Source organism: Ictalurus furcatus, chromosome 17 (genome assembly GCF_023375685.1).
Source record: "Ictalurus furcatus strain D&B chromosome 17, Billie_1.0, whole genome shotgun sequence".
NCBI lineage: Eukaryota > Metazoa > Chordata > Actinopteri > Siluriformes > Ictaluridae > Ictalurus > Ictalurus furcatus.
The window spans coordinates 2,794,924-2,867,012 of record NC_071271.1 but is presented as its reverse complement, the minus strand read 5'-3'; the positions used below and the strand labels follow the sequence as shown (position 1 = coordinate 2,867,012).

At 39.1% G+C, this 72,089-nt stretch overlaps 3 protein-coding genes across 3 annotated transcripts in view; all 3 read left to right on the top strand.

The window, feature by feature from the left end:
• Positions 1-12,663, top strand: part of LOC128621234 (myelin protein zero-like protein 2) — a 13,449-nt gene extending 786 nt beyond the window's left edge. The window contains exons 2-4 of the mRNA XM_053646845.1: positions 8,133-8,302; positions 10,304-10,514; positions 10,600-12,663. Coding sequence (XP_053502820.1) covers positions 8,133-8,302; positions 10,304-10,514; positions 10,600-10,763 — 545 coding nt within the window. The 3' untranslated portion in view covers positions 10,764-12,663. The remainder of the gene's footprint in view (positions 1-8,132; positions 8,303-10,303; positions 10,515-10,599) is intronic.
• Positions 12,664-21,724: 9,061 nt separating this feature from the next.
• Positions 21,725-36,777, top strand: mpzl3 (myelin protein zero-like 3). The gene is made up of 6 exons (XM_053646844.1): positions 21,725-22,102; positions 27,267-27,439; positions 31,711-31,921; positions 33,007-33,193; positions 33,793-33,862; positions 34,338-36,777. Exons 1-6 carry the CDS (start codon positions 22,033-22,035, stop codon positions 34,416-34,418), a joined length of 792 nt encoding a protein of 263 aa, XP_053502819.1. The 5' UTR covers positions 21,725-22,032; the 3' UTR covers positions 34,419-36,777.
• Positions 36,778-52,996: 16,219 nt separating this feature from the next.
• On the top strand, positions 52,997-67,973 carry gap43 (growth associated protein 43). The gene is made up of 3 exons (XM_053647719.1): positions 52,997-53,537; positions 64,360-64,921; positions 67,599-67,973. Exons 1-3 carry the CDS (start codon positions 53,508-53,510, stop codon positions 67,676-67,678), a joined length of 672 nt encoding a protein of 223 aa, XP_053503694.1. The 5' UTR covers positions 52,997-53,507; the 3' UTR covers positions 67,679-67,973.
• The last annotated feature ends 4,116 nt before the right edge of the window (positions 67,974-72,089 follow it).

Here is a 72,089-nt window from a genome sequence, read left to right as displayed (position 1 = left end):
GATGAAGGCACAACTGTGTTAGTCCCCTATGTATGGAGACTTTTGGGACCCCTTGTATTGTCTCGAGATTTTATTCTACAACTATATGCAGGTGAAAACATACCAAGTACCTCGCACCAGATTAGTTTTGCACGATATGGAATATAGTTGTGTTGGGAGCTTCTTTTGGGACTTTTGCAAGTTTGGTTCATGTATTTTAGGACCTTCGTAAAGTGTGTTGGGACCTTGACTCAGGATCTCATGTTAGGATCCTGGCTTCAGGGATTTTGGGACCTTTGCCTTACACCTCCAGGGTTGTGGGTTCGAATCCTGCCTCTGCCCTGTGTGTGCAGACCTTGCATGCTCTCCCCATGCTTCCGGGGTTACCTCAGAGTACTCCGGTTTCCTCCTGTAGGTTTGTCCATAGTGTGTGAATGTGTGTGCGATTGTGCCCTGCGATGAGTTGGCACCCTGTCCAGGGTCTCTCCTGCCTTATGCCTTGAGTTCCCTGGGATACAGCAGTGATAGCTCAGTAGTTAAGGTGTTGGTCTACTACCCAGAAGTTCATGAGTTTAAACCCTGCCAAGTTGCCACTGTTAGGACCTTGAGCAAGGCCCTTAACCTTCAACTGAATAAATGAGATAAATGTGCACCGAAGGAGCTTCCCCTGGCGCACCCTGGGTAATGTTCAGTATTATACTGCTGAGAGGCTAATCCTTCCACCATGATGGTTCCACTATGAAGTGGAACCTTGACACGAAAAGAAGAAGAATGAGATAAATGTAAGTTGCTCTGGATAAGAGCATCTGCAAAATACCATAAATGTAAATGTAATAGGTTCCAGGCTCGCCCATGGGCCTGTGTAGGATAAGTGGTATGGAAAATGGATGAATGGATGTGATGACTTGGTTCAGGTATTTAGGGACCTTGGTTGTGGTTTGATTAAACAGAAGTAGATGCTTTTTTTACGAGCTTGGTGCAGATGGTAGCTTGTTTCAGATGTTTCGCAAGTTTGGTTAATATATATATATATTTTTAGACCTTCTTTAAAGTGTGCTGGAACACTTAAACCATTAAGTGTTCTTGGTCCAGGTATTTTAAAACCTTTACAGGTTTTGCAAGCTTGGTTCAGGTGTAGTTGGAGTTTGTTTTAGGTGGTTTGGTTTAAGTGGGTTGGGAGCTTGCTTCAGGATCTTGGGTTGGGATCTTCATGGATTCTGGGACATTTTTTCAAGCCTGTGTTTTGAAAATTGAGATCTGTGTTGGGATCTTAGCTTTGGGAATCTTTGTCAAGGTTTTAGGATGTTGGTTTATGTGTTTTGAAAGCTTGATTCAGATGTAAGTTACATATTGGCTAGCTTACCTCTTAAAACATTAAAACGTTGAAGAATTCCTTTGAGAATTCATTTTCATACATTGACATACTGTAAGAGTCAGAATGATTACAGCACAGAAGAACTACAATGAGATTGAAGAAATTTGAGAAATTTAAGAGTTCATTTGCATATCGAAACCTCAAACACATCGCAAAAGCAAGGGTTAATAATGTAGAGATCATTTAAAAAACAATATGTTGCGTAAGTCTACACATTACTAAGCCATCTGAGACAATGTGTTGAGGTTTAAATGACTTTCCCATATATTTGAGTGCTGCGTCAGTGCAGCATTATTTAGAGATTTCCTGTGTTTCCTGCTAGTGATTAAAGACTGTCTGACCTTGCGTGCTTCCACACCACTTGAATGCTCCAAGTAGTACAGGAGTTTTCGCTTTCACCGCCCCTTTCCCCAACATTAATGCCCAAAAATAGTCATGAACTGAGTTGCATGGAGTTGTCCTGGAATAATAATCTACACAGTGTTTCCCAGAATGGACCTCAGGGACAGTCAGGAGGTTGGCGTTTTTGCTTTTGTGGCAAACCACACCCTAAAGGAGTTCTGGGTCCTTCTGCTTTGTGCTAGATAGCCAGACCCCACCACTAAAGACTATTGGGTAGGAGGTGTTGAATAGTAAGGAGGAAACAGGGAAACAGTGCAGAAACTTTGTCACTAATGGAGAAAAAGAGAGATGGGAGTTAACTAGAAAGAAGGTGGTCTTTCTTCCATACTATTTATATGAAGCTGGAAATCTGGACTTACTTGAGAAACCTTTACCTTGGCCTTTTCCATCTGTATTAAAACACTAAAAAAAAAAACATTGCATCAAAAAGCCAGTGTAACATGTACACTAGGCTGTAAACACACACTTTGGCTTACCTCATTCACCAAACAGGAATACATGAACATGTGGAAATCCTCTTTGAGTGATACATGCCATCCTGACAGCGCTGTGTCCATATCTGCCACTGGAAAATTGGATTAGAAGTGATCGTGCAAGCAGTGCAGATCACTTAGGGAAGAATGAGGCAGCAGGTGTAGCCAAGAAAACAAACTTTCAGAGATAAATATAAACTTTTAGGCTCTCAACAGAAAGTGCATTTTTCCAGAAAGTTCCAAATACAAGACAGTGAAACAAGACAAGACAAGACAGAATAAGTTCAATTCAATTCAATTCAATTTTATTTGTATAGCGCTTTTTACAATAGACATTGTCTCAAAGCAGCTTTACAGAAATATCAACACGGTATACAGATATTAAAGGTGTGAACTTATCCCAACTGAGCAAGCCACTGAGTGGCGACGGTGGCAAGGAAAAACTCCCTAAGATGTTTTAAGAGGAAGAAACCTTGAGAGGAACCAGACTCAGAAGGGAACCCATCCTCATCTGGGTAACAACAGTTAGTGTGAAAAAGTTCATTATGGATTTATATGAAGTCTGTATGGCCTTAGGAGCAGCCGTTGTCCCAGCAGTCTGGAATTAGAGAAGAAATTCTCTAGAGAATTAGAGAGTGTGTCAGCTTAAAAAAAACAATCAAAAAAAGGATAATAATCCTTTTAATAAGAACTCAGGGCACTCATTAAAATGATTAATGACCACTCGAAATATAAAATGTGTGTTTTTAGTACTTTTGTTAGGACCAAAGGTCCTCATGATGATAAGATAGTGTCAAATGTCCTCTCAATCATCCAGTCTTCACAAAAACATAGTGTTTGACAGCTTTTATTCGAAAACTAAAAGCGCCAAAAGAACTTTATTAGGACCAAAAAGGACCAATGGTCCACACAATGATAGGATAGAGTCAAATGTCCTCATAATCACCCAGCAATCACAAAAATGTGTGTGTTTGCTTGTTTTTTTGTGCCTGCAAGGAAATAAATGCTTTTATATTCCTTCCTACATTAACTCATACACACACATACACCCATGTTTTAACATGTCTTGACATTCACCTTATCCACACACACACTCATTTCATCTTTGTGAGGACCTTACATTGACCTAATGATAAGTGTAATTAATTAATGCTATGCATAGACCTAAACTTCACCCTTACCGGAACCATAAGGTAACCACAAGGTAATATTCTGGCTCTTTTAGATTTTCAAATAAACATTGTATGTTGTGTAAAAACACTATTTATTTCGTGAGGACTGGGCGGATTGTGAGGACCTCATACAGAGGGATGGGGAAGGTATGCAGACAAGTGCTGTCCTGTTGCTCTCGGAATCTGCGTGTGCGTCTGTATAAATGCACTTCTGTAAGTGTGTGTGTGTGTGTGAAGTATGTGCGTGCGTTTAATGCCTTGCAGGTACAAAAACAAGTGTGTGTAGGACAATGATGCACTAACACTCTCATTGTACATTGTGTTCCTATTTCAGGTTTTAAACAGGAAATTACTGTAGAGTAGCCTCATATCTCTCTCTCTCTCTCTCTCTCTCTCTCTCTCTCGCTTGCTCTCTCTTAACAGTAACAGTCACATTCAGTTAAAGTAACTGTTTACATACTTACTTACTTACTTACTTACACACGTACACACCTTAAGCATATCAGGTTTAAATCTAATGTAGGTTAATTAGGTGTCACTTACTGTGGAGAAGATTCCATGCTAGATAGAAAAGGTAGGGTGGGTGGGGGGTGTGTAGAGTGTGTGTGTGGGGGGGAGTCACGGGGAGCATGAAACACAATACACAGGTGGTATTGCTTTTCATTTGTACATGAGGAAAATGTGTCACACTGAAAGGCAATATCTTCATGTCACTGCCCTTATATGACTTCACACCACTTCACACCAAACTTGTATGAATTCCTACCAATTTGCTGCCAATTTTAATTCCAAATAAACCAAGTCATTCCGTTGTAGGAAACTAATCGACAACGACATTGTGGTGTGATGAAGCGGAGTTACTGTTACCAAAACGCAATTGATCAATTTTCCCACGATGTCACTTCCTGATATGTTTTATTCCTCTTATACCACAGAGAGTGATTCAGATTACCGAATGATACGTGGTACTATTTTTATCGATTTATTGTTACATTTTCATTTCCGTTTTAGCAGTTATAAACAACTCTTCCCTCAGCCTTTTTTCCCCCCTTCTGTCTGTTGAAGTCTGTCGTGAAATATTTACATGACATGGCACAACAATGTGGTGAGAGAATCTATTTCCTCAAGAGTTTATTTTAGGACAAAATGAATCGAGCATTTTACTTAATTTATTTATTGTCTAAACGCAATTTCCAGTTGATTAGGTTACCTATCTAGCGTCCATAAATAACGCTTATTAAAATCCTCCACTTAGTAGCCAGTGCATATTGTTTTTTACCCTCTATAGGCACTGCACTGGAGGTTTATTAATCATTTGAAACAGTAGCTGTATATAACAAACCAGCATCTCAGTCTGCATGTTTATACGCATTATTTATGGGTTTTATGGCTGTTATTGACCTTCCAGTGTTGCACAGAGGTGATATATGGAGGCAGTTTATGAAAAACGGCTTCATAAATAAACACACAGGATGGAATAGACATCTCTTATTCCGCTGAGAAAAGACCGTACCGCTTTTCTATATAAAGCCTAACCCTGTCCTCACACTGGCAGCCGTTTCTCGTCTCACGTCGCTCAATTCGCTCTACGCTGGTCGCTTGTGGGTGTGTCCTATCTTTAGTTCACTGTCGGTTGCCATGGTTTCACCGGTAGTACCAGTGTAGTGCAATAATCCTAAAAAAACTAATAAAAATAATAACTAAAAATACTATTTTGGAGGGAAATCGCTTTATAAAAGGCACTGTGGTATTTTTTTAGCTCAAATCGAAAAACTTTAAGCTCGTGGCAGGAGACCTGGAATGGATACATCAAACCAAGGAACCAAAGCCCCCCATTATTGTCGCTTTTCACCATATCTTCTCAAAATTGACTTTGCCTCATTGCACCACTGTTGCTGTACGTCCGTCCTAATACAGTATTTAATAAAAACAGACTATTTCTCCCCGATTGAAAATGCTCGTTTATGATTGGTTGGCCTTTTTTTTGTTGTTGTTTTCTTACCTTGTACAACGCAAACGTATGCGGATATAGTGACACATTTAAACACGGCTTTAAACTGATATTACGTAACCAAGACAATGTAGACGATGGTAAACCAGCAGTTTAGTTCAATTTTAACTGATGACATCGTTAAAAAACCCCGCTGACAACAAAAACGAACGTTGAACAACATTCGGATAGAGAAGTGTGTTTTTATTCTCTATGCGGCAAATTCAAAACAGCGCTAGTTTAAAAAAAGTGTTAACGTGAAGCAGCACGACGAAATTTAAACACTTCAAATGTACTTATTTATAATTGATGGTTAACCGTAAACAAGTGACTACTATTTCCGTTCAGTTGTATTATTCGTTGTTTATTTTTGCCTGCGAGGAATTTCTTAGTTACCGTTTTTAGTTGAATACCAATGTGTAAAATTGTTGTAAAAATATTTTATATTTATTTGCTAGAGTGGAGTGAAATGTTTTCATTGAAAACGTCAACAATGAAGTGACCTAACATCCAACATGTAGCCATGGAAACAATCGCAGATGTATAAAAGGGGCGGGAGACTGAGAAAATGAGCTAAATACAGTAGAATGACAATTCAGCTTAATAGCACGGACTGTTAATTAACCGGCAATTAAGCTAGCCTAACTCATGTTGCTATCCACACCTTGATAAAGATGATAAAGAACCTCGTGTCAGCTAACAGAAGCAGCTTAAACGTAACGTTAACTAGCTATGATAGTGAGAACATTTGCTGAATAACATGGCAGTTAGCTTGATGAAGTTAACAGCAGCCTGCTTGCATGTATCAAGGTTAAATCCTACTCAAACCATCCTTTCGGATGAAGTCATATTGAAATAAAACACTCAATATGCATATCGTACATCCGTTGTGGCGTTAATGATAAATCTCACAAATATAAATCTCGGATATTGTTTACTGGAAATTCTGTCTTTTACTTATGATGACAATTTATAACGTAGTGATGGCTTGGATGCTTGCCTGTAAAAGCAGTCCTCAAGGTAAACACACACACACACACACACACACACACACTCAGAAGTGTTTCTCAGTAGGAAGGTGATGGATGATGTGCTTCAACTTTTCTCCTGCACTGGGTTGGAACAGTTTGCTAGTTTGCTTATACTGCAGGTTTATGTGTAAGCCTGTGTGTGTGTGTGTGTGTGTGTGTGTGTGTGTGTGTGTGTGTGTGTGTGTGTGTGTGTGTAAATTCCTCATAGACACAAATATATAGGTCGACTTTCTGTGGATGAAAACTGACGTTTCTTGAGCCTTCTAAAGCTGGGACAGTAACGAAAACGATTTGTTTAGAAATTCTCATTTTAATGAACGTGGCCTTTCTTTGTCCCATGGGCTTCATATCCAAAAATAAAAGGCGGATGCTCCCACATCTTTTATGTTGTGTCCCGCAGGATCCCAGTCCCCATGCGCACGCTCACACGCCATATACAGTATATCTCCAGCAAGCGTGTGAATCTCATCCGACAATGCGTGATTCTGTGTCTATACACTCATTTAAACAGAATTTATGAGTTAATTCCTGCTCGGCGTTTTTCGTATTTTGTATCGTAGATTTTAATGTTAGAAATGAATTTGCATTGAATCCAGTTTTTTTTTCTTTTCTAGTGGGATCCAGACACTGGTTATAGGGCTGGACGATGTCAGTGAATGATTATGTAAAAAAAAAAAAAATGCAATAAACAACACAAAACGAAAAACAGTTATCATTTGAGTCACCCTGGTATGTATGTAAAGCTCGGAATATACTGTATAGCTCAGGTAAATAAAGACATACGTAACTGGAGGACCAAACCTTGATTAAAATTAGGATTATTAAACATGATATGTTAAATGAATAACTTGATATATGCAAATTCGCTAGTTTAAGTTTAAGTCCGATATACAGTAGATGAGATGAATCAGTTGAGATTAAAGCAGTGAAAAAGCTTAAAATCCGGAGTGCCTGGACCCCTTATACAGTATAAACTAAACTAGCATGTTTTTTAGGTGGGCCAAGTACCAAAGAATCCTTATCCTCTAGTGTTTTATATATACTAAGGTGAAGAATAAGATTATATGATGAAACAGAGACATTTGAGTACTTACATATAAACCTACCATTATTAGGACTTTCCCCATTTTCTCCCTAGTTTGGTCTTACCAACTCTCCCCTGTCACATGACAGCTATGCACTGGCGAGGGTGAAAGCTATCCCGTGCTTCCTCTGAGATGTGTTAAGCCAGCCTTTTAATCTGCTGCTTATACCCCGACGCAGTGCTGCATAACAGTCGGAGGAGAGTGTTATCCGCCCTCTTCCTCATACATGAGCTCAAAGATTCCTGCGACTGCCTAGTGTCACTGTGATTGACAGGTGAGAGAGAGGATGCCCCTCCCATTTTGTTCTAATAACTCCCAGCTACCGATGGCTGTGGCTTTGTTGGGATTCGGACTCGCGATCTCTAGACGATTTTGTGAACGCCTTCTGTTGCTTTACTGAATTATACAAATGTTACTAAGTTTGTGACATAAGGTGCTATGGCATAATAAAATATAAGAGCCAGTCATGTTACGGTATGCAAATACAGACCACATGATGCCAACTTACCAGGATCTTCTTTGTTATTATTATTGTTGATATTGTGTTCGAATTTGCCTAAATCACTATACATTGCTGTCTAGTATTTGTTGCTGATTGCTCATCTAACGTTACGGTGCGTTGCAGGATGGCAGGGCGTGGCTGCGATGCAAGTGTACACGTCGGGTCGCGTGCAGGCGGTGAACGGCACGGACGTCCGGTTGAAGTGCACGTTCCAGAGCTCGCACCCGATCAAACGCTCGACTCTGACCATCTCCTGGAGTTTCAGGCCTCTCCGCCCCGGCAATGAGGAGACTGTAGGTCATACTGCTCACCAGTGTGATGTGTGTATCAGTGTGTGTGTGTGTAAAATGTGTGTCCATGTATTCTCCCTCAGCATGTCAGTTACATCTCTAGGTATGTAGGTGTTACATCTGCAGCCACCAGAGGGCTCCTGAGGCTCGGACGAGCGAGAGGCGGTGCCCAATAGCGAGTCCAACCTCCTTTTATCAGCCGATCATAAACTGCAAACGTGTGTGTGCGCGTGTGTGTGTATTTAAGGCGTGGAGCTTTAGTATAAGTGGAAAGACATTATCTGATTATCTGATTATATGACATTATCCAACATGTGAGTGTGTTAGAGCACTAGGGTGTGGGTGCACCACAGATACACAGATAAAGAGAGCTTTCTAGGTGGAAAAGAATAAAATAAAATAAAAATAATTCCAAGAGGATAAAAAATTCAATGAAATGAAGCATGAAGCAAAATCATTTGCAGAAATAATCTTGTGATAATGAAACCTACCACACTCAATGTCTTGCTGATATAAATGACCAAATTGTTGGCGCCTCAACGGGTGTACAAACATTTGCACGCACCTCTATAAGCATTATTCCGCTGCTCAGATCTGGATTCTGATTGGTCAGTGTGGTTGTTCTGATACATTATCTTTTCTAGAGCAACGAAAAACTTAACAATAAAATGAACGACTAAACACAATAACTGTTTTTATCATTAGTTTTGGCACCCTAGTCGTGTGCATTTATTGAGCGTAAGGATTTGTGCAACCTAAACTGAAATGGAAGAAATGAAGATGTTTAATGTGATGTTAATAGCAAAACTAAATCAATTCGCCTTTTTACATTTTGGTCGTGAAAGGTTCCTATTTTTTGCACGAGAGCCGTGTAACTGATTCTTGATGACTCATTTGAGCTTTAAAATACAGCTTAACAAACACGTGTTGACTCATTCAAGTCCTTGGACGCCTTAATGAAGTGCATTTTTTATGAGCACGTCAGCGGAGCTCGTAAAAAGCAAAAAACAAACAAAAAAACCTTGTTGACTGAGACTCAGTTGCAGTGATATTTATGTCATGTTGTAATCGTTTTTCACTCAACTGTACACCTGACTCATACTTTCTGTGTGTGTGTGTGTGTGTGTGTGTGTCTGTGTGTGTGTTTGTGTTGTGAGGTTGTGTGTGTCGATTCTTGAAGACATTTCCATGATACTCGATATGTATCATGACATATACTGTAACATATACCGGCAAAAACACTAGTGTTTGATTAAAAAAACAACTTTGAAAAATGATGTCAAAATATTGTTTATATAAAACTAAATTATTTAACACAAATGGAGAAAAAATATCTGCAAATAATTCATGCTTTTTCACATTTGTAATGATTTAAAAAACTTCTAGAAATTTTTTTATCAGCAATAAAAATACAAAGTTGTAACATTTTATTATAAAACAAATGTCTCAACATTTTAATATCGACCCGACTTCCGTTTCCTGATGTTTTATTTAATATCGACCCAACAGCTTGGAAGAATTTCATAGTTTGATTATACTTTTTATTTAACATCTACAAACATGATTTAACACTGAAATAGACAGAAAATCGTAAAGTTTTATAATTAAATATAAAAAATAAACATAAAAAAATGAAGAATAAAAAGTTCAATATCAATCCCCTGATTTCAATGGGTGTACTTATGTAAAATTTTCATGGTACTTTTATATAACATTTACAAAAATTATGAAATAGAAAGAAACACTGAAATAGAAAGAAAATGGAAAAATTTGGAAAATTTGAACACTTTATTATTGATTTTTTTAAAAAAAAAAATAAAAATGTTAATCTGATGATTCCATTCGGTTCGTATTTGTTATAAGAAATACTGATGATAGCTCAAAAAATTGTATTATCACGATATTGATATCATCGTATAATATCGCCTTAGCAAATATTTACCTTGAAACTTAAATAAAAGACCAAAAGTCCATCTGTATGATATGAAATTTTTTACACTGAAGGTGTTCTACTTCCATGAGAAGGCGTTTCCTCCAAGCGAGGGTCGTTTCCAGAAGAAGGTGGTGTTTGTGGGGGACGTTTTGTCGAGTGACGCCTCCATCTTGGTCCGGGACGTGATGTTCAGCTACAACGGGACATTCAGCTGCCAGGTGAAGAACCCGCCCGACGTCCATGGGAATGTTGGAGAAATTCAACTACGGGTCGTCGCTTCAGGTGAGACGGTCATCATGTCGAGGAGAAGTTCTCAAAAAACCTCAAAGCAGAGCTGGTACTCAAACATCTCCATGTTCTTTTTCAGCTCCTTTCTCTGAGATCGTTATTCTCGCCGTGGCCATCGGCGGTGCTGTGCTGCTGGCGATCGTTATCCTGGCCATCTGCATGTTCGTACGCCAGTGTCGGAAAATGAAAAGGATGGAGCAAGAACGAGTCCCTCAAGAACGAAAAGACCTTGTGGTATGGTGAGAGACGCAGCGACGAATGGGGTGGAGGAACGAAAGTGAAGGACAATGTGACGATAAAGGGAGAGCATGTATTCATCAAATCTGCACTTCCTCTCCAGTGCCCCCTCTGGCATGGATGTGCTGTATGTGTGTATTGATTTTGTTACATGGTGTGTGTGGGAGAGAGAGAGAGAGAGAGAGAGAGAGAGAGAATGTGTGCCTTCTAATACTGTTTCCAATACACTCTTATGGACTCAAAAGTCAATTCAGCTGAAATAGATTTGACCTTGACAGCAAGGACAATGCACATGAAGCGATTTGCTATCATATTAAGCTGATATAAACACCATGAACCACTGTTTTTTTATCTACTTGTACACACTTGATTTCCTTACAATCCTACTGGCACACTGTTTAGCTAATTTTATTACCAGCCAGCAGAGTAAAGCAACAAAAAGTCATAATTACATCTATAAAGTGAATGCAGCTTGTTAACTACAATGCCAAGGATTGAGGATTAGCCTTTACTATAACGCTAGTTAATAAGTCGTGCTACCTTCATACCATGTGCAAAAATTCAGAAGGATGGAAAAACCTCCCTATTATTGAACCTCATTTAAGTATAATGCTAGTTTCTGGGTTAGCCTGTTTACTATAATGCTAGTTTGTGGATTAGCCTGTTTACTGTAATGCTAGATTGTGGATTAGCCTGTTTACTGTAATGCTAGATTGTGGATTAGCCCGTTTACTGTAATGCTAGTTTGTGGGTTAGTCTGTTTCCTGTAATGCTAGTTTGTGGTTTAGCCTGTTTCCTGTAATGCTAGTCTGTGGGAATGGAGAGGGGAGGAATGTAACAGTTTGTCTGATAGTGATGACTTTAATAAAATCGATATGCCTTATATTACACTGTATACTGTATAAGCTTTATGTATGATTTAATTCATATTTTAGAATCTTTTGTTTAATTCTAGCTACTCTGCAAAAACACTGCCGCACAATTCCACCCCTCTCTCTTTTGGACACCATGCTGTTTTTAATCTCGCTCTTTTTTTTGGCAAGCAAAATCAGGAGGCCCCCCCCCTTCATCCTGCACAGACGGGGAGGAAAAGCTATTACTTTGTCTTTACTTCAGATTTCTTCAGCTTTCTTCGTTTAATTTGTTTTGTGATTTTGTGTAAATGATTCCCCTGCTGAAAAAAACAGCTAAAACCAGCCTAAGCTTGTTGGCTGGTCTTAGCTGGTCTCCCAGCCTGGTCTTAGCTGGTAGAGCAGGCTGGTTTTAGAGGTGTTTTGGCCACTTTTATTTTAGCTGGTCAGGCTGGTCTTAGATGTCTTAGTTGGTCAGTGTTGGTCCCAAATTTTTTGAGACGTCCTGTGGCCATCACATTCAAAATTACCTTTTTTTTTTTTTTTTTCTTAAAATGGTACATTTGCTCAGTTTAAACATTTGATATGTTTTCCATGTTCTACTGTGAATAACATATAGGTTTGTGGGATTTGCAAATCATTGCATTCTGTTTTTATTTACATTTTACCCAGCGTCGCAACTTTTTTGGAATTGGGGTTGTAAATGGGAACTAATTGCAGGTAGGAACTAAAGTTGTAAGCGGGAACTGAAGAAACGTCACACCACACATGCCATAGGATTGGTCTGAGGAATCATTCAAGCCAATGGAGGAAACTGGAGTACCTGGAGGAAACCCAGGGACCCTGGAGCTGTGACTCCTTTGTGCTAAGTACTTTTTTTGGTATATATTATTAATAAAAATGTGGGTCCCTTAATCGAGAAACACTGTATCCGAGCACGCATGAGAGTGCTGAGTGTGCATGTGCACTGCGATTAGTCAGCATGATTTGTTTTTCAGCTCCGTGCCTGAACTGGCACCTCGCAGCTTTGAAATTGATATATATCTTTTTAATTTTGCCGAAGGTTTTGCTGACTTGTGTGAAGTCACAAGCCTCGTTTTTGCCTTTGTGTAAGACGGGAAATCAGAGAAATGAAAAGCCAGGGGGAAAAATGGTTAAGATACAGATGAGGGTTTTGGATTAAATTTGATTCATAGCTGAATTGTGGAACAGCTATAATGCCTAGTGTGATCATTCATTTAGAGTGTTATTTTATCTATATGGCAAGCTAGGAAAGAAGATTATTTTGTGTCATAATCATATCACAGAGCATATTCACAATACAAAACCTAGATTTATTGCTAAGAACACTTTACATGCTGTAGAAACGTTGGGTGTTACAGTGTAGTTAAAAAAAAAAAAGAAGACAGAATTTAAAATTAAAGAGGCAACAGTGACTACGTTTACATGGACAGCAGTAATCTAATTATTGACCTTACTCTGAGTAAGACAATATTGTGATTAAGGTGTTTACATGAGTTGCTTTTAGAATATTCTTTTCATGTACCCGTTTTACATGTTCTAGAACATAGATTGATTAACAGCACACGTCACATGTCACCGCGCCACGCCACGCCGTCTGACGTCCCCCCAGAATTTCACGTATCAACATACAGTTCGTCTTCGTTATGGTGCCGTATACAGTTTTGGGTGTTTTTATTTACATTTTTTACGAACACTTAAAGTGCGGTTAATTATTTGACATGCTATACATGCAAATAGACAACTGTTTGAAACCGTGGGCTGCGTTCCAAACCGCGTACTTACCGTCTATATAGTAGCCGAGATACATGTATTTCTCCCACTATAGGCCTATAGTAGGCAAGTACGCGGTTTGGAACGCAGCCATGCTTTCTTGTTTGCCGTAAAACAGTTGAGCACTGCCGTGTGTGATCATGTCCTGTCGCAAAATGCGGTGAAAACTCTCACACGACGTTAATAGTGTGATTAAGGTGTGTACATGTCTGTAATACACCTCTATAATGTGACTAAAACAGGAGTACTCCACATGTCTTAATTCAATTTGTGTATGAACTTAATCGGATTAAGGTAATTAAAAATTGCTGTTTACATGGTAGTTTCTTAATCAGAGTATCGTCTTAATTGGGTTAATAGTGGATTATTGTTGTCCATGTAAATGCACTGAGTGTCTCTCTGGTTGGTCTTTTGATTCACTTCTATTTCACACAATTGAAATTTACAGTAGATGATAAAAGAATCAGGTGCCAAGTAGGATTAAGCAGGGAATCACAAACTGGGTTTGATTCAGTTCAGAATTTGATTCAGGCAAACCACAGGTTGGATGAACTGCAAGTGGTTTGATTTGATTCGTTCAGACAAGACTCACACCACTGAACAGTGAAGAAGAATCACTTGAAGTTGAAGAATCACTTTTTGGTTTAGATTCCGTTCACAGTAGCTCTACTGAACAGTCACTCAGAGAATCAGGTTATGAGAGAATCGTGAATCAGTTTTCATTCAACTCAGACTTGCACCATTTGATTCAGGTGAACTGTGAGACATGCAAGTTGACTTTTATTTCCTTCAGACTCACACAACTGAACAGTGAACAAGAAGTTTGAAGAATTAACTGTCGGGTTAAATTCAGCTCGAACAGTGAAAAAGAGCCCTGAAGAATCACTTCTTGGTCAGAGTTAATTAGGACTAGCTTTATCTTGAAGTAACTCTACTGAAACGTGAACCAGATAATAAGAGAATTATGAGTCAGGTTTCATTCAATTCAGACTCACACTATTTGATTCAGGTGAACCAGAGTATCACACAACTGTGACTCAGGTTTCATTCAGCTCAGACCTGCACCCTTGAACCATGAACAAGAGATCTGAAGAATCAGTTGTCAGGATAGATTCATTTCTAACAGTGAATCAGAGAACCACATAATGAGAGAATCATGAGCCAGGTATCAGTCGGTTCGGATTGGCACCCCTGAATGGTGAACAATAGAAGTGAAGAATCAACTGTCAGGTTAGAGTCATTTCAGAGTAGCTCAATTGAACAGTGGCTCAGAGAATCATGAATCGGGTTTCAAGTGATTCACTTGATTCAAGTGAACCCGAGAATAAAATACTTGTGAGTAAAGTTTCATTCAGATCAGACTAGTACATTTGAACGGTTAACAAGTGATTTGAGGAATCACTTTGCGGGTTAGCAGAAAATCAGAGAATCGTGAGTCAGGTTTGAATCAGTTCAAATTAGAGTCGCACCATTTGGACAGTGAACTAGAGAGGCAAAGAGTTTGGCAAAGAGTTTGAAAAAAAAAGTATCAGAGGAGCAGCACTTGCCCACACACATGACATCAACATCCATTTAAGACAATGACATCACGCATGTGGAGCATCAGAGTTAATTTTTTTATGAAAAAAAAAACAGCATGGTATCAAAAACAACCGAATGGTATCATCGAATAAACCTGTTACATAGTGGAATTGTTGATGCTTGTGATTTAACTCGCCTGATTTGCTTACAAGAGTCATCCAGAAAGTACAAATAATTTCTGAACCATCCATTGCTACTACCTTTGTGTTCTTTAAAAATGCAAACGCTGACCCTTCTGACTTCTAGGTATTTGTGAGTTTGATGCAGTAATTTGTGTGTAGAAATATCTGAAAACCCCTTTCTGGACACTGGATTAAAAAATCATCAAATAACTCAATCAACAATATGTTGGTAAATAAAAAAAACAAAAACATTATAAACATAAATTCTTATACTTCAGATTTTTTATGCACAGTAAGGATTTCCTTTCATTCCTTTGGTAGCGTCTTGTCAGTTTATATGCCGCTATACTGTATGGTAGTTGCCTAGTAACAGGCTGATACTTTCCCTATTGATATGACTGTTTTCCTGTGTTAAGCAACAAAATATTGAAATTCATAATTCATAATATCTGCAATGGGTTGGCCCCCCTCTCCAGGGTGTCTTCCACCTTGTGCCCTGAGTTCCCTGGGATAGGCTCCAGGCTCCCCTGCAGCCATGAGTAGGATAAACAGTACAGAATATGGATCCTATAATATACTATAAAATCCTGTAATATACTGTATGAGAGGAATACACTTAGAATTAACACCTGTGTAGCATCTGGTAAGAAAGAATCCACCTTGGACCATTTCCTAATATGATTTATGTGACGGGACTTCAATCTGTTCTTCATGGGTGCATTTTTTTTTAAAAAATATATTAAGTATTGTAACAGGTTCTTTAAATAAAATACACTGTGTTTTCTAGGGCAGTCCTGAAAGAAATGGGACACTAGGGAACGATAAGTCCTTCCAAAGAAGCAATGTGACTTTGCATCAACTTTAACATAGCCAAAGAACTTTTATGGAACTCTGACTTCGCAAGATCAGAAGAAGCTATCATTCACCTCAAGGAATGAATCAAAAGAAAATGGTTCCAACTTGGAAGTGGTTCTCCCACATGGACAGGGTGTTTGGCCGGAGTCCCATCTATCTGGCTTTCCATATTGGGAACCTGCTCTGATTTCCTCAGTTGTCTTTCCAGATTTTGTCCCAGCTGGAAGCGACCAGACAGGTGACCAGCACTACCTGCCAAGAGGCAAAAGCAGAACTCTATTTTGGAATTTCTCAAGTGAGAAGCTGACCGAGCAGACGAGAGGATAAGAGGCAAGAGGAGACAGAGGATTTTCTTGGAAAATATAAAAAAGATTTGTGGAAAAGGTACTGCTGCTTTATAAGGAAGGCTGCGAACATGCAGGAACAACAAGTGGTTGAGATGTTCCGTATCCACATCATTGGTCCCATTTGCACCAACTTCTGGATCCATGATACCCCCAGTGGTCATACAGATGTTGCACAAAATGTTACAGCTTGCAGTGACACACTGTAGGTGGCCAGCTTCAAGGGCTTCAACACCATTTTGCCTTCATTGTGATTAAATAACTGAAATTTTGGAGAAAGACCACATTCTTTAAAGTTGATGAAGTTACCTCACCCACCACCTCGTCGTCTTCTCCCTATTCAACAAATCTTCTAGCCAAAAGTCTTTAGCTGGGGGGACTGGCTATCTAGTGCAAAGCAGAGAGCAAATCTAGCCATGCTCTCTGGATGGGAAGGATAGCATACTGTCTCTCAGCTGTCAATCACAGTGACACTAGCCAATCGTGGGTGCCTGTGAGCTCATGCATGCAGAAGGCGGTGGAAAGCGATTTCCTCCAATTGTGTTACGCTGCCCAGTGATGCTTCATGAGCAGCAGTTAGCAAAGATGCATTTCGCTGGCTTTACATGTCTAGAATGACGCACATGATAGCTTTTGCCCTATCTGGTCGGTAGCCGTCTTATTGTATATGACAGAGGAAAGCTGACTGGTGGGTGGGAATTGGCCAAAACCTAAATTAGGGAGAAAATTAGGGAATAAAACAAAAGCTAAGGGTATTCTGAGAGTGCAGAATAATGAATGGTGAAACATGGTGCTTTGGTATGAAGATAGTTGAAGCCAGCTCCTGGTACAGGGTTATCAAGGGTAATTGGAAGGGTGATGAGAAGTCAGGATAGCCTCTGTCTTCATCCATATAGGTAAAATTCCCAATATGAGTACAACATTTAGATGAAAACGGGACTATCCTTAAGCACACACAATTTGTTGACAGATCCAGGCTAGCCTACAAAAAAAAACAAAAAACAAAACACATCCAAAAACTTGCTTTGGTGATCACACAGCTTGGACGTGAAGTAAATAAAAAAGCTCGGCTGGTGGTTCGATTCTTTGGCAGGCATCAAAACTGCCAGCTGCTTTTGCAAAAGCCTCAGTGCCTGACGCTAGCCGAGCACATCCAACTCCTAATTGTGCCAGAACTTGCGGTAATGGAAAAGTAATGATGCTTAATTGTATTTTGATTAACTTTTTGCTACTCTGTGTACAGACGTGTGAACAGAAATTACAGAGTAGGATGTGGTACAGTCAAGCCAAAAGTTCAAAATCAGAACGTTAGGATCACAAGCTCATGTACAGGCAGATGAACTGTAGATGGGTCCATGGGTAGTGTGGTTCAACCGGTCACATGTCTGGAAGACGGCGATAACATCCTTTGAAACCAGCACTCTGCCAAGGATGCTGTGAGTCTGACTCCTTCCAGTGATCTACTGTAGGGAGGAACTCCTGGCTCTGAGGTGAGTATTCAGTCAACCTGCTAATGTCATGGTACCTTCAGTTCTTCCTCAAGCTGTGGACATTCTGCTTGGAGGTCCAGAATTCCCATCCTGTCCTTGTTGTTACAGTTTGGGAGTACAAACTTAAGTGGGTTCTGTCGTGTAGCATTGCTGTACTATAGTAAAAATCATAATGTAAATATTATAAAACCATAGAGTAGGGTAGTGAATCGACAAGGTACATTAGTACAATGTAGTACAGCGTATGTGGTGTAGTCAAACTGTAGTGTGGTGTAGTGAAATATAACAATAGTGTAGTATAATATCAGTCTAGCCGCGAATAAAAGAATAGTGCAGTATAGTATAATCAAACAGTATAGTGTATCACAGTAAAACCACAGTGTAGTGTAGTATAATCATAGTGTAGTGTAGTATAATCTTAATTTAGTGTAATATAATCATAGTATAGTGTAATATAATCATAGTATAGTGTAATACATCCATCCATCCATCCATCCATCCATCTTCTATACCGCTTAATCTTTTTCAGGGTCACGGGGAAACCTGGAGCCTATCCCAGGGAGCATTGGGCACAAGGTGGGGTACACCCGGGACAGGGTGCCAATCCATCACAGGGCACAATCACATACACATTCACACACCCATTCATACACTACGGACACTTTGGACATTAGTGTAATACACTCATTGTGTATTGTAGTGTAATCATAGTTTAGTGTAGTATAATCATAGTCTATCATAGTAAACCCATAGTGTAGTGTAGTATATTAAATAGTATAGTGTAGTATAATCATAGTGTATTGTAGTCAAGATATTTTGAATATTTATACGAGCAAAAGTATTATTTATATATAGTAATGAGTGTGTATGTGTGTGTGTGTGTGTGAGAGAGAGAGAGAGCGAGAGAGAGAGTGAGAGAGAGAGCACTGATCAAATTCTACTCACATCTGTGTTTTCATTACCGACTTAGTTGCTCAATAACAGGATGTGAAGTTACCTGTGTGTGTGTGTGTGTGTGTGTGTGTGTGTGTGTGTGTGTGTGTGTGTGTGAGTGATACTGTACTTCAACGGCAAACTGAAGTATCACCATTCAGTGTTATTGGAAATTCGACACCAGCTTAACCTCTAACCCTTACACCCAGAATGCTCACTCAGCCCTCTCACAAGCACGCACACGTGCACACACACGCACACACACACACCTACCTATACAAGTAAGTTCTGTTTGGCCTATAATATTTCCATTTTACAATTCTCACCAAAAGTGTGTTTTTTTTAAATAACTGCAAAGTCATGAGGTGAAATCTATCTAATTAGCATTAGGCCATTTAAAACTGTGTGTAGTATTTGTAGTATCAAATATTGTAGTATTATCTATCTATCTATCTATCTATCTATCTATCTACTGAAAGTACAAGTTGATTTTCTTATAACTTGACACAATGGATGCATATACAGTATATATATGAGATTATAGAGACAGAGTTTGAAGAGACCTTTGTTGAAGAAAAGAGAATATTGTGATCCCTTCTTCCTCTTCCCTCTCCGTCTCTCCCTCTCTTTGCGGTTCTCTCTCTGTGTAACCGGAATCTGTTGATCGTGCTCTCCGTTGGCATAGCAACGAGGATGACTTTGGGTGATCGTCTGTTCTCACGGGAAAAAAGAGAGGATGGAGGGAAGAAAGGAGAGGACGAGGGGAGATGGAGGGAAAAAAACGAACACGACACCGCACCCCCGAACAAGGATCCCTTTTGAGAGAGGAAGAAAAGGAAGCAAAATCTTTATAGAAAATACGTACGAACACGTCAAATCATAATGGCTCCTCTTGCTTCTGTCCATCAGCCTGCTACATGATTTCATGTCAGAATATGTCTGACATGGATCTGAAAAAAAAAAGACTACAAGTTATCAGAAAGTCAAACTAATCTTTTACGGTGTTTGTTATCCCACCTTTAACAAATATATTATATGAAGGAGTAGCCTCAATTATAATTATTATTACATGTATATTAAATTCTATAAGCTGATCGGAGAGTCTAAATCGCCTTTATGTGAGTATGAGCACGTGTGTGGGTGGTACACTGTGATGGACTGGCATCCCATTCCAGGTGTATTCACACCAAGTTTTCCTGGGATAAGCTCTTATAATAATAATAATAATAATTAAAGCTGCAAGCAGCGATGAAAGGGCCCTCGCACTCGGATGCACGTTTGGTCTGCTCTGCCAGGGTCACTCACACTTTTTTTTTTTAGCACTTTTTAGCATTTATATGTTGTTAGGAGTGTATCATGATGTAAAACATGTAATTTCCTGTTGCCAGCAGGTGGCGCTATGACTATAACTGAATATTGGCATGTAGATGTCTTCAGGCGAGAATTAGTATAAAACATATGAAGTTTGGTGCAGATTGAACATTGTATGCTCGAGTTATAAAAACATCCTTTTTAATAGCAGTAATAGCACGCTTTAGCACATAGCTAAATTTGTTGCTAGCATATTCTAACATGTTGCTAGCATGTTTTTCTAGTATATTTTTATATGTTGCTAGGGATACATTAGTGTTTAACATGGCAATTCCTGTTGCCATCAGGTGGCGGTATAATGATGAATGAATATTGGTATGTAGGTGACTTCAGGGCAGGATTCGTATCAAATATGTGAAGTTTGGTGAAGATTGAACATAATGTCTGAGTTAGTGTAAAACGTGTCATTTCCTGTTGGCAGTAGGTGGTGCTATGATTATAACTGAATATAAGCATGTATATAGCCTAAGGCCAGGTTTTGTACAACACATGTAATGTTTGGGGCAGACTGAACATTGTATGTCTGAGTTAGTGTAAAACATGACAGAAAATGTTTCCAGCAGGTGGCACTTTGACTATAACTGAACATTGGCACGTAGATGTCTTCAGGCCGGGACTTTTATCAAACACGTGAAGTTTGGAGCAGATTGGACATTCTATGTTTGAGTGATAACAACTTCCTTTTTCATGGCGAAACATCGAAATTTGTGAGACCGCCACGCCCACGTCGTGCAACGAAGAATCAAAAGCTTCGCAATTTAGCATCGTCAATGCCTTTAGATGAGCCTGACCAAATATGATGCCGATGTGATGAAATCTCTAGGAGCAGTACTTTAAAGTACGTGGCCTGGAAATGGCAAAAAACGGAGCAAAAATTTTCGAGAAAAATCAAAATGGCTGACTTCCCGTTGAGTTTAGGACATGGGTTCAAGACAAGTTTTTGTACGTATTGGCATCTTACACATGTTTACCGAATTTCGTACATGTAAGTGAAACGTAGCGCACATCGGTGAAATTTTGTAGGTGGCGCTATTGGACCATTTTGCCACACCTACGTTAAATGACCAAATAAATGTATAATTTTTCCATACTTTAATAAGTGTGCCAAATATCCTGAGTTTTCGAGCATTCCAAAGGTGTCAAATGTGCATTTAAAACGTAGGTGGCGCTATGGAGCCAATGAGGCACAACTATGATAAAATGCAACATCACCAATTAATTTCCTAAGACAAATGCATAGGTAAATTTTCATGGATTTTCAGCCATCTTAAGTCTTTCAAAACACCATGGGAAACTTTGAAAATCCAACATTTCATCCCACATGGATGACTTCCTGTTGGGCGGAGTCAGATACAACCATGTGAACTTTGTCGCACTTGATGAGAGCAATGACTATGGTAAAGCTCATGCACATTGGAGGAACTTCATCCCGACCGTTGCCTGCATTCGGGGGCGCTATGGAGCTCCTCGACCACGCCCATGCCCTACTTAAATATTAAATTTTCACTGGTTCTGATGCGTCTGCCACGTTTCGTGAGTTTTCGGGTATGTTTAGGCCCTTAAAATCACACGAATGCATGAAAAAAAAATAAAATTAAAATAAATAAATAAATAAATAATAATAATAAACATGGCGAAAACAATAGGGCCCTGCACCTCCGGTGCATGCGCCCTCCGGTTTGCACCGGGGGCGTGGCACTTTTGGTGCTGGGGCCCTAATAATAATAATAATAATAATAATAATAATAATAATAACAACAACAATCACGCGACATATTCCTGGCCTCGCCTTAAACACCTGTTGAACAGGTAGAAAGCTCTGCGCATGCGCAGCTGCAGTCTTACCCAAACATGGACGAGTCGAAACTTTAATCCAAAACTTCCCTCTGTGGATATTTTCAAAACATTCCTTTACACTTAACTGCAGTACTAAAATGGATTTAATACGACGACAAAGGACTTCTTCCGGAAGTGGAATGTATTTAGTTTTATTTCTCAGCCTCGGTAAGTGTTCCTTAAAGTCTTATTTTTATTTTAAAAGGAAAGAAAGCGCGAGCCGCTTTTGGTGACGTTCATAAAATGGCGTTTTTAATTTTTTTTTTTTTAAAGGTAGCTGATAAATACATCACAAACCTCGAGTGTTTAATGGCAGAATGTGTTTTTATACTGTGGATAAACACACACGCGTTTTATGGTTTATCAAACAGTCATGAAAACGCGAAGTTTGTTTGTTTTTAAACACGGAAGTGACCGAGGCTCGAGCCCAAATGGATCCATACTGAAGACTCGGAGTGTAGAGAGTAGTGGCCATTATTTAGTATTACACCTTGTGCACCTGTACAGGAAGAAGGCGGGGATTTGGGATTCAGATTTTAATGCGATTTTAACGCGAAAGACAGGTTCGAGAGAGGAAGCGAAGAGTAGAGAATTAGGAAGTGTTGGTTAATACTTTTTTTTCATAAACAAATAAGGAAAGAAACCTGAGGAGGGGGGAAACAAAACCCCATTTTGTAACAACAAAAAAGACCCCAACCAAAACTTACTGCTCAATAAACAAACAAACAAGCATATATATATCTTATTATATTATAAGCATATGTGTATATATATGTATGTGTGTGTGTATGCATGTCTGTCTGTGGGTGGGTGTGTGTGTTTCTGACGTCAGTTCTTACTTTTAATGCACAAAGATGTTTAATTTAAAAATCATATCTCCTAAATTCCTGTAAGTTGAATTCAAAGTGAACATATCTGTTGGACTTATCGTAATAATTATTATTAAATATAATGCCTTTATGCATGGTTGAGAACTGGACATGCTTTATATAGTTGTTGTTGTTGTTGTTATTATTATTATTATTATTATTATTATTATTATTATTATTATTAATAGTAATAACTAAAAAAAATTCTGATCACTCAATAAATGAAGTGATTCTTATTTTGTTTTGTAAAATAATTTATTTCCAAATCAGATCTCCTAAATTTCCTTCATTTGAATTCCAAGAAACTGTTATCTGTTGCATAATAATCGTAATAATAATAATAATAAATAGTATGAAATTTTACACTGTTATGTAGTGATGAACGCTAGGGCAGGGTGATTTAAAAAAAAAAAAGAAAAGAAAAGAAAAAATATCTTGACCTTGACATTTCTACAGTACACGGTATGTATCCTTGTCATGTTGTATGGGTTACTAACCATCTACCAGCAAAACAGTAGAATTGCTTAAAAAAGAAATAGGCTAATAATAATAATAAAAAGAAAAACAAATCCCAATAACGATAAAAGAAGTATTTTTCCAACTTTAAAAGTTACTACATAAGATCAGCTGCTAGAAAGAGAAAAATGTCATGATATTATTATTATTATTATTGCCCTCATGGAAAAAAACATAACTAAAAGAATAGCAATACATTTTGATAATTTTAATAAATAAAGTAGAGTTTCAGCATGTAAATGAATTAAAATGTTCACTTCCTAGACAGCCACGTGTTTGTAAAAATGTAGTAAGTTTATGCAGTGTTGTGTTTAATGCATTGACTGATTCATTTGTCCATTCATTCGTACAGGTGAGATCAAGACTGAGGTATCGGGTTGGATAATCAGCTGAACTCTGCCGTTGCTTGGTTGGTTGTGGATGAGTTTCTCAAAGCCATGTTTAGTGTACACGTATAGTGCTTCCTTCTGGCCCCTCCTACATTTCCTGTGCTGTTAGCCAGATATATACGTTGTTCACACCTCCACACAACGTGCTGTGCGGGTGTCGCCATATGGGAAGTTCAGGTCAGGACAGCTGGACGGTGCCGCGTCGTGCGTTTCACTCCATTATTGTATCTGCTTACACTTTCTCATTTTTCACAAACAAGAGCATGAAACGCCGTTTAACACCACACTTCCTGTCTATTGGAAGGAGTTTGACTTAGGATTCGTCCATGCTAATACGAAAACGGGTTTAAACGGCAAAATGTTTATTTTGTCTACACCACACTGGTGTGTTTGCATGCTTTAAAAAAAAATACCACTATGACTGAGACGGCTTATACTGAGCGTGTGCAGATACGATTACACCGCTCATGTGACGATCAGTCGATTTGGATCCATTGAAAAGGGACAATCAACTGGTCTGGTGTTGATTTTTTTTGTTTGTTTGTTTTGGCATTTAAATTGTTCAAGTGTGTTTTTTTTCCCCCACATGTGATTTATTCGCACCATGGGATTTTGTTTTGAAATGACAAAAAAAAAAGACACAAAAATACTTAATTACAAGTAAACAACCAAAACAGATGTTGCACATAAAACCACATACAAGACAAATATCGCATATATGAAGGATCGTGGTATATTGCACATACACCTGGGTCGTGGATGACCCACCGGATTTATCATGTCGCCAGTGCGTTGTCGTTGTTGAGTCCTTACTTAGAAACTTAGATGACTAGTCGGTTACTGAACTTTAGATAATTAGTCGATTAAGGCCACTGGCAAAAGTGCAGATCACATGATCACGGATTTCGTCCTGTCTTTCACGTCACATACTTTAAGGTCAGAGATAGAGAGGTATGAAAAAGACGCCTACCGAGAAACCTTGAATTTCAGACAAATGCATGCAAGTCCTCAGGGAGAACTTTAATCAAGGTTTTCACATAGGCAGAAAGGCTGCGAACGAACCGATTGACAGCAAACGTCCTCGGGATCCTTTTCACTGGGATCTTTCCATCACCAGAGCAACGGCCGGGTCATTTTCACTTGTATTCTTCTGTAGTACCGTCGTTACTGCAGAATCTCGGAGGCTAAAACAAAGAGAACAACTGTTACAGGGCTGAATCACGCCGCTTACAGAAGTGGCCGAGATGAACCTGCTCACATCCTGTTTCGGTGCAGGTTTGAAAAGGTGCAAACGTCAGATTCGTTAGCAGCGCTTTTAATCATGCGAAAGGAATGTAGTGACGGTATGCGCAAATGTGTTAATCTTTAAAAGGTCCCATAAATTGGCAATTCCATCGAAACGCTAATTACCTCGTGCAAGTGATGAACAGTTTTACAGGATGTTTCAGAATTACGCCATGTTCCTTTGATTTGCTCATCTTTCTAGATATAAGCAGCGGGATTACTGCCTCATTTAGCGTCATGGAGTTATTATTGCACCTAGTGGTCAAAAATGGGACACTGATAGTCCATCGGGGCAAGAATCATGCTGCCCCACGCTCGGGGGAGGAGCAGCGGACAGGACAATTAACAACCAGCGACAATTAACGAACACCAAATTGTGGTATTTTTTAAAAGGCTCTCAGAGGTCACCCAGACCTTATATTAATAGCAAACGATCAGAATTAAAGCTCAATCCTTTGTTTTCTTTATCCACACGCTGATCTTTACATATCTGTTGGGTGATATTTGTGCAGTAATTAAGAGCTCACTGGCTGTTTGGAGTTCCTCTCAGCATGTTAGTTACACACCAACATGACTCACCCCCCCACACACACACCCCTGTTCAAATCCCTATTACACATAAGTACACACAGGAGATGCTTCAGCAAACACTTTACATTCAAACTTGCGGAAAAGTCAATAACAACATGTGATGGATCCGTGGGTAGAGAATGATCATATACAGACATCATATTACACAGACGAACAAAAAGACTGAAAACAGATACACAGAACATGGTAACAGAGACCACTGATAAAAAGACCAATTGTAGTGTGTAAGATGGATTGATCATGGATAGACAGATATAGGGAAATAAAGACTGAATCTAGAAGAGTTTTTCTGTTGTCCCCCTGGAGGAACCCTCAAAGGTTCTTTGTAAAGTTCTACAACAGAGTGTTTCCCTATCAGACAGGGTTCCACTGAAACCTTTTTAGGAAACTAAGAATGCTGTATTATACAAAGAACCCACAGAGGAGTGTAGAGACAGACAGATCTATAGACCAGCTGATAGGCAGGCAGACAGACAGACAGATAGAAGAAATATGAAAAGAGATGGACCAAAACATATACAGACAGACAGAGAGGTGAACAGACCCATAGACTGACATGCACACAGACAGTCAGACAGACCCACAGACCATTGGACAAAGCACAGTCCGGTCCATAGACCATCAGACAGACAGACAGACAGACAGACAGGTAGATTAAATATAAAGATAGATGGACCAAAAGATAGACAGTCAGACAGACAGACAGTTGCACCTATAGAGTGACAGGCAGACTGTTAGACAAACAGGCAGACCCGTGGACTAACAGGCAGCCTCATAGACAGACAAGCAGACCCATAGCCGGACGGACAGGCGAGCAGACCCATATACGGACGGACAGGTGAGCAGACTCATAGGTGGACAGACAGACCAACCCATAGAATTTGCACTTCCACACTTTCACATAATAATTTTTCTAATTTATTTTTGTAATGTGCAAGCAGATGACCTTACACCCAGTTTAATGACATGATGAAATATAAAGAACTAAACAAAACTTCAAACAAGATCAGGTAAATGCATGATTTCTGCACCAGAAATCGTGTGAGAATAATAAGTGGAAGCAGCCTGGGATTCCCAACACCAGTATTCCCACTAGCGTCCATATGGCAGGGAATATATTCCTGAATGTTACGGAACACGTGTCTAATTGTGTTCATTAGAACGGTCGTGGTATAACACGACGAGGGAATAGGCGCAGCGTTAACCCACTGCTATAGGGTATAGATGATGTCATACAGGGAAGGTATTTATGGGCGTGAGGAGTTGTCAGGTAGCATTACTCGTCAGTCCTGTCGTGAGCAGTAAATAGTTTTCTTAAAATAAACATGATCATGTTTTAGTAATAATTCTGAAAAGATCAATGATTTGATTAAGGCAACGGTTAACAGTTTCATTGGGGGAAAAAAAGAGACTAAAAAGGACATTGTATGGAAAACAACACTTTTGATTACATTCAATTGTTGACGTACTGCTGTGAGGGAAGAGAAAGAACCACTTCTGGATCTGCTGTTATTGTAAAATAATCAACGTTCTGGTGTAACTAACACTTTCCCCGCCTTTTGATTATTTTCCTACACCAACACACCCCCAAGCGTTTTACTGAGATTGTTACAATAATGAATAAATTTTTCAGTTCCATGGTTGTGACTTAACGTTTTGGACTTTCCTTCTTTCTCCGTTCAGTTTTGCAGTCAGGCCCGGCGTCTTGTATAAAGGTGACCGCTCCGGAGGAGATAAACGCAGTACAGGGCGAGATGGTAACCCTGTCCTGCCAGTTCACCTCGACTCATCGCCCGACCAGCCGAATATCCATCGACTGGTCCTTCAGACCTCAGAGCGGAGGCCCTTCCCAAGTCGTGAGTTCCTTTATGATTAAATAAGCCGATAGCGTATACAATATAAACATCAACTCACGAATTATTTGTACCCTTCATGAAAAATGAGCAGGAACGCTCGAAATATTTAGAGCTCAAACATATAGGCATGCTTCATGGGGTTATTTAACACAAAGTGATTTCTTTTTAAGCGTCTATAAGTTTTCTTAAATATTGATAATTTTTTTTTATAGTAAGTAGGTTTTTTTTTTATGTATTATTCTGAATTTTATTTCTTCATGAGAAATATCCAGAAGGAGAGGCAGGGATTGGTCCAGAGAAATTGCTGTGTGCTTGCTGATGTGAGATGCAAAAATAGATGGTTGTGTGTGTGTGTACAGTCTCTACCAAAAGCCTGCTGGGAAAAAGACAGAACACGCATCACTTACCTCATATGAATGATTCACCACATCTATTTGACACCGCATGAACCTGGATGAGGATTCGTTTCACTTAAAATGACTCAGTTCTTCTCTGTGACGGAAGTCTGTGCTAAAGTAGCCGTCTTTTGCCAGGAGTGTTTTAATTTTCAAACTCAGTACGAATGACTCTACTCTTCTGGTATTCACTACAGTTTGGGAAAATAAGGGAACGTTTAAAAAAAAAAAAAAAAGTTTTAAAAAATGTTCAAAATTCAACACAAGATTTTAGAACTATTTTATAACTTATGTTAACATCGAACCAATTTGTAATCGTTATAAATTAAAATACAGAGAGAACTGGATCACGATCACAGTGATCGATGTGGTGTGATCATACTGTTCTAACACAAACTCCGCCCCACCCGTGTCACGCCTGCGTACTTTCCGAATAGTCCGCTGTAAAACCCGAGGTCTGAACGCAGACGTGCACGATTTCAGCGTCACATACTCGCTATGTACACACAGCTCTGAATACGGCTCCCAGAGACCACGTTAAAGCTCTGGAAAAGTGCTCGTGGCGATGTCTGAAAAGGTGAATTGAGACAAACTCACTCCCCACCCGGGTACCAGTCATTTCAGTCTGAGCCCGAGTCGCATAAATCTGCTTTAAATATGTTGAGACTTAAAATATACATCCGATATTATTGACTGAGAGAACTCAATGGCACAACATTTAAAGCTGTGTGTATATATGTGAGCAAGCGAGTGTGTGAGAGCTAATGTGTGCGAGAACACGTGTAGAATTGCAAGGAATTTTAAAACAAGAATCAGTGTGAGTGCGTGTGAGTTTAGCTAACACTAATGATGTCATCGTTGCCCCTCTTCCAGATATTTAACATAACACTAGGCGTGTGTGTGTGTGTGTGTGTGTGTGTGTGTGAGAGAGAGAGAGAGAGAGAGAGAGAGAGAGAGAGAGAGACAGAAAGACAGACAAGAGAATTAAGGGCACTCGCTCAAACAGCCACTCTACCTAATTAGCTCTCAGAGGAATGATGATGTCACTGTCAGATTAAAAGGAAAAATTTCTCTCTCTCTCTTTTTGTGTGTGTCTCTCTCTCTATGCATCTGTTTCTCTCATTCTCTGAGTCTCTCTGACTTTCCCTCTCTCTATCTCTGTTTATCTCTCTGCCTCTCTCTCTCACACACACACAGACACAGCACGAAAGTGACGGTGTCTCTCTTTGTCAGTCTGTCTCTCTCTCTCTTTCTTTCTCTTGCTTTGTCTCTGTCTGTCTCATTCTTTGTTTCTCTCTCTCTCGTAACCCTGATATCATGTTTGTAGAATTTGATCAGTCTACTTCATTAGTCTATTTATTAAATGCTCTGTGTTTTGGTTCTGTCACAGTGTGTAATAGATTATTATGTAAATGAGACACGGCTCTGACACACACCGCTTTAATTAACTAATGCACATAAACACCGTGAGAGATTTTCTCGTTATCAGGGAAAAAAAAGCGACTCGATTCCGTAACTGAAAATAATTGAATTGGATTGTGTTACTCCACTTCCAATAATCTCTGGGGCTTACCAGATTTCTCCTCGTCATTGTGATGACATCATCGACGTCACCAGTTCGTCGTCTCTTTCGGGAGGAAACGGTGAGCTCAGTGCCGACACTTAGCTTTACTGTTCACTATGATGTATGAACCACACGTCGTACTTTTTAAAAAAAATTATTTTATCCATTTATAATTACATTTAATGTTAGGGAACATGTTAGTTCCTGTTACAAGACCAAAAAAAAACAAAAACGCACCAGAAGCTGAAGACCGTGAACGCTTCTGTCCTGAAGATGTCGGAAAAGTTACCTCTGACTTTGTCAAAGCACTGACACTGGAGACTTCTTTTTATGCAAATTTCCCCAAAACCCACCAAACAAAAGAAAGCGAACCCACGCAAACTACTGTATAGCGCCCACTGCTGCTCAGGACAAGAAGTGCGAGCTGTGTTATGGACGGAGAGAACAGTAAGGACGCTCGACTCAGACACACACTCGCTCTCTGATCAGCAGATTAGCGTGTACACGGCCATAAAGTTCTCCATCTCAGCTCGTCTGTTCGCTCTCGCTCATCTCTCTGTCTCCCTCCCTCTCTGATTAAATGTCATCGAACAATTACTGGACGCTTCACTCGTCTCTCTCCGACTCTTTATCTAGAGGTCCATCTGTCCCACTGCCTCAGTTTCATTCCCTGCTCAAGGTACGAGATAATCGAGAGAAAGGGGGGAAAAATTCATTTTTTGTCATTAACCTTCATTCATTTTAAACATTTTAAAACTTTGTCCACTGTATGTGCTCTGTGCATACAGCGGATATATAAAAAAGTAAGAGTCAAATCAGTTTGGTGCATTTTGAATTATTTTATCATTATTATGGCTGGGTATCTCCTGTGCACAGCCCTCTTGAGGCCACCCCACAGGGTTTTGATTGGATTTATGTCTGGACTCGGGCTGGACCATTCCAAAACCTTGATCTTGTTTTGGTGAAGCCGTTCCTTTGTTGATCTGGAGGTTTGCTTCGGGTCGTTGTCATGCTGAAAGGTGAAATTCCTCTTCATCTTAAGTTTTTTAGGAGAATCCTTAAGATTTTGTGCCAAAATTGACTGGTATTTGGAGCTATTCATTATTCCCTCCACCCTGAGTAAAGCCCAAGTTCCAGCTGAAGAAAAACAGCCCCAAAGTATGATGCTACCAACACCATGCTTCACCACCGGGGTGGTGTTCTTTTGGCGATGTGCTGTGTTTTTTTGTTTTTTTTTGTATTTGTTTAGTTTTTTTGTGTGTTTCAAATATATCTTTTGGTATTATGGCCAAAAAGTTTAACTTTGGGCTCATCAGACCATTCCACATGGTTTTGGGAGATTGGATCTATTTTTTTGTTGTTTTTTTGTTTAAAAACAGGCTTCCATCTTGCCACCCTACCCCATAGCCCAGACATATGAAGAATTCGGGAGATTGTTGTCATATGTCTCATGTTCATCCAGTACTTGCCAGAAGTTACTGTACTTCTTTTAATATTGCTGTAGGCCTCTTGGCGGCCTCTTGGCAGCCTCCCTGACCAGTTTTCTCCTGAACTTCTCAATTTTAAACTGATATCCTGTCGTTAGTATTTTCTCCACTTGTTGATTGTTGTCTTTACAGCATTCCATGTTGTATCCAGTGCCTTGGAAACTCTTTTGTAACCCTCACCTGATTGATATTTTCCAACAGTGATATCCCGTACCTGCTTTGTAAGCTGGCTTTTCATGGCTTTTCCAATTGTATGTTAGTAAGAAGATGGCAGGAAAATCCTACAGGAACAGCTGGACTTTATTTGGGGTAATCGGTCACTTTAATTGATGGCAGGTGTACACTAATTAGTATTTAACACAAATTTGAATGTGATTCGTTGATTCTGAACACTGCCACATTCTATATCTATATTATAAAATGGTGCGCACACTTATGAGAGCTGGGTATTGGAAGTTTTTTGTTCTTCCCCAAAAAATCATTTCTGGGTGTTTGTCACTTGATATTTGCGATTTCATAATGAGGGTGAAAAAGGTTCTGACATGATTTAACTTGGTTTCATTTTTTTTTACATCACAAAAACTTGCAATTTTTTTTATATCCACTGTAAGCGCTCTTCTTTGTTTTGATGATGATGATGTGACGGTGCAGGAGCATAGCAGACATTTTGCGACTCGCTATCTGATTACAAACTGAATGCATTAGGCTCGTTGGGTGAAATTGTACGGTAATCCCATGTAGCTAGTGAGCTTTTAGACATCTTTTAGGCAGACATCTTTCCAGGCTACACCTTCACACTCTCTCTTTTTCACTTTTTCCTCCCAGTTCTTCCACTTCTACTTGCTGGCGTACCCTCCGAAGGAAGGGCACTTCAATGGGCGCGTGCAGTGGCATGGTGACCCGGCGCGAGGTGACGCGACGATCCGGCTCCTGAACGCATCACTGCACGATAACGGCACTTACAGCTGCGTCGTTCGCAACCCGCCCGACTTCCAGGGTCCCCCTTCAAACACCATCCTCACCGTCAGCCTCAAGAGTGAGAAACGCTTTGAGAGACATTTTAGATCTATTCTGTTAAACAAGCACGTCTCAGACGTCACTTACTTTTGGGCTGCAGACCTAAAATTTTACTGGTATATACTGGTCAAAAGTTTAGAATTGCATTGCTATTTATTCACTATAAGCATGCATACGGTAAGTTGAAATAATTTTTTAAAAATTTATTTACTATAGTAAATACTATAAAACGGATGCCGAAATGAGTTTTTTTGTTTGTTTGTTTGTTTTATTTGTTAAATTTTGACATATGGTTTTAATGCTATTTGGAGGAAGAATAGTCTTGGGAAATCTTCGCCATTTATTTTTCCTCTGTGACTAAAACAAAGCAATAACTAAATAAATATCCAACCTTCCAATCAAAGCATATGACAAAATTGAATAACGTTCCCCTCAACAAATAAAACAACGAAAATATCAGAACTTGCGTAAACGTAACGTACAAAGGTAAACATTTTTCCTCCTCATTATTGTGCACTCATTCATACAAGTGAATTAATTTTGTTATATAATATATATAGTAGCGTCTGTATAATGTACTAGGTAGCTAGACCCAGCATAACTGAGCCCACTCACTAAAGTCGTTGCAGTTCAATTATTTTTAGTAAGCGTATGCAGCGTAATAAGGTTTCTGTGAAGGAGTTACTCCATGTTAGAAACTCGTAGCTTTGATCGTTTCAGCCACTCGTTAAGCTAACGCACAACACAAAGTCTGTATTAATGCAAAATTCCTCTAAAAAAATAAACAGACCTACAATACAGTTGAGTGTAATTTTGCAGTCCGAACTCATACGGATTCATTTAATTCCGAACCTGAGGACGTGAACAACTCCAGGTTGTCATCTAGTAATGACCGTAATTCCGACATGGCGTGAACACAGCTAGTGACTAAAATTGCTGTAGCTAAATCTAGACTGTAACTATAACAACAACCAAATGAGTAAAACTATTGTGTTTTTGTCAAAAGTGAAAATTAAATCCAAATCAGTTGCTAAAATGAACACTTGTTCTTTGAACGTTTCAGTTCCAAATATTGTTGTCTTCTCTTTTTTTTTCCCCCCTCAGAAGCAAGTGTGCACTTTTCGGACATCGCTGTGCTGCTGTTCTTCGTCCTCCTGCCGTCATCGCTGATAGCACTGGTCTTGTTAGCGAGAATGCTCTGTCCTTGTTGCTCTCCACGGGTCAAGAGCTCGCATCTCGGCCATCACTCGCCCATAGAGGTCACTGATGGGGAAGAAATGCTCCCATACAGGTCTCAGATCAGATTATATCCCTTTATATCCTGGCCCAGGCAACACAGAATGTCATAAGACTCAAATGAAAGGCATTAATGAGTATTAAGTTGTCCGAAAATAAAATCTAATCCGATTGTGGTTTATTTTTATACACAGTGCTTATACTACAATGGGAACACCTGTAACACCTCATTGGTGCACGTATCCAATCAGCCAGTCATGTGGCTCTCATTAATTTATAATAAAATCAAGAGCTTCACGTAAAACATCGTAATTTCGGGGGGTGGTGGTGGGGGGGGCGGTACATGACGTGATAACGGTTTGTTGATGAGAGAGGTTACGAGGAGAATGATTCAAGCTGGCAGGAAGGTTACGGTAATGCAAATAAACACTCTGTACATCCATGCCGAGGAAAACGCATCTCAGGATGATCGGCCTGACAAACGAACAGGTGCGCATGTGTTCCTAATAAAGTGGATGCCGAGTGTATATCTTTTTCTATGTTCAAAAATGTTTGCTGCATAATTCCAATTTTCACGTTGTAACACCACAGAACGTGACCGTGAATACTTATCGAGGCGCTGTGTGTTGCTAATGTGTCTTTGATTCTCTGCAGTAAGGAATGCGGATACCATCACCCCTCACCAAATCAGAAGCCTCCCATGTGCTGTGAAATGTATATGAAGGTTGGTATCTCATATTTATGAGCGAATGCATAAGTAAAATCATCCTAAAAATTCTGAAAATATCCACTAAATCTAGCTAGATAGCATTGCAAATTGTCATTTGAGCATGTTTGCTAAACATAAAAAGTTCTCTTCATTAAATACGGTATATTTAACTATATATTTAATTATAGCTAGTTGAGGCTGTCATTAGCAACTAAACATGAATCGCAAAGTAGCTAGCTAGGTGTGTACCATACTGTACTTAACCTAGATAGCTACCACAGCACAATGGTGGTCCTCTAGACGTCCTTCAAATGACCCTCTCTCACGTTTATGACTTGTGGGCATGGCCTGTCCACCTTTTTATAGCTTCTAAAGCTAACCAGTTCCAGAAGCCCTTGTCATGTTTATAGATCACTTATTTTTATTTATTTATTTTTTTTTTTTTTGGGGGTGCAAAACCATTGAACGTCTCGTTCTGTTTCCGCTTCAGGACTCCGATGAAGAATGCCGCAGATATTTCGAGAAGCAACAAAGCAATACAATACAACCACAGGCTGAGTCGCAGTGTTAGATCTGACACGACGCGCTGGTGGAAAAACAGGCAAAAACTTCTCAGTGCAGACATCTTCATTTACTATCATTTACTACAAAAACAAATGCTTTCCAGCTGGTCTGATCTGAGCTGAACTGAACTGATCCAAACTCAGTTTTAACAGAGTTCCTTCAGCTTGCGGTCTATAGGATTCTTGCTAGCTTGATTGATTTAGCGCTACATTTCTTCCTGTTAGCTTTAACAACCTCAGTTCAGAATGTTCTAGAAAAGCTAGTCACTGTTACTCCAACTACACAACCAACACCAGCCATTAAAACACAATAACGCTAGGCATGAAGTTAGCAAAAGCAACCTTGTGTCGCTAGTTCACTGGTAGCATTTTAGATATTCCTAATTTGAGATGGAATTCACATTCGTTTTGAAACTGTGAGACCATGCACAAATGCTAATGTGGCTAATGTAGGGATTCTCACCGTGCTTAGCCATGTTAGCATCGCTGAGTGAAGTATTTCTTGTCACATTTGTCATTTGTAATATCACTACAACTGTTGCTAATTTACTATCGTATTGTGCTAAAAAGCAGTTTGCTTTCTCTTGATGGTTAGCATCAAATATTTCTTGTCTGAAAAACTGACTTCCTGAGCCTGTAGATCTCAGGCGTGCTAAAGATTTCTAACACTAATCCGAGCAACTTTATCCATACTAAAGGAGCTGAGTCATGCTAATTGAGGCTACATGGTACAGTTTCTGATTAGCAATATCAGCGTAAAGTATTTATTAACGGTATTACTGGTTACACTAGCTATAGCAAACGGAAGCTGCAGACTCTAGTGGCCATCTTTCAAGGTTTATGGAAGATGAATAGGTTTTGAACTAAACTATAGAGGAGGCTGTTAGGCGCCCTTTAGCTAAAGAAAAAAAATAAAGTAGCGCTCGCTAAGGTGTTGTATTTGTATAAAACTAACTTAGCCCTGCTGATTTAGAAGGATTTTTAGGACTGCTGGAATTTTCTAGAATAAAGGTATGCCTTAGATTTGGACTGGAGCTATGTAGCTAATGAAGTCTGTAGAAAATATACAGTTTAAAAAGGACAATTTAAAATAAACCAGTAAATACATTTCTAAACTATCAGGAACAGTTCATATTTAGAAATTGAAGTGGATTGATTTCATCTACAGTTTTTCATCTTTTTTTTTTTTTTTGGTGTGTGTTATTTCACATTATTGCACATTGTTTACAAGAGCGTCAACCTGCTGCTTTGTACCATTTGCGTTTTTTAACAGGAAATAGATCCAGCCCTCTGCACATACTCCGGCATCATTCACTAAATGAAAATTGAATGGATTTTTTTTTTTTTTTTTTTAAATGATCATCTCTATATGGACATATATTTCTGTACTATTATGAAATGCACAATCGCAGATGCTCTTGTAAGATTGAAAAGCAACAGCCCAGGTTTGTTGTGTATTTATTTGAGGATGTAAAAGTGTGTGATCTTGTAACTATATTGTATAATAAAAAAAAAATTCATAAATAAAATATGTACATAGTTCCAAGCTCTCGTTTTTACATCGAGTATGAAATTGATTCACTGATATTATGTTCATTTCAAGTAAAGAGATCCTTTTCAGATCATTACACATTTAGTTGTGTTAATTGTCCCACCATGTGTTTTAAAAAATCTTGTTTTGAAGCAGAAATAATAATGTCTTTAATGCAATTTCAGTTTGTGATTACATCCGAGCACTGTTGAAATCTAAAATCTGACTGGTGTTTAATGTTAACGTTACAGAAAATGAACGCGTGTGTTCTGATTACATTACCGGCGGACGTTCCGCTAATAATAAACGGATTTACAAACCGTACTTTGTAACAGTGGTTAAGTTTTACGACATTTTCAGATTTCTCAGTAACACCACAAGCTGCGTTTTTGTTTATCGCTGCTGTAACGTAAGCGATCAACTAACTTGTTAAACTTATGGATGTTGTGGCCTGTCCAGCATTTATTTATTTATTAGTTCTCTTGAAAAACTTTAGTAGCTATATGTAGCTTCTAAGCAGAATTTCACGATCGTGGAAATGAACAAAAGAATCTAGAAAGCTCTGCGATATTCTGAGGACCTTTGGCCGAGACGCGTCTTGTGACGTCATCAGCCAAAGCTCTCTTCGATTCACTTGTGCTGAACATGAGTACAGTTGAAAGGTCTCATTTACCAACAAACACCACTATGAAAGACCGTGCAAAACAAATTTCATGGAATTGTGATTTTTAAACTATTATTGTTGTCTCTCAGTATTGTATTCTCACAGTGTTTAATATTGTTTTGCTTAACTAAGATGGATACATCACTGATATGTGCTATATGTTTTGATTATTCTGGCCTCCATTGTTATATCCACAGTAGGCGACTGTGAGTTCTTTCCCTGTGGTCGAATCCATCTCTAGTGTAAAGTGGCTCCCCCCCCTTCAGGGGAAAGCAGGTAGTGCCTCCTCTCCAGATGCTGTGGTTTTTTTTCCCTCCCCTAATGGCCCTCTTACTATGGTAAAGAGCAAAATGGCAACAGATGGAAGTGAACCGCAGGTACCGCAGGAGGAAGCTGACTTTAAATCATAAGGCATGTGTACATGCAGGCGTTTACTTTATTCAGACACTTAAAGACAGGCTGCATAAAGGGTTTAAATGCATCAGAGAGGACACTGACATGTTGTTTGAGCTATCGTTGAAGTGACATCCTGCTTTAAACAAGCTGGAAAACGTATGTAGAAATATATAATACGATCGCCGTATTATTAAGTAATAATACAAGACCGACACACTTACGACTTTCCCGTTTTTGTCTCGATCATGACTCAACACTTACAATAGCTCTTAGGAGGTTATATCGAGAGCCGTGTTAGTCTCTAGATTCCTTTCACGCACAAGAGTAGCGTAGATCATTTACACGCTTTACATACTTCCTGTTATCATTTACAGTATTCCCCTTTTACGTACATTTCGGAAACCGTCTCGATTTTCTTACAATCTTGTTATACTCTTAGCATCATTTCGATTTAATGAAAGAGTCTGTGCTGTATCTATTTACGCTCTTAAAAAAAATAAATAAGTGAAAACAATATCATCTGTAAGTTGCTGTAGTATTATTAAAATAAAACACTTGTGCCGTTTTAGGAAAATAATCATTTCATCACACCGTACCATCATTGATTATTTTCCTACAACACGGAGTGTTTTATTGCTTACATATTATAGATGACGTAGGGAGATTAATCTTGAATAACTTCCATAATGTTCTCAGCGTGAACATGACAATCTGGTGCTGCGTTTTCACTAATTAGTGCCACATGCGCACACAGATGCACTCACCTTCCCTAGGCTGCGAAGATGCATTTAATTAAAATAACATGGGGCCTCAAAGATCAGTCATACAAAACGCAATTTTTTTTTTTTTTTTTTGCTGTGACTTGGGAACACTGTCTGAGTCGATTTTTGACTCGCCACTCGTATAAAATGAAAAGTGCGGTGGGAATATGTTGTGTCGCCTATATGTGTATAAAACACACTTCGGTAAGCTCTTGTAAAATAAATGTGAAGTTTAAAAAAATACAGACCTGCTGAGTATACGGTCACGAGTAATCGCTCAAAAATACACAAAAAGAGTCGTCGTCTCTTTTTGTCGTTGTTTTCCCAACAAAAAAGACAGATGAGCCAATTGAAGTATGAGTCTGGAATGATTTAAAGTTGCGTAGTGTTTAGCCGAGCCCCCTTGGAAGCCCCGCCCCCTTCCCCCAATCTCACGTAAGTCATCTCTCATCTCGCTTGAAAATTGCACTGTCGAATTTTATGAAAAATGGAGAACGTTTTGAGTTCATTAACGTGAAATCTAATCTATCAATGTATGTATTCGCATAGCTAACAATAAACGAGCCATAGTTTACATTAGTGAACTACTATATATTTAGTAGGGATGCACCAAAATTTCGGCCACAAAATTATTATTTTTTTCTTCGTTCATAGAAAGCAAAATGGGGGGGGGGTGTCACAGGAGTTTACGTTTAAGGCTGCTTGTTTGTTTATATTTTTGCGAAACAGAAAACGACTAAATTCGGCAGAAAATTTTGCGGGCAATTACAAAACAAAACTACTTCGGGATTACTTGCACGTTTCTTGAATTCACACTACTGCCATTTTTGCTTTGTTTTGTTTTTGTCTGTTTTTCGGTTCATAAGAGTAGAGTTCATGTTTAAAAACGAACTTCAAGTGTAGGCCACGCCCAGTTAAGGTTTGAATTTGAATACGGATAGTTGGAGCACTAAACAGATACAGGCACTATATCAAAAATGATGGGGTTTTTTTTCCCCCTACATATTTTACTCCCCCACATGATTTGGCAGGTCTGCTTGGTATGGATCCTTGCTAAGAACATAGATTAAATGTGTTTAGTTCCACTTCTACAGCAAAGTACCAAGAAATACGAATCCTCCTCTGGTGGAAATGTACCTTTAGTTCCTGAAGACTAGTATTAGTAATGCTAGTATAAAGCTAGATCTGATCTGAATCCCAAATTGCTCCCTATTGGATATAAAGTGCCCTAAATAGGGTGTTAAAGACATGAGTTCATACCCAATGCATATAAAGTATACGCATACGCTGAGTACCAAAAATTCCCTATTGCACTACATATTAGTGCTAAATCTCTCTCTCTCTCTGGCCTGTTGCCATGGAGAAGGGAGCATCATCGAGGATTTTATGGTGTCTGTTGGGGTCCTGTGAACAAATGTGTGTGTGAGAGAGAGAGATGAAGAGAGGGGGAGGAGTGCTTACAGTTAGCCAGAGTCATCTGAGGAGGATGCCGCCTGTCTTGGGCTGTGGTTGCTGCAGTAACCGTTGCCGTGGAGGAAGCCGCTCCTTATAGGGGTGAATGATGGAGGCTGGAGGAATCTGCTTGGAGAGAACACACGCACACTCTATATTCTGCATATTACATACAGATGCAATCAAAATGATTCAACCCCCAGTACAAATCAGGTTTATTGTCAACATTTCCAGACTTTCAGCTGTTTGTGATGAACAAATCAAACAAAAGCGATTGAAATAGTTCAACACAACAAATGCTTCAAGTGGTTTCCCCAAATTCAACTGAAAATCCAACTTATAATGATTTCTCCAGTCTCAAAATTATTCAACCCCTTCACGGCAAGCATGTACTTAGTAGAGCACCCATTTGATGTTACGACCTGGTGTAAAGGAGATGCATAGCTTCTGGCAGCGTTCCCGAGGAATCTTAGCCCGTTGCACATGAGCAATGGCCTCCAGTTCAGTAATATACTTGGGTTCAGTAATAATCCTGTCTCAGAGGTCTACAGACAATTCCTTGGACTTCATGGCTTGGTTTGTGCTCTGACATGCATTGTTAACTGTGAGACCTTATATAGACAGGTGTGTGCCTTTCCAAATCATGTCCAATCAACTGAATTTACCACAGGTGGACTCCAATCAAGTTGTAGAAACATCTCAAGGATGATCAGTGGAAACAGGATGCACCTGAGCTCAATTTTGAGTGTCATGGCAAAGGCTGTGAATACTTATGTACATGTGCTTTTTTTGTTTTTTATTTTTAATAAATTTGCAAAGATTTCAAACAAACTTCATTCATGTTGTCATTATGGGGTTTTGTTTGTAGAATTTTGAGGAAAATAATGAATTTAGTTCATATTGGAAAAAGGCTGTAACATAACAAAATGTGGAAAAAGTGAAGCGCTGTGAATACTTTCCAGATGCACTGTATATCTTGGAGTTCTGGCATGGAAACCTTCTGCGTTTAGTCCACACCTTACTGTGGTCACTGAAACCTCAGTGCCTGTTCCCACCAAGTCTTGCTGCAGGTCTTTTGTAGTCACTTGAGCATTTTTCACAATCTGCCTTCTCAGAATTCTGCTTGCAGCCATTGATAGTTTCCTTTTTCTGCCCCATCCAGGTATTTCATACATTTTCTGCACCTAGCCAGTTCAGGTATTTCATGTGTTCCAGCTCAAGCACACCTGGTGCAACTAATGAAGCCCTTGATTAGTTGTATCAGGTGTGCTTGAGACAACACCTATTTTGCATATTTGTGCTGTTGTGAGGGATTATATTCAGGCTGTTGAATAATTTTAGGACTAGAGAAGTCATTATAAGTTGCAGTTTCAGTTGAATTTGGGGAAACCACTTGAAGCATTTGTTGTGTTGAACTATTTCAGTTGCTTTTGTTTGATTTGTTCTTTACAAACAGCTGAAAGTCTGTACATTTTGACAGTAAATCTGCAATGGGGGTTGAATAATTTTGATTGCAACTGTATATATCACAGTATATATTTATTGTGTTGTGTGTGTGTGTGGTGTTTTTTTTAACTCTAAAATCTGAATGGATTTGATTAGGTGTATCTTCATTGTTTGTATGTGTGAGAGAGAGAGAGCGAGAGAGAGTGATGTTAATCGGCTGAAACGCAGCCCTAGATCTGTATGATCATGCTGAGAACATCGTTACAAGGCTTCACGCTGGGAACAGGGTCTATTTACGGCAGCAGGCGAGACACTTGTAGCATCATCTGTGGACCTGATCGTATGCCAAAACCACGTGATGTGTTAGCGTGAGAGCACTAACTCCGCCCCCTCATACAAATCTTAACCATTTATTATGTTTCTGAGCAGGTGACGTGCAAATCTGTACGATGTTGGACTTTTAGTTAGTTAGTTAGTTTTCCTTGACATTCCATATGTCTTGGTCTTGAACATTGCATGTTTAGCTGGTCTGGCAGTGTTTTTTCCTACTTATTTGACATTGGACATTTAGCTAGTTTGATATTTGTTTAAGAATTTTCTTAGACACTGGACATTTAGCTGAAGCAAGATGCCCCCCCCAGTTAGCTAGCTAGCTAGCCACTAGGTTTCCATTTTCACAGACGTTGGACACTTACTTGGTTGGCCAGTGGTTTTCCAGGTTTTGGACAGTGGATAAGCTAGCAGACCTTTTTGGCTTTCTTATGCATTGTACATTTGACTGGATGGATGGTGGTTTTACATTTTCATAGATGTTGGGCATTTATCTAGTTAGCCATTGTTGTTCTTTTTTAGAGACACTGGACATTTAGCTGAAGTGGGACAGTTTTTTTTTCCACTTTCAGTGACACTGGACCTTTTAGATACTTTCTGATTAATCATTTTCTTGGACATTGGAGTTTTGCAGGATGGACAATAGGCTTCTAGTTACTTATTGTTTTCCATTTTCTCAGGCTTTGGACATTAAGCTGTTTTGGCAGTGGACTTACACATTTAGCTATTTGTATATTTGTTTCCCCCTTTTTTTGACATTTAACTGGTTGAACACTGATATTCCATTTTCTCTCCAATATCAGTCATTTAGCTGGTTGGAAAGATCTTTTCCCCCAATTTATTGGACATTTAGATATTTAGCTAATGAGTTACTGGTGTTCCATTTTCTCTGACATCTTTCTCAGACAGATATTTAAGCTGGTTTGTTCTCCACCTTCTTGGACACTGGACATTTAGCTAGTTAACTATTTGCTTGGACATTGAACTTGAGCTGGTTGGACAATGGGCTACCACTTGTTATACAATTTTTATTTTCTTTTTTCTTTTTTCTTTTTTTTTTTTTCTTTTTTTTTTTTTTTACATGTTTATGAACATTCTGAATTTAACTGGTTTTTTGTTTTCTCCAACATTGGACATTTAGCTGGTTGGATTGATTTTTTCCAGTTTCTTGGCCATCGGATAGCTTGTTAGCAATAGCTTTTAGTTTTTCTCAGACATTGGATATTCAGCTGAGTGGACACTAGTTACAGTGCCCTCTACTAATATTGGCACCCTTGGTAAATGTGAGCAAAGAAGGCTGTGAAAAATTGTCTATTGTTTAACCTTTTGATCTTTTGTTAAAAAAAAAATCACAAAAATACTCTGCTCTCATGGATATCAAACAATTGCAAACAAAATACAGGTTTATCCAAAAAAAAAAATGTTAAAATGTAGGTGTGCCACAATTATTGGCACCCTTTTAGTAAATACTTTGTGTGCTACCTCCCTTTGCCAAGATAACAGCTCTGAGTCTTCTCCTATAATGCCTGACGAGGTTGGAGAATACATAGAGAGGGATCTGAGACCGTTCCTCCATACGGAATCTCTCCAGATCCTTAGTTAGTTTTTTAGTCAGACATTTATCTTGTTGCACAGTGTTTTTCCACATTTTTGGACATTTAACAAATAAACTATTGGATTTCCATTTTCACAGCCATTGGACTATTATCTGGATAGCCATTAGTTTTAGTCACTGGTTTTCCATTTCCGTTAGAGATTTACCTGGTATGACAGTGGGCTACCACATTTTCAGAAATTTACACTATTGAACATTGTACATTTAACTTATTGGATAGTGTGTTTTGGACATTTAGCTGTTTAGCTGGTGGGACATGGGGTGCCTTTGCATTTTCTTTAGTCTTCTGCCATTCAGTCTTTTTATTTTCACCATATTGGACAGGTTGATAATGGGAATGGGGTTTCATTTTTTAACCATGTGTTTTATTTATCAGCTGAAAAAAAAAGCTTAGCATGTTCGCACGATTTGTGTTTACTCCTGGTGACAGAAAAAAAAGTATTAATATGCGAATGAGCAGCTGCGTTGTGTTGGACACTTCAACCAGGCAACGTGATCAATTCGTCAATAACAGTCATTCACGCCAACAGCAATTAAATAGTCATTTCACTGCAGCTTTTTTGAAAACAGCATCAGTTTGAACGCTAAATTATACCATACATGAGACATGTGGGCATTTTCTTCTTTAACAGTGCTAGGACAGGCATTTGTTTACCTGAGACACCGGACAGCTTCCAGGTGATCATGAATATTCATTAAGCAGAAGCGGCCATGGTGGCATGCTCATTAGAGCTGAGGTACGGTAAATAATTTATTGCATATTTAAGAAAGGCATTATATTCATGTCTGTTCTTGCACGCTTTTCAAGGTTCTCCTGATCAACGTCCCTCATGGCACATTTTGGATTTATTAGTTTTTATGTACCTGGAGGACGTGTGTCCTCTGGATAAATGACTTCTTCACATGTTTAATTCATGACAGCTATATTGGCACAGTGACCTTATGACCTTTTGCCCCCGTTATTGACCCATGAAGATGCGGTGGATATTCCACAGTCTGAAGACTTGATTGACTCGAGAGAGATTCAGGAAGATTCCGTACAAATTTGTATGCAGTTCCGTTTGCTGTTTGTTTTTGAGTTTACATTATTCTAGTGCACTAGTGCACTATATACAGTATATTCAATAAGTCATCAAATGGGATTTCATCTCATATATTCCCTTATATAAGTGCACTAGACATGGAATGGGATCTCATGCCCTGTCCATAGGCCATGTAATATTCCTTTCTACGCTCTATCTAGTGCACTATATATCCAGTTTGTGATTTGGTGTGATTTCCGATCCCTACTCCCTGTATAAGTGTCCTAGAAAGGTAGAAATGTTTTTAGAACCTATAAAGTGCAATACATGTCCAAATTTAGGAACCAGATCACAAAATATTGCACTATGTGTCCATTCAGATCCCTTAATAGCACACTACACATGTAAATTTATGCTCTAGGGCCCTATATAACACACTACACATAAATCTATGCTCTAAAGCCCTATATAGCACATTACACGTGTAAATTTACGCTCTAGAACCATATGTACCACACTATACATTTAAGCTCTAGAGCCCTATATAGCACACTATACGTGTATATTTACTCTCTAGAGCCCTCTCCTCCATACAGCACACTACACATTTATGCTCTAGAGCTCTATATAGCACATTATACGTAAATCTGTGCTCTAGAACCATATGTAGCACACTACACATGCACATTTATGCTCTAGAGCCTTATGTAGCACATTACGTGTGTACATTTATGCTCTAGAGCACTATGCAGCACACTACATGTGTACATGTATGCTCTAGAGCCTTATGTTGCACACTACATGTGTACATTTATGCTCTAGAGCCCTATATATTGTACTATATGTCTAAATTTCAGCTCCAGATCCCTTTACAGCACATGTCCTGTGAAGAGCCATTAAGGATTCAGATACATAATGATAATGTCTACATTCTACAATTCTCTTTATGTATCTAGTGATTTTTTTTATACCCTAGGTAACCTTGTAGGGAAAATATGAACCTCATATGAATGAGGTTATAATGAAGACAAAATAGACAAGGCCTATTGCTTCAGTCAATAAATTTCAGATTCCAATTTCTCACGTCTGAACACATAGGAAAAAAGAAAATGCATGCTGATTCTAAGAGGAGATCGGACACGCCTCCGGATGTGTGATTGGAACACGCCCTTTGTGACATTTTAATCACAATAAGACTGCATCCTGTCATATGGAAGGGAATATCCCTATAATCCCCCTATAATATCCCTATAATGTCACCTTGGTCCAAGACTGTGTGTGTATGTGTGTGTGTGTGTGAGAGAGCGTGTGAGAGAACGAGGGGGGTGGGTGGGTGTGTGGACGCTAACAGGCTTTGACAGACAAGACCACAGCCTTCTGCTGGTCGATGTCTAATCTCTCCTGTGCCTCAATGGAGCACTTAAAGAGTTTACATTTTAAGAGTACCACACACACACACACACACTACAGTGTGTACTGTGTTTTATGTTATCCTATACTTACATATGAGGCTATAAAGCACAAGCACAGAGAGCATTTCAATCTGTGTCACTTTTCAACTTAGTGCACTTGATTAGCTGTCTGATCTCAGGTCAGTAAGATGAGATAAAAAAATAATCATATATGAAAAGTAAACACTGCTCTCAGATCAGCCTCTGAGAACACAAATCAGAGAAACCTGACCGAAACCATTTAGCTTAGCATAGGTGAGGTGCAAATTGTGGTTAAAAATAGCCATGAGACGGTGTAAATGGTCAACCATGGCGCTGTCAAAAAACTTTGGGACTAATTCTGCTAGTCAGCATGTAGTTAGCTTTCAGATCTAAGCTTCAGATCATTGTGTCATGAAAAAAGGCTTAATGCTAGCTACTTAATCTATTACATGAAGCTAGGGGTCAGCTGGTCAAGCTGCTACTTAGCCAGTTAGCTAGCTACTAAAAACGGCTAGTGCACAGTTTATATATATTCTAGTAAATATTCTACTAAAAGCTGTTTGAAGTTGAGAGTATTTCATTTATTCATTTGTTATTTATTTAGCCTACACGGTCATCCCTACAGGACTATAAAGTACACTAGATTAGGGTGTAGAATTCATTATAGATGGTTTTATATGTAGCCTGTATAGTGTGCACATGGAGTAGGAACCTGGATCCTAAAGCCCTAAATAGGTTCTAAGCACTATTATTTCATAACCTATTCAGTGCACTTATACAGGGATTAGAGATAGATCCCAAACCACTACCTATTGGACTATAAAGTGCACTAGATAGGGCGTAGGACCCATTATTTTATAGCCTGTATATGCTATAGCACTTATTTATGGAGTAGGGAGCACTACTATACGACCCTATTTACTACATAGTGTACTGTACAGGCTATAAAATAATGGTATTGCACCCTATCTAGGACACTTTATAGTCCAGTTGGGAATTATTTAGGATCGTTATAATCCATGTATGTGCACTGCATAGGCTCTGAAATAATACAATAAAGAGCTAGTTAAGATCCAGATCCCTACTCCATATAATTATATAAGTGCTACAGTGTACCGGCTATAAAATAATGATACTACACCCTACCTAGTGCACTTTATAACACGCTTTTTGATCTATCTTGCTAGATTTTCTACAAGTAGTGCACTAGTATATGGTACACTTAAACAAACTTCTAACATACATCACCATGTGATGCACCTGGACACATCATCAGTGATGTTTCCTGGGGTCATCGGGTGTTTCAACATCAGACCATGATCAAGCCCCAACTTGTGTCCAGGTAGAAGTACCCCACCCACAGTTCTCCTGTCCTGATCCATAGTCATTTTGAAGCAACTCCCATTGCCTCCATGACCGACTTCAGGCCGTTTAGTTTACTGGCCCCTTTGATACCCAGCATATTATAGGCCCTACCGAGAGACTGGGCTGCAAACCCTCTGCATCCCACCTCAATGGGTTCACACTTTGCTCGCCAGCCATTCCTTCGATACTCTTGTACCAGCCCGCTGTACTTAGTTCTCTTCCTCTAACTGGCCTCCTCAATATGGTCCTCCCAGGGAACAGTAAGTTCTAAGAGGATAATTTGCTTGGAAGATTCTGAGATCAGCACCATATCTGGCCTTAACGATGTTATGGAAACAGTTTCTGGAAACTTAAGCTAAACAAAACAAACAACAACAACAAACTTTTATAACCTCTTTAGTGCACGATGTAGTAAACAGGGTCTGGTTTCAAATTCAGTGGTAGTGCTCCCTACTCCAGGCTATAAAATAATAGGTACTACACCCTCTCTAGTGCACTTTATAGTACATTAGGGAGTGATTTAGGCTCTATCTATCTAGTCTTTCTCTAAGTGCACTACATTGCTTATGAAATAATAGTTTTTTACAACCTACTGTATATAGTGCACATGGTGTCCAATAAAGAGCAATTTAGTTACACATGTAGTATATGACTGCGTCCTGTAACATTAGCACAAGGCCATGCTATAAAAGAATCATATTCCCACCGAGGCCTTTTCCTTCTTGCATGTTTTTTTTACGTTTGTAATTTAGCCCCAGCAAGAAGGTCTGTGTTCGAGGAGAATAATTGAAACATACTGTATCGTAAGTTTTACAGCTAGACACAATGACTTCTAATAAAGCCTTTTAGTGGAGAATGATCCTGGAACGTTGATAATATTTAAACCGCTGGCAGGGATTGTTCTCATTACAAAACCTATTACGATGATTCTAATTGGATTAATCTCTTGTATGAGGATATGTAAAGTGCTGTTCAGTCTTTGTGATGTTAAGATAATGATACGATCTAACTGTAGCTCCAACACCTCCAGTGTTTCCTGTTTCCAAGTGAATATATTGCCTATGTAAGGACTAAAACATCCTCGTTATAGGAAACTAAATCAATGACAGGGTGGTGTCATGATGCGGAGATACTGTTACCACCACATCCCCAAGTGTTTTATTTTTCTTATACCACAGCAGCTCGCCAATCCTAATGATTAACGAATCATTCAAACACGAACACTCAGTGTTTGGACACTGAGTGAAGACACAAGTTGGTTAAGTTTATCGAGTGGAATTTCCCCCCCATTCATCAATTATGCATTTCTTCAGCTGTGCAACTGAACTGGGTCTTCGTTGTCTTACTTTGTGCTTCATAATGCGCCACACATTCTCAATGGGAGACAGGTCAGGACAGCAGGCTTACGCAACCATGCGCTTATAATCCGGGCAGAATGTGGTTTGGCGTTGTCCTGTTCTGGATGGCAGCATATGTTGCTCCAAAATGTGTGCATATCTTTCTGCATTAATGATGCCATCACAGATGTGCAAGTTACCCATGCCATGTGCACTGACACACCCCCATACCATGACAGACACTGGATTTTGGACCTGACGCTGATAACAGCTTGGATGGTCCTTTTCCCCTTTGAAATGTCGACTTGTCGAACCACAAAACACTATTTCACTGTGCTACTGTTCATCTCAGATGAGACCAAGCCCAGAGAAGTGGGCGGAACTTCTGGACAGTGTTGATGTATGGCCTCTGCTTTGCATAGTAAAGCCTTAACTTGCATCTGTGGATGCAGCGGCGAATGGTGTCAACAGACAAAGGTTTACCAAAGTGTTCCCGAGCCCATGTCAGGATCTCCATTACAGACTTGTGACGGTTTTTAAGACAGTGACGTCTGAGGAATCGGAGATCACCCGCATTCAGAAGTGGTTTTCAGCCTCGCCCTTTACGCACCGAATTCCTTGAATCTTTTAATTATATTGTGCACTGTAGAAGGTGAAATGCCCAAAATCCTACTGATTAGTCTTTGGGGAATGTTGTTCTCAAAGTGTTGGATTGTTCACTGATGCATCTGCTGGCAGCCTCGACCCATCCTTGCTCTTGAAGGACTCAGCCTTTTTTGGAGACTCCTTATATACTATGATTAGACGATTACCTCACCTGTTTCATATCACCGTCTTATTTCAACTCGTCACATTGCTAATAGTCCTAAATTGCCCCGTCCCAACTTTTTTGGAACGTGTTGCATGTGTCAATTTCAAAATAAACGTTTACCTTCAAAATAAACTATGCAGTTGATTATGTAAAACATCAAATACCTTGTCTTTATATGTTTTTTTTTTGTTTAAATACAAGTGAAAGTACATTTACAAATCACTCCTCTTTGTTTTTATTAGCATTTTCCATACTGTCCCAACTTTTTCAGAATTGGGGCTGTACATAGGATAAAAAAATAATAGTTTTGGCACCCTTTGTAGTGCACTGTATAATCAGGGCCATCCAGTTTCAGCACCCTAAACACATTTTATATGAAATAACACTATTTGCATAAAACTATTCAGAAAAGTCACATGACCATCACGTGAAATTAACGATTAATTTTTCATGATTAATTTATTTCCTCGTGGTTTTCCCCCACATGACTCATTTAGTTCTACATGCGATATTTATACACAATTTATTTATTTATACCTGATTTTTTTCAACAAGAATCATTCATTTTTACACGATTCATTTATTTTCACGTGATTAATATATATATATATATATATATATATATATATATATATATATATATATATATATATATGTTCCCTCAGTTGGTGTCACATCTCCAATAGGTGTTCAATTGGCTTGAGATCATGCGAGTCTAAAGACCATAGCATCATTGCTCATGGTTTACATCATTTTTAAACTCATCAAACTATTCAGTGAGCCCTCGTACCCTGTCGATGTGGGTGGGGGTCATACTAGAAGAGACCACGCCCATCACATGAGAAACGTTTCATCATGGAATAGAGCTGACAGGTGGACACATGGAGCAAGAAAATAAAATAAAAGCCCCATGTAGCATAACAGAGGCACTGGGTTTTTTTTTACTTTGTCTATATGTTTATAATAATCTAGCAACTCAAATGAAACACAAGCACCTCTATTCCTCTCCAATATTACAACATACATACATACATTTTATATATATATATATATATATATATATATATATATATATATATACACATACATACATTATTTATAATTATTTATTTATAAAGTTATAAATTATTATTTATAAAGTGTAATTTCTTCAGTGTTGTCACATGAAAAGGTGTAATCAAATATTTACAAAAATGTGACGGGTGTACTCACTTTTGTGAGATACACTGTGTGCCTATATATATATTATATATACATATACATATATGCACACAGTGTATCTCACAAAAGTGAGTACACCCGTCACATTTTTGTAAATATGTGATTATATCTTTTCATGTGACAACACTGAAGAAATGACACTTTGCTACAATGTAAAGTAGTGAGTGTACAGCTTGTGTAACAGTGTAAATTTGCTGTCCCCTCAAAATAACTCAACACACAGCCATTAATGTCTAAACCGCTGGCAACAAAAGTGAGTACACCCCTAAGTGAAAATGTCCAAATTGGGCCCAATTAGCTATTTTCCCTCCCCGGTGTCATGTGACTTGTTAGTGTTACAAGGTCTCAGGTGTGAATGGGGAGCAGGTGTGTTAAATTTGGTGTCATCGCTCTCACACTCCCTCATACTGGTCACGGGAAGTTCAACATGGCACCTCATGGCAAAGAACACTCTGAGGATCTGAAAAAAAGAATTGTTGCTCTACATAAAGATGGCCTAGGCTATAAGAAGATTGCCAAGACCCTGACACTGAGCTGCAGCATGGTGGCCAAGACCATACAGCGGTTTAACAGGACAGGTTCCACTCAGAACAGGCATCGCCATGGTCGACCAAAGAAGTTGAGTGCACGTGCTCAGCGTCATATCCAGAGGTTGTCTTTGGGAAATAGCCGTATGAGTGCTGCCAGCATTGCTGCAGCGGTTGAAGGGGTGGGGGGTCAGCCTGTCAGTGCTCAGACCATACGCCGCACACTGCATCAAATTGGTCTGCATGGCTGTCGTCACAGAAGGAAGCCTTTTCTAAAGATGGTGCACAAGAAAGCCGCAAACAGTTTGCTGAAGACAAGCAGACTAAGGACATGGATTACTGGAACCATGTCCTGTGGTCTGATGAGACCAAGATAAACTTATTTGGTTCAGATGGTGTCAAGCGTGTGTGATGGCAACCAGGTGAGGAGTACAAAAACAAGTGTGTCTTCCCTACAGTCAAGCATGGTGGTGGGAGTGTCATGGTCTGGGGCTGCATGAGTGCTGCCGGCACTGGGGAGCTACAGTTCATTGAGGGAAACATGAATGCCAACATGTACTGTGACACACTGAAGCAGAGCGTGATCCCCTCCCCTTCGGAGACTGGGCCGCAGGGCAGTATTCCAGCATGATAACGACCCCAAACACACCTCCAAGACGACCACTGCCTTGCTAAAGAAGCTGAGGGTGAAGGTGATGGACTGGCCAAGCATGTCTCCTGACCTAAACCTTATTGAGCATCTGTGAGGCATCCTCAGAGGAGGAGCACAAGGTCTCTAACATCCACCAGCTCCGTGATGTCGTCATGGAGGAGTGGAAAAGGACTCCAGTGGCAACCTGTGAAGCTCTGGTGAACTCAATGCCCAAGAAGGTTAAGGCAGTGCTGGAAAATAATGGTGGCCACACAAAATACTGACACTTTGGGCCCAATTTGGACATTTTCACTTAGGGGTGTACTCACTTTTGTTGCCAGCGGTTTAGACATTAATGGCTGTGTGTTGAATTATTTTGAGCGGACAGCAAATTTACACTGTTACACAAGCTGTACACTCACTACTTTACATTGTAGCAAAGTGTCATTTCTTCAGTGTTGTCACATGAAAAGATATAATCAAATATTTACAAAAATGTGAGGGGTGTACTCACTTTTGTGAGACACTGTGTGTATATATATATATATATATATATATATATATATATATATATATATATATATATATATATATATATATATATATATATACACACACACCCATACATACATGTATTAATTTATTTTCCGGTGCTTTTTAATGTTTTTTTCAATAAAAATTTCATTATTTTCATGTGATTAAAACAAAATAAATAAATTTTTTCACATGATTAAAAAAAAAGGTTCATTTTCATATTCTTTTTATTTAAAAAAATAATTTTTCATTTGATTTTTTTTTTTTATAAAAGGGTCACTTAGTTTCATGTGACTTTTTAAAAAATATAAGATTTATTTATTTTCATGTGATTAATTTATATGACATATGGGTCATTTGCTGTTATGATCCCCCCCCCCCATTCATTTACTTGTAAAGTTTATACATGATTCATTTCTTGTCACATGATTTTAACACTTTATTATTTTTCACATGATTTTCCCCCCTCATGATTAATGTATTTTCATGTGATTCCCCCCCTACCTTTAATTTATGTAACATAAACACACGGTTTTTTCAAACACATTTATTGTCATGTGTGATTTTTATGCACAATTTGTTTATTTATTTCCTCATTTTTCTTTTTTTATGATTCGTTTAATTTCACATGAATTTTTCCACCTGACTCAGATTTTTTTGCACGTTTGACATTCAGCACTGCCTTTTTGTTTGTATGTGATTTTCACATGTGATTTATTTATTGTCATGTGCTTTTCCACATGATTCTTTTACCTCCACATGTTAAGTTTTCACATGATGGATTTATTTTTAGTGGATTTTAACACAAAGGACAAATTTGAACACGTTGAATATTTCACATTAGACCATCTCGCACAATTGGTTTCTGTACTGTTCACATGTTCTTCATGATTCATTTCTTTTCCACATCCGTTGCCATAGTGTTCACGTGACGTCACACGTTTTTACTTATGCATGATTTCAGGGTATAACATGCTGAAATGCTCCATCACATGAATCACCCCCCCCGGGAAGAATAAGGAGCTAAATCCCAAATCCCTCCATAATGAACTTATAGGGCACTACCCCTGAAGGGTTTGAAGCATGTTATATATCCTGTGTCGCTTCAATTCGGATTCAAATCTGTAGTTTGCACGGAAATATGTAGTGTTAAGTGTGAAACCGAGGCTACCCCTATGAAGTGTGCTTACATGTGTAATAGAGTGCACTAGGATTTACACCTGGACTCGACCTTTTATTGCAAAATTGGAAGCTGCAGAGAGGGGGTGGTTGAGGGAGATCCTGGTCATTACAGCCATACACTGTGTGTGTGTGATTGCAGGAGATGCCAGAAACACTTCCACACCCCGGGGCTTTTGTACGGCTATCGAGTCAGCCCCGTTACCATGTGAACAGCACTCGGAAAAACACTGGAGAGGCTTTCTATTGCGTTAATATTGACAACAAACACACTGAGTGTCCTGATATTAACGATCACACAACCTGTGAAAGGGTCATGCAGGGCCACCGCCCAGGCCTTGGAGTGAAAGGGGGGGTGTAAAAAAAAAAAAAAAAAAAAAAGAATGAAGGGGGACGACAGTGTATATAATGTGTAGTGTGTGTGTAGTGTAGAGGTGGGAATTAGACAGATTGGATATGTTCAGTCATTCATAGGAGCTCCAGGAAAGGGTGGGGTTACCGCCTGCACAATGGGTGGGTTCAGAAGGATGGAGGGGTGTGAGAGAAAGAGTGAGAGGGAGAGAGAGAGAGAGAGAGAGAGAGAGGAGGGCTTTAGAGGGTGCACTCATTGTTGCCTCAGAGTGAGCGACCAGCCGTAGTGTGTGTGCGTTTGGGCCTGACTGTAATGACTAAAAGCATCAGACGCCTCAGCTGTTGATACAGCCCGAGAGTGTGTGTGTGTGCAAGAGAGGGAGAGGGAGAGAGAGAGAGAGCAAGAGAGCGCTTGAGCGAGCGAGCGAGGGAGTGTGAGAGAAGTGCAAAAAAGGGAAGAAGGCGGCAAAAAAAGGAAGGATACCACAAGCATGCTCTGCTGTATAAGAAGAACAAAGCCGGTAATTTTTTATTTCGTTTCTAAAAAAAATATTAATTTTATTGTCTCTAGTTTCTTTTTCAATGTAAATACGGGATTTTATTTTTAAACATTCTGTAAATGAAAGAATCTTAATCACAGTGACTCCTGTGCTGTCAGCTAGCCTCAAACCAACAACTGACACGCCTTACTAATGTAATTAACATCTGAGCATGCCTGGAGACTTCATTTTCATGCAAATGATACTCAGATGTGATTCATTGTTCAGATGAGAGCTTGATAGAGTTAGATTTTCAATTCTTTCAAAATATTTTTTTTTATGCAATCGAGGCTCGCACCTGTGATTCAGGTGCTAGTGGTTGATTCCTCTGTGGATTCAGTTTTAATTAATAGCATGCACTGCATTACAAGTTCTCTTGCATTCTGGCAGGATGTCAAAAAAAGTCATTTGGATGCTGGAGGAATTTTTAAGACGATTACTACACATAATAACGGTGTTAGTGTAATTTAGGTGCCGGTGTGCAGAAGTTGTAGATTGAGAGATACAGAGAGGAAGAGAGATGGAGAGAGAGAAAAAGGGTGGGGTGCATTGAACTCGTGGGTTGCATGGGGATTCGTGCACGCGCCGAATTAGGAATTTTAAGATGATTTCTTTGGAAAGATCACGCATTGCAAATGTGCATTGGAAAATGAGGAGGTTTTGTGGTACATCCGCACCTGTTCGGTGGCTTTTCAGGTCCTTTGTCTGTGCGCTCCAGGCAGGCAGGGCGGGTCCGAACGCGTCTCGCAAATGCACAAGCGCAAAATTTTTTTCTTTATAACCGAATTTGCAGTGCATAAAGATAGAAACCTTCTGCCATGCTTTTTCCTCCTTAAAACAAAACGGGAGGCGCGCGCGAGACGATGCACTGAAAAGTAGAACAGCGAGGTCACGAGGTGCAGCCGGTACTTGTCATATCTCGCGCCGCATCTCAAACGACTCCCTCCTCCTTATCTAAATGCACTAGTTAAGGCGTGAAATGATGGCTTTTTACACTTCTTCTACTGTATGCACCCCAGGAAGTCATTTGCGATTTTTTTTTTTTAAATTTAAAATAAAATCTAATCGGAACAATTCCGAATCATATGCACGAGCTGATTTTGTCGAGCGCGTGAATTAACAACCGGACTGGATTCGCGCGCCCCCGCGGAGTCGTCGGGAGGATGAAAGGGAATAAAAAGGGCGTGGCGGCGATGCTACTGCTGCAAGCGCGAGTATGCAGGCTACCAAAGATATTGGAGAAAAAAAAATTCCCTACCCCAAAAATGTGTTCATCGTTGCACAAGGAAAAAAAACAACCCCAAAATACAATTCTAATCATTTGTCATAAAAGCTCGCAACTGTGCACCGATGCATAGCAACGCTGACGTGGGGGGAAAAAAAAGGTTAATCTGGACGCGTTTTTCTCGTGTCAGGCTCGTGCATTTGAAGCAGACTATTAATATGCACGAAACGACAGGATTGTATAACCACCAGTGCGCGAGCGTGCAAATCAGACCTTGGTGAAATATTCTGCATGACATCGCAGCTGATGGAAGAGCGTTGCAATAGCGATTTAAGCCTCATTGCACACGCAGGTGCTCCTTCGCTGCATGTGCATGCCTTGACACTCGTGCATTTTAAGCAGGAAACCTTGAATATTCATGTGCATGAAAAAGCAACAGACAGCGCCTGCAGATTTTTCTTCACACTTCACCGGTAATTGGGATTGTAGCTGCTTCTTCTCACTCACTTCAGCCCAGGCCTGAAATCCCTAATGGGTCCTTAAGTATGGGGGAGGGGAGGGCATTTAAACACTCGGACCGGGGCGTGGTTCACACATCCGCGCCCCATAAAGCACACATCTTATTTCCACGATGCACATTATAGGCTACCAGGAGCTGCACTCTGATTAAACTGATTTTTTATTTTTTATTTTTCTTTTTTTAAATGAAACAACCTTTATGCATGACATTTATTTAATAATAATAATAAAAAAAAACCAACAACACGCGTCTATGTATCTGCATCATCACAGAGCAATAAGGTTTTTCTGGTGCACGTGCTGTCTTTGTCAGATTATGGTATTTACAACAAAGTAACATTTGAATTTTCATTCTCAGATCTTTGGTTCTAGAAATCAACATCTAATGTAATTCTGTAAATGATTTGAGCCACAAGTTGATTGACACCTTGGTAGAATTTGGAGAAGAATAGAGGCGCTTGTGTTTCATTTGAGTTGCTAGATTATAAACATACAGACAAAGTAAAAAAAAAAAACAACCAGTGCCTCTGTTATGCTACATGGGGCTTTTATTTTATTTTATTGCTTCATGTGTCCCCCTGTCAGCTCTATTCCATGATGAAACGTTTCTCATATGATGGGTGTGGTCTCTTCTAGTACGACCCCCGCCCACATCAACAGGGTACGAGGGCTCACTGAATAGTTTGATGAGTTTAAAAATGATGTAAACCATGAGCAATGATGCTAGTCTTTAGACTCGCCAATTGAACACCTATTGGAGATGTGACACCAACTGAGGGAACATTTATATATATATATATATATATATATATATATATATATATATATATATATATACACACAAAATTGATTTATTTTCCCCCCTTTTTCTTGGTAGAACAGTGTTCATCATGCTTGTGCAGCTCCAGAGACTTGCAGAATTGATCCCAATGCACATTGAAGCTGTTTGGTGGCTCGTGTTGGTCCACCACCTTACTAGTTGGTTTTTCCATTGATTTCCCAAAGGTACAACCAATGCAAACCTCAAAGTGGCCTCATTATGTACCTGGTGTAAAAGGCCAATGAGATTCCGTTGGGTTTGTTGAACTGCTTTCCTGAGAATGTACCAACTGACAACTCGGTGTATCATTTCAAAAGAGCTTTATTAGCTTAGTACATAGCAGCCTAGAAGAAATAAAGTCATCTTCAGGGTTGTGATTAAAACTTGTGGAGTCGGTACTTTTTTCCTTTGGAGATATCACTGAAAATCCAGAAATAGTGTTGATTGCTAACCTATAGGCTTTGTTTAATGCTAGTGGGAGTCGATTGTCATTGGGAAATCAAGGCCATTGTCTACACATGACATTCCTGCGAGCCCTCGCATCTCATTAAGCAGTTCCACGGAGGCGCTCTCGTAACACGAGTGAGTTATGTTTGCCCCGCCGATGAAGTCGCCTCATGCGGTGTGTTCCACGTCAATCATTTTGATTGGCTTCCTCCGACAGCGCCGGAGCGATCTGAGCTCGTGTCAGTTTTTATAAAAAGCCCCGGGTGATTGATTCGATGCCAGTGTGCCTATTAGGGAAAATTGCTCATCGATTTCGAATTGAAAATCCGTGCTGAGTTACATCAGCTGCCCTGATGAAAAGGAAAAAAAATAATTTTTTTAAGGCAGTGGGGTAGTTAAAGAGAAGTGTGAAGAGATCATCAGCATACAAGAAAACATGGTAATAAATCCCTGACTGGTCTGAGGCAGAACAAAGGGCATTATCTCCTGACAGACGAGGGAGAACGGAATATAGCATAGTGTAGGATTATATCAGAACATGGCATCTATATTAAACCCGAAAGACAGACATTTCCTTGAAACGACTAAAAAGCAAGCTGCGTAACCATATTATGTGATACACGCTTTTTACTCTTGCTCGGCTTCTTTATCTTCTGGTTTGGCTAATGGAGATGATTTCATACATCTGTGTGTTACTCATCGCTACTATGAATCACATTAGTGTCAGCTTTCAGATCCACCATTTAAAATCACAAGGCAGCAGATACTATACCATGCCGGTCTTCTCAACACTTATTCGGAGTTCGAGTTTGGCTCAGTCTACTGGAATATTTTATTAGAAGATCTACGCTTTATCCAGTCCTGCTTTGTTCACATGACAAATTGTAATCTGCTGTAGAACAAAAACCCTAATGGCTTTCGGGATAAAACGGTAGATGATGTCATGCTCTCAAGTGATCTCGGGGGTCTATAATGATGAGAGTGACTCATGAGAAATGAGTCATTCTGCAGTGGCAGCTACAAGACATCACCTATTACCGGAGCTCCCCAGTAATACCATGCGTAATACACAATGCAAGCAACAGGTTTCAGAGCTTCTGCTTGCTGCATGGGCTCTAATCTCATTTACAGCCTTATACAAACAATTGATTGAAATGGACCTACTTTATGGCGGAGTGAATGCAATTGTAACCCACACTGTGGGATTTTGTCATTTATAAATGCCACAAAGAAGAAACTTGTTTTTAAAAAGCTTGAACATCAACCAGTAGTTTCCCAGTAAAAAAATATTCATAATGTTTTACTTCAAAATGAAAATGGGTTTCCATTGAACAATTTTGTGGTTTCTAAGAATCCATTCATAGATGTTTCAGTTACAGATCAAGCAGTGTGTAATTAACCAAAATGTTGCATGTTCATTGGAAATGTGCCCGTTCTTTTCAGATTTCCCTGCAGGCAATGTGATCATTATAGAATCATTACTGGTGTAAATATTACAGAAGTCAATCAGGCCTATTGAATAACCATTAAACCAGCTGTAGGGTACCATCAAAACCCATTAGAAAACCATAAAACACCTCTAGATTCAAAATCGATGCTCAATCAAAGATCCAAAGTTAGATTCCTTGGATTTCAAGGTTTGTTCCTGCCTCTGGCCCAGAGTTCCTGGGATAGGCTCCGTATCCACTGTGACCCTGACCAGGATAAAATAATTGCTAAAAATGAACAAAAACACCATGGCTCACCATAATTGTTTCCATTATTAGTTCTTTATCAGGGTCACAATATTGTCACATGACTTCTTCTTTTAGCAAGAAACAGCACCGATATCCCTCACGATATGATGCTACCACCACCATGCTTCGCTGTGGGGATGGTGGTGTCATCACAACATCCTGGATTGGTATCAGAGGGGGGGAAAAAGGATCCAATTCTGTAGCAAATCTACCCTGAAATATTGTATTATTCATAGCACGATATAACAATAAAGTAGGTCCGATTCACACTAAAGACTGCAGTATTTCATGTTCAGTAACAAGTGATAATCAAATATTAAAGTAGCGACTTCAGAAAAGAAAATTCCTTAAGGAGTACTATTAAAATCATATACATGCAATCATGGGTAAAGAGACAGAGATACACGGTAGGTTTTCCATCCAGCGCTTTTATGTTTTCAATTTTGAAAATGTGAAATATACCTGAATGGAAAATTCAGAAATATGACAGCCATATGTTTTAATTCATTTGATAGGACAAAACTGTAGAAATCATGTGTGAAGTCTTACGACAGGCTAAAAATCCACCAATTTCATTACAAATTCCTATTTCTAATGAGCATGAGCATTTCTATTGAGCATTATGCTTGTTGGATTTTGTATGCATGATCATTGCTCATTTGAAAAATTACGAGACAGCACTGGGTAAAAAAATATTCCATAGCTGAAAGCAAGAAGTGGTGCCATAAACCTACGTAGTATCCAAACATAATAGTATCTGCTATATAGTAAAATACCCAGGAGATGATTAAAAAGTCATACAACCTAACTGAATCAGATGAGTGTATCGATTGCTTATTGAGTTAAAGCACATTGAGTGGAAGCGTTTCCTTCAATGTGATTAAAAAAAGGCATTAGGGTTGACAGTGAGGCTAGCTCGTTTATCTTCTCATTTCCTTCACAAAATGCCAATGTCCAGTCACCGTATGTGGCAAGTGTAGCCCATTAGTGGGAAGAATCCAATAAACGAGAGACCAACAGGAGAATCTGGACACGTTTCAGGACCTGAGTCTGCGTTCTGTGCTGCCTGATGCTGCTAAGATAAACCAATAAAGCTTAATAAGGAGCAAGTGTGAGCGTATGTGGACAAAACGCAGAACTAACTGGGTCAAGATGGCATCTGAGGTCTTTGCTACAATTTGTATGGAAGTGGTCCATTTTTATTTGCGTTATAATTCGTGTAAATCAGTCAAATTAGTGAGAATTCAATTTACATATTAGTTCCCAATCCCTGATGGAGCACAATCCAGCAGGCTTCTCATTAATAATTCATAAATAATTAACTGCTTTTTTTTCTCTTCAATATACTGCTTTTGCATTTTCAGCATTTTTGCCTGCAATGTAATTTTATTCTGATTCACCTCATTATTAATCTTTATGGCTACTTTTTTGTGCGCATGGACAACCTTTCTTTAAAATTTCTTTTAAAATGCACTTGTTTGATTAGCATTTAATTTCCAGGTATCATGTTGTTCATACATTGTGTTTAATCATTTTTCATTTACATGATTTCAGTTATGTTTTTGTTTATTTTTATTTTTATTTTCTTTCATTAGAGACATGTGAGTATTAAAATAACAGCCATTTGGTGGGGAAATTCAGCCGAGGATCCTGGTGTAAAAAGGTAAACCAACGCATCACTCACCTCTTTCCATTTTCTACAAATTGAAACTAATCTAAGTGCCTTCCTCCCCCATAAAAAAAAAAAAAAAAAAATATATATATATATATATATATATATATTAAAGGTTTCTCCTTGGGATTGTTTGTAGATGGTACAGCTTACCATGCTAAGTGAAACAAAGTGCATATTAGCATGCTAATATCTCAACTAAACAGAGATTATCCACTTGTATTACACCGAATGGTGCTTCTAAAATGCTCCTGAGGTTATGAAAACAAGTTGATTTATCATTTGAAGACATCTTAAATTATTACAGTGATCTGATTTCGTATTAAAGCACAATAACGTAGAGCTCTTACCCTTAATTATCCTAATTATCTCATCCCCACGGCTTTACTAAATCATGACCATGCATTAGGATCTAATTCTCATTCCTTAAGTTGTGGCCACGAATTATGTTGATAAGGTAGGGATGTCACCGATGGGGCTGTGTAATTAAGCCTTGCATGAGAAGTATGCTTAACAGATATAACTTTTTTGCACAGTTGTTGTCACGATTGTCCTAGTTTTCCATATCCGGCTGTATCCATGTATCATGTAACCATATCCATGATGCTTCCACCACCATGCTTCCGGTGGTGTCATGAAAACATGCTGGATCAGAGGGAAAAAAGGATTAATTTGATCATATTCTGTAGCAAATCTAGCCTGAAATATATGAATTATTCTTAGTGCAATGTAACATAAAGTAGGTCCAGTTCTATCATGTCGTTTGTGTGGAAACAATATTTCAGGTTCAGTATTAAGTGATAATCGACATTTCAATATCGTTAGCAACTTCTTAAAGAAAATTCTTTAACGAGCTGTATGCATCCCTACACCACAATCTACCTAAGATTGCTAAAGACCCATTTGAAAAATTCTCCTTAACCTTTCCTACCGCCAATTGGTGCCACTCCTTAACCTTTCCCTATTGCCTCGGTCGTTTATCCAGCCACTCACCTTTAAGGGCTGTAAACCTCGCTTTATTACATTTGGCCTCTCTCAAGCAGCTTGAATTATGGAGTTTTAAAACCAGCAGCCATCGTTTCCTTTCAGTCTTCATTCGCTACAAATTGAGAAGAGTAGGCACAGTAGGCCCAAAAGCTGTACATCATTCCCCTGTTTAACACGTGAAACATTTTCAATCTACAGCAATCATGGATCAGTTCTGCTGCTGCCATTTGGCTTCTCCGTGGTTCCTGGCAAACATGAGAGAAGGACAGAAGGAGAGGTGTGAAACCCACTCTGATCCATTTGTATCAGGCAGCAAGAAGCATCATGCCTGATGATTGCTGATCTGATGAAGTTTTATTTACCTTGCAGATCTGAAAACCTTTATACAGGCTGCATCATCTTAGACAATACATCAACAACATCTTGGATTCTAGATTTGGAAGATATTTTAAAATGGGTACATATTCTCAAAAGAGTCCACACTTTCACACCTACAACCCCAATTCCAAAAAATGGAGTTGAGTTTGCATGTTCTCCCCGTGCTTTGGGGGTTTCCTCCGGTTTCCTTCCCAGTACAAAGACATGCGTTGTAGGCTGATTGGAATCTCTAAATTGTCCGTAGTGTGTGAATGTCCATAGTGGGTATGTGTGTGTGTGTGTGTGCGTGTGCGATTGCGCCCTGTCATGGGTTGGCATTCTGTCCAGGGTGTCCCCTGCCTCCTGCCCAGAGTTCCCTGGGATTGGCTCCAGGCTCCCCTGTGACCCTGTGTAGGATAATTGGTACAGTAAATGGATGGATGGATGGATGAATGGGTGGATGGATGGATGTTTTGTTTCTCAGCCAGTGTTTATTTTCTCTTTTTGTTTATCGGTCAACATCTCCAGAACACTTCATATTTATGTAGTGCTGCTGTACAGCTCTGTCCTTAGGCTCTGTTTGCATTTCATGGCACAGTTTAGCAGCTCAAATCTACAAAAAAAGCTACAATCCAAAACATGCAGAATGTTTTATTCACTTCTTGCAGTCTGGTTGATTCTGAGTCAAATTGCTTTCTCACTGCAATTGAACCATACTAGAGTTGACTTGAAAGCGGACCGAGACCACCTCGGTCAGAAGCTCACGGACCTAAGAGTGATTGCCGCGTTCTCACCTGCGTAACGAACTGCATCATGGGGGGGAAAACACACCAGGGTTCACCATTCAATCAGACTAAATGATGTATGAACGAACCCTCTGTAATGAATCATGTTGACTTTGCTCCCCCAGTTCCGAAAAGTGTGAAAGTGTTTCAGTAAAGTTGTTACACGAGTCATCAATCTGCACTAAACCTTGAAGTGTATTCTGTAGAGTAGATGGATTGTGGTCAATTCAGAGGGTGGACGATGCCAGTGCACTTAGTCGATAGATCCCTGGAAATCTTGGGCACTGAGCCATGCGAGAGTGTAATGAGAGGGCAGAGCATCTTGTTCACACATTACACACAGAGTTGAGACCTCATCTTTCCTGGCGGTCCATAAGAAAACTAATGGAGTGAACTAATGAGGAAACCAGCCCAGATGTCCTTTTGGAGATAGACGAAGCATCTATCAAAGATCTGTGTCCATTAACTGCAGTCAACTGATTGGAATCCTTTTAGAGTCGGCATCAAAACATGTCAGTAATGTTTTCAATTCTGCACGGCTGGATGTCCCCTTGGAGTCTTTGATGTTGGTGCCTTGATGTCCCATGGTTATTAGTTAGGTGAAGATTTTTTTTCTCACTGTTTCCATGAATTCAGTCATCTATTTCAAAGCTCGAATCGTGTCCCAGCCACTTTTACAGTTTATTTTTTAAGAGAGTTATCTTAACAAATAGAGTGTTTTCCACAGTGATTACAGACCTGTGATGTTGCTTCTTGCATGCCTTTTTGTTGTAATCACATGCTGCTGTTGTAACATTTGGCTTATTGTAAGATTGTTGATGATTTCTGATTGTGGATCAAATTGTTTATATTTTTGTCAAATCATATTTTGGAATCTCTTGGTATATTTCACTTGTCGCAGTCTCAAACTTCCAAATACACCACGTGTCTTGATTCATATTTTAGATTTCTATCTAAAATATAAAGCAAAACATATGGTGTATTTGGAAGCCTTTGGTCATTTTAATCATTATTTGATGTCCATAAAAAAATATCTACCCTACAAAACATTGCTAGAGCATTGTTAGCAATTGTGAATCTCATTATTGAGCATAACCATCCAAAAAAGAAGCAGTAATAAATCCATAGTTGGTGTATGACCTGCTAATTGCACAAATAACAGCTGTAGATTTCCTGCTAGCTTGAAATCTGCCAGTTGAACACGGACTCCTGTTGAGTGTGTGGCTCTGGAACAGCGATTAAAGCACAGCATGCCAGATTTGCTGGAGCTGCTGGATTGTGTTCATGCCTCTGAAAAGCCACATTTTGGCTGCATCACTCTAGCAATCACCAGATGACGAAACAGCCTAGATTATCCCCTAAAAGACAGTTTATTCCCTTGACACTTCAGTTAACTGTTCATGAATTCGCATTTCGCAAAATTTGATCAATTAAGAAACAGCATCTTGTACATCGTTATATTTGGAAAAGGGTCACCAATGGTTTTCAGTGGCATTCTGTGTTCTTAGGGTTCTTATATATTGAAGGATAATGAAGAATTAAAAGATTACTTATCAGTACATCAAAGATTTTGCTTATATCATGTCCAGTGTGTATTCCTGACTTGCATCCAGTGTTCCAAGGCTAGACTCCAGATCCACAGCAATAGTTACTGAAGATTCATGCAAGCTATTTTTTGATTCCAAGTTCCCACTGATGCCAGAACCAAGATCATGATATTTCAAAGAGGTTACTGCATGAAGGACAGGAAATTGCCATCATTTGTAATCTTATCTACTGATGAGATTTTTTATCACATTTTGAGGAACCTCAAGTAATCCTTACTGAGGGAGTGAGGAAATAATACTAAATCAGTGCATTGCAACTGCATTTTCATTCTTTTTATAGTGGAAACCATTGATCTAAATACGGTTGAGTCTTTGGTGACTGACCCTTTTGTGAACGACAAACACTGAACAATTTGCACTTTGGTAATTAGTCAGTTGTTTTATTTGCCTTGCATACTTTTAATCACTGCAACTTGCCCAACTCCAGAAACTGTTGAGGTTTAAGAGGTTTGGTCAAGTGCCCAACAGTCTCTGTGCCAGATCTGGGACTGAAATTCAATTAATCACCAGCAGCTTTATAGTCTGGCTGATATTTCTAGTCAGATTAGCCTTTCAGGCCATTGATTGGCAAGATTTGGAAGGGGACTGTTAAAGGTCAAGTCATCTAAAAATGCTTGTGATCTCTTCTAATGCTGTTCCTGTTCCTCAGGTTGAGAAGACCGAAGAGGCTGACCAGGAGATCAAGCAAGATGGAACCAAACCAGAAGACAAAGCCCACAAGGCTGCCACCAAGATCCAGGCGAGCTTCCGAGGACACATAATCCGGAAAAAAATGAAGGATGATGACAAGGAGGAGGACAGTCCTGCTGCTGAGGCCAAGGCCGAGGATAACGAGGGAGAGAAGAAAGAGGAGGAGAAAGCCGCTTCTCCTACCGTGGATAAAAAAGACGAAGCTGCGAAGGACGAGGAAAAGGCCAAAAGTCCCACTAACTCTCCAGCAGCAGAGGAAAGCAAGGCTGAAGCTCCTGCCACCTCTCCTTCAGAACCTAAAAAGGATGTGAAGGAGGAACCAAAGGAAGCAGAGAAGCCTAAAGAAGCAGAAAGTGCAGACGTCGAGGCTGAGAAGCCCTCAGAGAATGTAGATGCAGAGAAGAAGGAGGAGGGAAATGAGGAGGAGAAGAAGGCGGAAGCCAAACAAGCCGACGTGCCTGTCACTGCTAGTGAGACAGCTGATTGTGAAGCTGAGGTGAACCAAACACAAGACAAACCAGGTGAGTTATGTCAAGACATTAAAGATGTACAGTACCAACTGGATCTGAACAACTGATGTTAGTTTTTAGGGCATAGTTAGTGTTTATAACTTATTGCAACATTTTTTACATCTTATGTTATTCTTGGAGATCTGATTTCCCAATATTATTTGGATTTAACTGAGCCTCCATATCTGTTTCTGACATAACTAAAAAAAAGCACTTTGTTATAAACCCCTGTTAAAAACTTAAGTAGCCAGCATGGTTATAAGAATTCATACTAACCAACTCTTATGTAAAGTTATGAAATGGGCTCTAGCCCTCAATTGTGAAGCCCTTGTGCAAACCAACTAAATGGAAATTTTTGTGTTCTTGGGCAAGGGCACTAGATGTCACTTTTTGAGATCCTGAGTGAGACCCTAAGCCATCAGTTGTCGAGTCCTTGTTTGATGCTCCAGGCCCTCAAATGCTCACTAGCCTCAATTGGTATTTCCTTATGCAAAGCCACTATACTTCAGTTATTGGGCCCTTGAGCAAGGCCATTGTCCCTCAAGTGTCGAACCCTTGAACAGGCCACTAGTCCTCAATCATTGGCCGCTTAAGTGAGGCCCCGAGCCCTTAATTGTTGGCCCCCTGAGTAAGACTCCAAGCCCTCAGTTGTTGTACCTTTAAGATAAGGCCACTAGTCCACAATTGGTAATCTCTTGAGCAAATCCACTAATACGCAATTCTTGAGCCCCTGAGAAAGGCCCCGAAACCAAAACTGCACAGTCTTTGAGCACCACCACTAGGCCTCAATTTATTGGCCTTTGAATGAGGCCCCAAGCCCACAGATGTTGGATCCAGGACCAAAAGGCACTAGCCTTTAATTGTTGGGCCCTAACCACTAACTGCTCTGTGCTTGAATTTTATTCTGTAAATTTCTTTGAATGAAAAAAAAAACAAAATGAGTCAATATAAATGTTCCAGAATTGTTTGAAAACTACAATCAGGAAGAGTCATTTTTGATACTCTGATTTTAATTTAACAACAATGTCACAAGACCAGACTTACTAAATTAACTGATGATGTTTTTGGCAGCTTCTTATTTGATCTCGAAGACGTCTAAAAATGGCAGTGTGTGAATTACGTGATGAGCTTTTCATTAACACATCCTAACTACTCGAGCGAATAGTAGCAGCTTTATCCAAAATATAATCACACAAACAAGACATAATGATTAGATTTGTTCTCTTCTTTTCATAGCACTGGAAAAAGATATACAACTCATGGGAATCATGGAACGGACATTCAAAAATATTCACCACAGATGTTCAAGCGGTGTAAAATCTCAGCATGGAGATAATTCACCAAACATGAATGATGCTTTACAAAGGGCTGTTATTGCATGTCAATGATTTCTGAACAGAAAACAGGATGAGTCTCGGCCTAACCGAATTACACAATCGATTTCTTCCCTCTGCATGTTATAGTTTATACTTGAGGCCTTCAGCGGTTTCGGCCGGAGATCTATAGCACTGTGGCTGTTCAACTAAATCTAAGTGCATGACTTGACCACAATTAGGCTTTATAGATGTTCTTCTTCCGACTCTGCAGCCATGAAGCATCATGTTTACTGCCAGTTTACTGTAGAATTACACCCTCTTTTGAAAGTAAAGCTGGCTTCAAACTGTTGGAGCACAAAATTTATTGGTGTTTAAACAAGTGAGAGGAATTGCATTTGGTTTGAATTTCCCCTTATTTAAATAAATGTAAAGCTATGAGCATTTTGCCAGTGTCTCTAAGATGATCAATTTATAGCTTTACACTTGATCTCATCAACTGATTATTTTAGATTTCATACAAAACCCAAATTTTGATAACAAAATTTGCTGTTGATAACCGCAGCGAGAGCAAATAATTTGTCACGACTTATTTTTACACTAATGACAGCTATGACTGCCAACCACACCCATTGGTTTTGTGTCCTTGTAAATCAATATCAATCCAATCTGAGGAGAAATTTGATGACACTGTAAGGTGTGAAGATGATTTAATTAAGAGGGTGTCTCATTAATATAATTTCTTCCCCTCACCCTAACCTTAACATTTCACAAATTTAAATCCAAGGTTTCTTTTGTGAATTCCACAACAATGTAGAATCATTATAACCATTAAACCAATCCATACAAGATTTGAGGTAGTAATTTACTTGGATTTTTTTTTTTTTTTTTTTCACAAAATGAATTCCTGTGAGCTCGAACCCTATAGCTTAACTTAAGTGTTTGTGACTTTTTAACCAATTTAGCTTTTGTTACTGGAAAGATTACTTTTACAAAAAAGAACTTTGCATTATTGCTGAACTGTCTTCAAAATGTCTGAGATCTTTGACATGCTGATATAAGCATTTTTCACGGAGACGGTTATTTAACATTTATGGAAGGAGTTTCCGGTATCAGTGCTTTGTAACACTCAGAGGTAAGCTGTAACGTTGAGATTTCTGGGAAGAATTTTCTGGTTTCTCTGTAACATGACAAGCTCCATTTTTTGGGGGGATTTTGGGAAAGAAATGACATGTTTTCATAAAATAAAAATTGTAATAAGAAGAATAAACACTTCGGGACATGCTGTTATAGATAAATAATAAGGTTGACATAAACAACACAATCAACACGCTTGTCAAAATAAGTGTTTTCTTGTGATATTTTGTGATAAACAGATGCTGCAGAAGACTCCGAGCAGGCAGAGGGTGACGTTTCAGGGGCGGCGAATGAGGAGGACAAGGCTGAGTGCGCTTGAGAAGAACCGCCGTTGTAATACTATAACATAATTAAACGGTTGCTCTTTGCCCTCTGATTGTGGAGACAGTCAGTTTTAATTTGTTTGGTCCTATATATTTTCTTTCGTGTGGCAAAATGATTTTCTTACATCTTGGGGAGGGGTTTGTGGGGCGGGGTGGGGAGGGGAGGGGGGGAGTTTCCATACGCAACTTTGCGGCTCAAGCTAGCAGTGAACGTGCAAGAACGTGGCTGCTTCTTCGATGTGCGAGAAAACAACATTGTACGTTCATCGATGTCACAAAAAAGGGACAGGAGGCGCAATTTCATACTCAACTTGAACCCGTTCGACCCTGGTTTGCATTTCTAGCTATTCCCACACACACACACACACACACACACACACACACACATATACATACATACATGCATACATATATATATATATATATTTGCCTTTTCCATTTACAGTAGTAATAGTGCACTGCTATTTATTAGGGAGAAGTATTATATGATTCCCTTTCAGTGTTTTCTGCTGATGCATTGTTTTGGCCAGCGTTTCATGGATAGCTTGAACCCATTTGACTCATTTGCATGGAAATTTTCCTCCTGAGAGGGAAAAAACAAACAAAAAAAAACCCTCCTCGCAGTCACGAGTAACCAAAACATTGTGGCTTCTTTCTCAATGTCCTCGGTGTTGTTAATGGCGGTTTGATGATATCGACTGGAATTGTTCCTGAGCTGATGTTGAAAACGAAAGATAAAAATTGAACAAAATAATGACAAAGAAATAAAAAACAAAACAAATCAGCCTTTTTTTCCCTATGTTCACGTGAGAGTGCAATGTCCAGTTTGAATCTAAAAGGAGTTCAATTGTGGAGAAAAAAAGAAAAAGAAATAAAATTTAAAAAAGTTTCAATGTCTGTTTTCAAAATAAAAAAAAATGTGCCAATTATCATCACAAGATGGGTTTGTTTTTATGTGTGGATGTGTGTGTGAAGTCAAAAAAACCCTGAACCTAAATAAAATCTTACGTTACATTACATTTCCTTGTTATAGCAAAAGAGACATTTTTTCCACTTTCATTTTTCACCTTTTTGCTATTTATTAATCTAGCCATCTATGTATTATATATTATATTTAAAATATACATACATTTGATTTGCACAGATACTTTAACAGTAAAAAAAAACATAATTAATTTTTACATTCAGTAATTTCAAATAATACTTCAAATTCACGTGACCTGATTTCACCTCACTTCAGATTCTGAAGAAAAAAAAATCATTAATCTATTGATTTCTAACTCAAAAGCATTTTTGTCTCACTTTCTGTAACATGGCTATTTTTACAACCTCTCAGTGTTGGAGAAAAAATGGTATCATATTAAAATATTAGGTTTCCCTTTATCCATTAATCCTTTATATATACAGTAGAGAGAGAGAGAGTTGTAATTATACCAGAGCACTACTGAATTCTGGATTCTGATTTGTCAGAAAGTTTTTTTCTCTAACAGTTTCTCTGACAAATCATAGAATAATATTGATGTACTCGTTTCTATAGTAACAGCTCGTTCGTAGGGATGGATAATTCTTTTTACTGTGAAGTTTTCTCTGAGGAGAAGTATTGTTTATTTAACATCTATGGAAGGAATCTCCAGTGCCAGCGCTATGGAACGGTCCGCCTTGTAACGTTTGCTTTTCCCCCGACATGTTCAGGTCAGAGGAGTTTATGCTTTGCACTTTTTGGTTTTGTGGATGTTCCAACGATGTTAAACAAGTACAATGTGTCGTTCTTTAACAAATGACAAATTCGAATTGTTGGCAGGAATAAACAGAGTCCTCTTCACTGATTCTTTTTCTATAACCACACGCCCTGATGTGGTTTATTCCGTCCATCCAGTTACAGATCATAGAACTTTAATCAGTTCATCTTGGCAATGACCAATGACGCAGAACTCTCAACCTTAATATCTTTTTGAACACGCCCCAAAATGAATAAGCTCCTCTTGTAGGCCCTGCGGGGAATCACCTTAGGACTGTACAGATAAATAATTTCCTCCTAAAATACACAGCAGTGAGTGACACTAATGGCTGCTGCTCAAGTGGGATAATGGCAGGAGGCTTCTTTCACAGCTCCACCTAGCGTTAGCTTCTGAAAACTGCTGCTTTGGGTTGAAGCTAACCTCCTTCGCGATAGCACACGAGTCACTCTAAACTGGGAAACTGGCCCAGTTCAGGTTAATGCAAGAACAAACTGGAGACATGTTTTGTAAAAAAAAAAAAAGTAAATTACAAGCTATTTTAATTTATTTCTTTTCTAGAAAAATCTAGAGTAAGAGAATGAAAAACTAAAATAATTAAATTGTGAAAAATATACCAAGAAGACCTTCATTGTTAGGGCATAGTATATCAAATATTGTATTTATATACAGTGCGGGAAATAAGTATTGAATGTGTCAACATTTTTTTCAGTAAATATATTTCCAATGAGGTAATTCACATGAATTTTTCCACCAGACTTCGTTATCTACTCAAGAAATCCACACATTAAAGTCCATAAATGAAGTTATGTGTAATGAAGTGGAATGACACAGGAGAAAAGTGTTGAACATGCTAACTGAAATGTATTTAATACTTAGTGGAGAAGCCTTTGCTTGTAATGACAGCTTCAAGACGCTTCCTGTATGAAGAAATTAATGGGCCACAGTATTCAGGTGTGCTTTTGGCCCATTCTCCTTCTTCTTATTATTATTACTAACAGGATCTGTCTTTGATTAATGCGGTTTGCTGCTTTATTGTGGTTAATTATAGTTAATAACTCAATTAATCTCTGCAATACTTGAATGTATTTTAGGAAAACACAGATTCTTTCAGAGGAAAGGTTCTCTACTGCATCCGGTTCTCAGCTGTGAGGTTGTGGAGCTTCAGGGCTGCAGGTGAATACACAATAAAAAATTACTGAATTGAGAGAATAAATTCTGATCTAAATAATAATAAGAAGGAAAAATATAGTTCCACTACACATTCAGTCAGTTCTTGGCCCCTAATAACGACACTTTAGATCCTCCAGAGAAAGGAGCCAGTGTAAAGGGAATTACTGATCTGACCATATGGCCTCTGCAATTCCCCATATTTTTAAATCGTTTATATTCAAATATCATTTTATTTGGCTTTCCCTCTGTGTCTTCATGATTTCTCTTATGGATTTAGTGATCTCTGTGTGCTATTTAAATGATTAAGTAGTGAGACTAAAAACACAGGATGACTTGGAACAAATAGTTGGGCCTGGCGTCCAATCAGGGTTTACCTCATTAGCATAATAGCAAAGACATCTGGGAACTGGGAAGCTCCATTACACCTTCATACTGCTACAGCTCCACTTTTTATTCTTAAATCTGCCAAAATACAGATTAGAACCAGAAGGTTCAGTAACCACAACACCGACACTCACATCTAACATTCCTCATAGCAGTGTCAAGTCCAGGTTTCTTCTTATTAGCCTTCTGCACCTGTTCCTGCTATGGTACAGTGGTTAGAGGGTGCTGATACTGTGGTGTGATACTGTGTGGTTTAAGGAAAATCTGTGCCCTTTTATTGGGGTGTGTTTCATGAAGTCCAAAAAACATACACGCACACATACTTGTTGCTTCTGTAGCCCTGTGGTGTAGTGGTTTGTGTTTGTATAAATGTTGGGGTTACAGAAAGTGAGGGTTCTCTTCAGCCTTTTGGACTAAATATTGCTGCATCCTCATGAAGTAATTTATGATGACAAAAGTCCAACACACACTTGTAGGTTCTGTCTCTTTGTGGTGTAGCGGTTAGAGTTCATGCCAGTGGTGTGGTTCCTGGAGGCATGGGTTCTCTTCTGTGTTTTGGCTGGTTTAAGAATAAAATAGTTGGTCCTCATGAAATGATTTATGACGACAAAAGTCCAACACACACTGATTGCTTCCATCCTTCTGTGGCATAGTGGGTAGAGTTCATGTTTATGTGATGGTTGCTGTTTGTGCAAGTTCTAACCCTCCTTTTGTCAGGTTTAAGAATAAAAAGTGGTGCTGAAGCAGTATGAAGGTGTGATGGAGGCAGGGGTGTGAAAGCCTGTGGATGGGTGTGTTCCTCTGGAACAGAAGAACAAAAACAGCAAGTGTATGTTGGCCTTTTGTTATCATAAACCACTTCACGAGGCTGCAGAAATTTTTAGTCTTAAACCAGCCAAAATGCAAAACAGAACCAACACCTTCAGGAACCCCAACACTGACACAATCCACTACACCACAGAAGAACAGAAACAACTGTGTGTGAGAGTGTGTTTTTTGGACTTCAGAATCTGTGTTTTCCTAAAATACATTCAAGTGTTGCAGGGATTAATTGAGTTAATAATTACAATTAACCACAATAATGCAGCAAACAGCATTAATCAAAGACAGATCC

Bases quoted from the DNA above. Each gene is read 5' to 3' on its own strand.
- mpzl3 (XM_053646844.1), top strand. From the start codon at position 22,033: ATGGATTTAATACGACGACAAAGGACTTCTTCCGGAAGTGGAATGTAT. The intron at 22,103-27,266 runs GTAAGTGTTCCT...TTCTCCGTTCAG, and splicing joins AGTTTTATTTCTCAGCCTCG to TTTTGCAGTCAGGCCCGGCG. The intron at 27,440-31,710 runs GTGAGTTCCTTT...TTTTCCTCCCAG, and splicing joins GCGGAGGCCCTTCCCAAGTC to TTCTTCCACTTCTACTTGCT.
- gap43 (XM_053647719.1), top strand. From the start codon at position 53,508: ATGCTCTGCTGTATAAGAAGAACAAAGCCG. The intron at 53,538-64,359 runs GTAATTTTTTAT...CCTGTTCCTCAG, and splicing joins GTATAAGAAGAACAAAGCCG to GTTGAGAAGACCGAAGAGGC. The intron at 64,922-67,598 runs GTGAGTTATGTC...TGTGATAAACAG, and splicing joins CCAAACACAAGACAAACCAG to ATGCTGCAGAAGACTCCGAG.